This window comes from Manacus vitellinus, unplaced genomic scaffold (assembly GCF_001715985.3).
Source record: "Manacus vitellinus isolate BGI_N305 unplaced genomic scaffold, ASM171598v3 scaffold_84_pilon, whole genome shotgun sequence".
NCBI lineage: Eukaryota > Metazoa > Chordata > Aves > Passeriformes > Pipridae > Manacus > Manacus vitellinus.
In genome coordinates, this window is record NW_021940840.1 from 1,742,376 (window position 1) to 1,813,324 (window position 70,949).

Below are 70,949 nucleotides of genomic sequence, written 5' to 3' on the forward strand. Positions count from 1 at the left end.
CTCTGAGCTTGAGGACTTGCAGCAGATCTTTCCAATAGCTGTTTAATGCTTCCATGTCTGATGGCAAGGTTCACAGCATGTGTATGAATCACTTCAGTTGCCTTTTTTTTTTTTAAATAGAAGCACCATTGTGGTTTTCCAGGTGCTTTATTTGGTGAATAGGTGAATGGGGACAGACTTTTTAGAAGGTCCTGTAGCAACAGGACAGAGGGTAGCAGTTTTAAACTAGAAGAGTGTAGATTTAGACTAGATATAAGAAAGAAGTTCTTCCCTGTGATGATGGTGAGGCCCTGGCACGGATTGGCCAGAGAAGCTGTGGCTACCCCATCCCTGGAAGTGTCCAAGGCCAGGTTTGATGGGGCTTGGAGCAACCTGGTGTACTGAAAGGTGTCTCTGCTTATGGCAGGGATGTTGGACTGGATGACCTTTAAAGGTCTTTTCCAACCCTTATGATTCTGCGTGAAAGTCTTTTTGGATCCTAGAAAGAAAACTACTGTACATAAGCATGTGAAAATTACCCATGCATTGTATTTACGACTTCCCAGAGCCATCTGCTTGCCTTCACATTGGTTTTCCTTAAGAATTAAATGCTTTTACTTTAAGATCCGTCCAGAGTAATTCATTGAGATGATCCCAAAACCACACCTGAGCCCAAACAACTTATGTCTGTATATTTTGAATATTTGTTATAAACATTTGAAGGTGTTCGTTAAAAGTCAAACACCTGAAATTGTCTTCTAGCAGTAGGTAACCTTTAGCTTGTGATGGAACTTAGTGGTTTCCTGTAACTAGACTTGTCCCATTGAGTACAAATAGACAGACTTCAAGATGACTGAATGGTGGATTTGAAGAAAACTAGTAATAATAGACTACAAACATTTCCCCACCCTCCAAACTCTACTTCTTCTTGTGTTTGTTTTCCGTTCTGGCCTGAAAAGGAGTGCAGAGTACTAAGAGGATAGCTCTTTTTCCTAACACACATGCCAAAACCCCCCCACGTTTTCCCAGATGTGACCACCTTTAGAACAAAATTGAAGTCTTACATCTGTCATTAGTAATTAGATACTTGTCTGATTATGCAGGGTCCAGAGTCAAACTGGGTTCAAAAAGGGGTGATCCTGTAGGAACCGCTCACAAAACAAGCTTAGATTCCCTCGGCACGTTACTCCAAATGATTGTTTGTAGGGATATTCGAAGCTGGTCATGTTCTAGAACAGTCTGACTTGACCTTTTGTAACCTGTGTTTCAGTAAATCAGCAGCGTTGGACTGCCTGTTTGTTCCTTGTCAAGCCTGTGCTCCTGAGTGAAGCTGGCTCAAACAGAAGTTGTGGGAAAGTCCGAGCCAGTCTGTCTGCCAAAGATGAGCTGTTGCTGAGACTCTGGATTTTGATAACACTTCCCTCTCTTCCATGTGTTGTTTCATCTGTTGTATGACCAGTAATAGTTGTATTTCAAATGCTCTGATGCTGGTTGCTGTTGCCTCTGATGACGCCCGTCTACTTATGCTCAGATATTTCCGAGTTACTTGATAAGACTTCATTTTGCCAACAGCTTGCCTTGTGTTTTTTAAACTTGTGTCGCAAGCTAAGTAATCCCAAAGTTTTTCTGGGAGGTGGGAGAAATTATCATTAGTCGATCATGCTGGGTATGATGTATTTGAGGCACTCTTGACTATAAGACAAGACCATGGGGTTTGTCAAAGATTAGTTGATTGAACCAGGCCAAAGCACTTCATGTGACTTTAGTTAGATACTGACAAGTGTGTTGAGATTCACAAACTGAACAGAAGATTTTTATACTATATATTCATTTTTATTAGTGATAAATAGCTGGAGTGAATTTCACTTGCTTGTAGCATTGTTTCCCTTCGTCAGCAGGAGAGGTTGCAGTTTTGGAAGATTTTCAAGTTCAGTACGGTGTCAGGCTACATGGAGATGTTTTCTTACCTCTCTTACCACCTACAGCTGTGTTCCGCTGTTTTGTTCCAGCATCTTTCTTTGGAAATCCTTACTTGTATCTTATTTGCATCTGAGACTGGATGTGGCACTTAGTGCCATGGTCTAGTAACCACGGTGGTAGTGGACCAAGGGTTAGACTTGATGATCTCAGAAGTCCCTTCCAACCCAGCTGATTCTATGGTTCTATGATTTACTTACTTTGAAGTATCCTTTAAGTTGTGGACTAGAGGCTGCTAATGAAGCGTAGTTACTAATGCTAAAGCATCCACTTGCTTATGGGTTACTTCCTAAATAAACTTCTGGGATGTTGATTTGTGGAGCTGAATAGGTGCTTGTGAACTCGAGAGTGCTTGAAATCTGTGATTGTCCCACACACCTTTTCTTTCACCACCCCAGTGGAATGGGGAGGTGAATTAGAAAAAGGTTAAAACCCATGAGCTAACCTAAGAACAGTTCAAAAATTGAAGTAAAGTAAGATATGGTACTAATGAGAAAGAGGAATAAAGCTCAAGAAGGTCAAGTGATGCCCAATAGAATTGCTCAGCCTCCACTGACCTGTGCCCAGCCTATCTCCCAGCAGTGATTGGCCTCTCCTGGCCAACTTCCCCCGGTTTATACACTGAACAGGACATTCTGTGGTATGGAATATTCCTCTGTCTGGTTTGGGTCAGCTGTCCTGACTGTGGTCCCCCCAGGTTCTTACACAACTGACTAGCAGAGCTTGGGACACTGAAAAGTCTTTGACTTACGGTACTCATGGCTTGGCACCAGTCAAAACATCAGTATGTTATTCTCGCACTACATCCAAAACACAGCACTGTAACAGCTACTGAGAAGAAAATTAACTCTACCCTGCTGAAACCAGGACAGCAGGAAATCTTGCTCAAAGGAAAAAACAGCAGGATTGCATTTCTGTAGAAGCTTTCTGATTGGATAGATAGTCTTCTAAACACTATTCCCATCTGTCTTGTCTCTGCATGGGCAAGTGGGAGCTTGCAAAGATGGAAATCTCCATTCCCATGGTCCTAGTGGTAACTTTGAAGGCTGATATGTTTTACCTCTGACTGGAGCTTGAGTTGGTAGGTTTGGTGTCATGACACTGAAGATGGATACGAAAGCTTTTTTTGTGGTTATTAGCAGTGTGGACTGCTATATATTTTATATGTGGGAAGTACCTACATGTCTGTTCTTGGAAAGCTGAAAATAGGAATAAGTGTCTTCTGTTTAGTCACCTGTTGGCCTTTTTGGGTAGTGGTGAGAACAGGTTGTTTGTGAGGGTTTTGTGCAAACTGAAACACATTGATAAAACCAGTTTCTGAGGCCTTGATCTCTCCGTCAAACATCTTAGAGGAGCAACAAATCCCAGCAGCTGTTTTTCCAGTCTTACAGCTGCTGTTAATATTGTGGTCAATAAGGCTCATCTGCATTTGAAATAATGTTGGATTTTGAAGCCAAGTTGCCAGTTTGGGCATTAAGTGGAGATACAGCATTTATGTTGGCAGACAATATATTGTAATGATTTTTATTAGCTCCTTAACGTTTCTCACCATGTATCTTCCTTCAGTGTTGAGGCACATAACTAATGGCTTCCAAATAGGTGCTGCTTCTAAGAGATGGCAGTTAAGAGGCTGGAAACTAAACGTGGCTCTTGAGATTGTGCTGAAGTGGTAGCTGGGTTCATGATTTTAGCATGGAGTTGGGAAGGCATTGTGGTACAGTGGTGTTAGAAGACTCTTTGTCTGGATTAGCAGCAGTTGCAGCTATTGAAAGTCTCCCAGGATCCCGAAGCTTTTTCCTGTCAGAAATAACTTTTACGATGAGACTGTGTACATGGGGGAGACCAACCTTGTGCATAATGTCCATGTCTTGTTGTCCAGAGCAACTGTGGCTACCCCATACCTGAAAGTGTTCAAGGCAAGGCTGGATGGGGCTTGGAGCAATCTAATGTAATGAAAAGTGTGCATGCCCATGGCAGGCGGATTGGAATGAGATGAGCCTTCCGGTCCCTTCCAACCCAAACCATTCTGTGATTGTGTGATAACCCTCACTTGTCTGTGTTTACATATAGGCAGTGTTTAGTTGCTCTAAAGAGACCTGTCGATGTGAGTAAGGATTGCCATGAATTATTGTCAGTGTCATAGGCTGGTTCATTGGGTCCATCATTTTCTCTGCTGTGTCTGCGTACCTGCCGTATATTTTAGACCATATTGAGCTGCAGTTTGGGGCAGCCTGGCTTCTGCCTGGCTGCCTCTGGGAGGCACTAAATTGCTCATTCCTAACCTGCTGCCAGCCAGACCATAGTGTGGTAGACATTTGATTGGATTTGTTTGAAATGTGGTTGAGATTCTTGTTTATTTAAAGGTCTCTCTTTTTAAGTGTTGCTGTAACCCTGCTGATTTCTGTGTTTTGTTCCAGAACTACCCATGAGTTCTTGTTTGGTGCCCTTGCTGAACTTGTAGATAATGCCAGGTACGTACCTGAGACTATGTAATTCCCAAAGGTAACTTCGGTTGAGATTTAATTCACCTGTCTATTAGTTGATCTTGAGGAATTTTCACTTCTAATAGACTTTATAAAAAATACAAAATATGACTTCTGTTAAAAAGCCAGTGATACTCCCTGTCACCAGATCTGGTTGTGTGCCAGCAATGTCTTGTGCTGGAGTTTAAGTTCAAGTAGGCAAAAAGTAGGAAAATATGTCTTTTAATTTTCTATCAGTGCTGGCTGTGGGGCCTCTGCAGACTTTGATGTGTGCAGCCAGCTATTTTGGAAATGATTACATGTGCCTGGATTTTGGTTTAATTTCTCTTTGACGTTTGAATAACAGTTGTGTTTTTATTGCTTTGTAGAGATGCAGATGCCACGAGAATAGACATTTATACTGGTAAGTCACTCCTACTGCTTCCTTGCATGTCAGCAATTAAGTCAGTAGTTAACTTGGATTTAGGCTGCAAATGCGTGCTGTCCTTGATAGAATAAGAGTGAGGGTGTTTATGCCCCAATCCTGGGGTCAGTTTTGGGCCCCTCACGACAAGAAAGGCATTGAGGGGCTGAAGCATGTCCAGGGAGCATGACCCTGGGGAAGGGTCTGGAGCACAAGTCTGGTGAGGAGGAGCTGAGGGAGCTGGAGAAGCTCAACTGGGAGAAAAGGAGGTTCAGGGGGGACCTTCTGGCTGTCTACAACTCCCTGACAGGAGGGTGGAACTAGGTGGGTGTTGTGCTCTTTTTCTAGGTAACAAGTGATAGGAACAAGAGGAAATAGCCCCGAGTTGTGCCAGGGGATGTTTAGATTGGATACTAGGGAAAATTTCTTCACTGACGGGATGGTCAGACACTGGAACAGGCTGCCCAGGGTAGTGGTGGAGTCACCATCTGCCCATGTTGGTTGGACTTGATGATCTCCAGGATCTTTTCCAATGTAAATGATTCTAGTTTTCTACCATTTCTCCTGTGCCCCAGTGCCTGTTGTCTTTCAAAACAGAGTACTTTTACAAATACCTCAGGGAAGCACTTTAGGTCAGCCTTCACCTGAGGTCGGGTGAAGTGAGTTGCAGTTTTTACTGAGTGCTTAAGAAATCAGCTATCACAGTACGCTCTTGTAGCACACAGTTACATACAGTATAAAGTGCAGAGTTCTTAGTCATTCTGTAACAAAAATCTGGTGCTCTTTCTTACAGCTTAGCCATATTGGTGTTGTAAAAGTCCTATTTGTTGTGTTACTTTTGTTGTTAACACCAATCCCATTTTATGGAACTTTTGCTTGTGAGAGCAGTGAATGACCTTTCTCTTGCAGAGCAACGAGAGGACCTACGAGGTGGATTCATGCTGTGTTTTTTGGATGATGGAACAGGAATGGATTCAAGTAAGTGACAGGAAATTACACTTGAATTTGCAAGCTGAGGTTTCATGTTATGTCTTAGACTGAATTAACATCTTAGTTCTGTTGAAAAGAGCGTGTTTCATGCCTGTATGTGTGTTCCTGCCTCTGCACTGGTTCTTTTGTACCATGTTATATATAAAACTATTCACCTCTTCAGTTGCAGAAAACTAATCTGGTCAAAAGAAAATTGTTTTGCTGCATTATAGAGTTGGGTCAGCCTGGCCTGTAGTTTTCCAGCACACTGAAATTGGCCTTAGGGCTGAAGGGAGAATAGTGTAGCCAGATGGGGAACAAGCACAAACTTTGATGGGCATAAGCCTTTTCCCCATCCATGGCTGCCAGGTGGTCAGTGTATCTCAGCTCTAGTCAGGTGTGTCACGGCGGAAATTGAAGACTCAACTTTGAAAACACTTTGCTGTTGTTTCATCATTAGCATTGTGACGGAGATCAATACTGGACAATATAAAATCTTAAAATATGAGAAGAATATAATATGTACTTCTGTCTTGTTATAAGGATTTATATAAATCTGTATTATATCTAACAGGAGAAACCTAAAAGCTCTCCTGCTTTGCTTCAGCATCAATAAGCTTACTGTCAACCCACACCACCTTCTTTCAGTCTTGGGGACTGGTAAATCGTCCTGTGAGGAGTTCTCCACGGGACAGAAAAGTTGGGTGAAATTGGGAGGTTTTGAAGAAGGCAAGGGAGGTGGGTGAATAAGCAGCAACTAACATTTTTGTTCCGATCCCTCAGTACTTTAAGTTCCTCTTGTGATATTGTTATAGTTTAACCACAACTGGCAACTCAGCCCCAAACAGCTCACTCCTCCTCCTGTGGGGTGATGGAGAGAGTCAGAAAAAAGCTGTGCACACAAGCAAAGCAAACCAAGAAATTAATTCCCCACTTCCCATGGGCAGACAGGTGTTTGCCATCCCCAGGAGAGCAGGGCTCCATCGTGCGCAACGGTGCCTTGGGAAGGAGAGTGCCATAACACCAAACATGCTCCCTTCCTCTTCCCCAGCTTTATCTGCTGAGCATTACACCCTGTTTCATGAGACCTGGAGCAACCTGGTCTAGTGGAAGGTGTCCCTGCCTATGACAGGGTGGTTGAAACGAGATGGTCTTTAAAGGTCACTTCTAATCCAAACCATTCTAGGATTCTGTGATATGGTCTGGAATATCCCTTGGGTCAGGTGGGGTCAGCTATCCCTGCTTTGTCCCCCTCCCAACAACTTGTGCACCCCAGCCTACTTGCTCGTGGGGCGGTGTGAGGAACAGGAGAGGCTTTGATGTTGTGTAAGCTCTGCTCAGCACTAATGAAAACATTGCTGTATTAGCAACACTCTTTTAAACGCAAATCCAAAACCATAGCCCCATGCAGGCTAGTATGGAGAGACTGAACTCTTCTCTCAGCACAGATACAAGACGTTTCATTCCATTTGTTAGTGCACACAAGATGCGTACACATTTGTTGGTGCATACACAGATTTGTGACCTCCATGAAAGAATTTGTTTGAACTCTAGGTACCTTCTGTATATTCTTAGAAATACAATTAGGAATGCTAGACAGGTCTTCTGAGAGTACTTTTCCACCACCCGTGGAACTGAAGGAAGCAATAAAGCCCCATCTATAAAAAAGACTCCGAGACTGAACTATGACCTTCTTGCAAGCCCTTGTATCAGGGAGAGGAAATACAACCTTTTCTGCCTGTCTTGAAAACTACCTGTTTGTCTCTGGAAGGTGGCAGATGTCTGTTCTAGTGCCACCAAGTTTCATGACAGCTTTTACGCTGTTGTTGCTTTCGTATTGCTGGTTTTGTGACAAAGTGGGATTTAAGTAATGGTTATATTGCTTCTTTTGACTGATCTTTCAGCTAAATGTTGAAGGATTTTATCCTGACTGTTAATCTGAGATACTCAGTAAAGGAGATTGGCAGCTACTATGGATTGTAGTGGTATTTCATAGCACTATGCATCAGATACAGCAAATACCATGTAATTCATGTCCTTTGACTGTCTTGATGCTTGCATCAAATTTGGGTTATTCTGTGTCTGAAAAAAAAATACTATATTTGGTTTTTTTAGATACTTTTTTTTTTAATTTTACCTAGGCTGTAAAGTTACCTTTACCCCTTTCCAGGACATCACTTTTCAGAATGTAAAATCAGTATGCAGTGTCATTTAGAGCTTTCAAGAAAGCCTTTCTTAATTTTCTGTAGTCTCAGATATATTGTTTGATGCACAGTCTAACTCTGATCACATCTTCACGGCTTCAGCACTGGGCATTCACCTTAAGGCTTGATGAGCATTTGAAAGTCACTGGACTAAGGGCAGCTGGGTGGAAGCTCCATGTGCTGCACAGACAGCATGGACAGCCTGTCAGAATGAACAGAAGCAGCTGAGGAGAGTCTTTAATCCAAGCTCCCTTCATGGGATTCTCTTTGGTTCCATCCCTGGCTGTAGGGATCTGAACTTTAGTTTCTCATAATGCAGACCTGCCAGTTTTAATGGCATCCTGAAGATCTCCTTGATCCATCTCAGATGACTTTAGGAGATGTCAGCAGAAGACCTTTTATTGGGCTTTTCTCCTTTCATACAGACCCTTGCTTCAACAGAAATCATAGAGCTTGGGAGTGTTTTATTTTTGTGCATGATGCCTTTAATTAAGAATTAATTTTATCCTAGATAAAGCTGACATGCTAAAAAGAATAACTCTGTGACTTGCCATTGTGTGTTGGAACCCATGGGATCTTCCCAAGTACGCTGAAAGGACAACTTGGAAGGCTTGATGAGGCACCATCTGGGGAGGATGAGTGCCTCTGGGCACTTCTACACAGAGGGAAAAGCTGAAGGCTCTGAACATTCCATTAACACGTTCTCTGTATTACTCTATTGCTGTTCTCATTGGTCTTGTTCTGTGTTGGACATTTCTAGATTTCTTTGGCAAGCTCTGAAAACAGAGCGAGGCAGTTGGCCAGATTTGAGTGCTCTGTCTGATGCCTCCTGATTAGCAAGCCAAATGACAGCTTCTCATTTCTAAAAACGAGGAGTGTTTGTCAAGTGATTCAAGTTGCATTGAGTACTTGCTGCATTGGCTCTCTTAATGATCACTCTGGGTTGTGTGGTCTGAAGATCAAGATACATTTGTACTCAAGCGGCAGACATCTCATACTGTAGAGTCATGAGTTATCAAAAGGTCTGAAGATTCAGCGATACCACAGGACAGCTCTTTTCAAAAGAACTGTCATGTCCCAAAGGGAGATATCAGAATTATAGAATATCCCAGGTTGGAAGGAACCCACAGGAATCATCAAGGCCAGCTCCTGGCCCTGCACAGGACAACCCCAAAATCCCACCATGTGTCTGGGAGTGTTATCCAAATGCTCTTTGAGCGCTCTTAGGCTTGGTGCTGTGACCACTGCCCTGGGAAGCCTGTTCATTGCCCAGTCACCATCTAGGGGAATAACTTTTTCCTAATATCCAGTGTAAAAGCCCCCCGCCCCTGACAGAGAGGGTAATAGTACTAGCCCTAAAGTTTGGCTTTTTCATAAGGGACTAGATAGGAGTCCATTAGAAATCTGAACAACAGTTCTCATGCAGCCCGTCTGAGGTCAGCATTTCCCAGATTTTCAGTGGAATCACTACTGAGGATACTTGGGCTTGAGAATTTTACCTGCTGCCTGGCTCTGAAGGTGCTTCATGAATTCAGTGAATCAAAATACAGGTTGAATGATTCAGTGAGTCAACTTGTAGGTTGAAAAAGTGTAACAACTGATTTAGGAAGTGATCTGTAATGTTCTTAAGCGATTGAAGAAAAAGAAGTCTATAACTTGCATTTTAGAATCATGGAACAGCTCAGGTTGAAAAGGACCTCAAAGATCATCTGCTCCCTTTCATGGGAAAGGGAGGAGATGATTTAGCACCCTGTCCCTCCAGTGAAGGAGATTTCACCACATCACTGGGGAGTTGTTCCAGGGGTTGATTGATTGATGTCTAAAAAATTCCTTACTTACATAAAGAAGAAACCTCTCGCAGTGCAACTTGTACTGTTGCCCTTTGTTTTTTCCATGTGGCTCCTAGGGAAGAGAGAACCTCCATCCTCTTTGTAGATACCCTTCAAGTACTGGAATACTATGATGAGATTCCCCCTGGGCCCTCTCTTCTCCAGGAAGGAGATCTAGCTTTCCTCGTAAGGCAGGCTCTCCAGCCCTCTGATCACCTTCTCCTTCACACTTTGTCCAGTCTATCTGCATCCTTCCTGAACTAAGGAGACAGAACTGGACAGAGTACTGCCAGAGGGGCCTGACAAGCAAGGAGTTGAGTGGGATGATCACATCTCCATCTTTGTGGCAGTGTCCCTGTGGATACTGTCCCTGTTTGCCTGTTTTGCTGTCATGGGACACTGGTCAATCATGCTCAGCTTGTTGTCCAGCAGGACCTCTTAGTCTCTTCCAGCATGGCAGCTCCCCACACCCTGCAGATCCCAGTCTGTGCTGGGCTCTTGGGTTATTTCATCTCAGGTGCAGGACCTTACGCTTCCCTTGAACTTCAGACAAGTCTTGCTTGCCCGCTATTCCAGCCTATCTAGGTCTCTAAGAAAGCTTTCCCTATGTGCCCAGTTCACCCTCATCAGCAAAGCTGATATGGGTGCCTTTGATCCCATCATCCAAATCCTGTATGGAGATGTTGAGCAGCATGGACCACAGCTTCAATCCCCAGGGGTCTCCACTTGTGACAGGCTGCCAGCCAGAATGAAAACCACTGATGATCACCTCTGAGCACAATCTGTGAGCGAGTTCCCTTCTTGTCTTGCATATGACCTGTCTGGTCTAGTCTCCCCAGTTTGTCCAGGAGTAGGCTGTGGAAATCTGTGTTGACCATTTGGCTGAAGTCCAGCCAAACAATACACACTGCTCTCCACATAAACAGAAAGGGCTGCCTTGCAGAAGGCAACCAGATCAGTCACCATCAGTGACTTGCCTGGGTAAATCTTTGCAGACTTATCCCAGTCACCTGTCTCAGCTGGCTTGTAATACTTTTTTAAGAGGACCCGTTCCATTGTTTTTTGAGAGATATATCACTTCTTGCTCTTTTAAACTGTATTTTTGAAGTTTGGAAGCTCAGAACAGTTTTTGTTTTCCTGGAAGCAGTTAAATAAGTACTAGTGTCTTGGTTACTTTACTAGATCTTTATTTTAAAAATACTATTTATCCAAGGCTCACAATGGTGAGGAACACTGTTTAAATGTAAATGGGATTTCAGCACTTATTTTAGAGTGTGTACACACTTGTGTGTGTGGGCAGAGACTCTTGGAGACCATTTTCAGGGGAGCGGTCTACACATTTCTCAGGGGAAAATGTCTGTTTAACCTTGTTTAAGGTTAAACCGTAATCTTTAACACTGACATTTCCTCTCAAGTTAACAGATTTTTGAAATAAATTGCAGAAACATGTATCAAAGTGATTTGTTAATCACTGGTGGTTTCCAGCCATCACCCAATGGGGCTGGTGTCTTGTGGTTACAGAGAACCTTGGAGCTTCTCCCTTTTTTCCCCTGTTCCAAGGAAAGCTCAACTTTGCTTTAGGCTGATTTCCCCTACGTCGTGCATTAGATTCTTTGGCTCTGAGATATCTTTTGAGGATGCTGTTGAGTCCTCTGCAAGTACTCTACCTAATATGAATATAGCAGATGAATTTGTGGAGAAGGTAGGAAGGATAATTTTCTCTGCTCAGATCAGGACCTTCTTTGGTATATTCTCAGCTGGAGAACTTTGAGATATGAGAGGACTTTCCTCAAAGGGTGAACCAGGTCTGACTTCAGGAATACTCCAGAACTAGACAACTCCATCTACCGATTTCTTCATCTCTGAGGTCTGATGTTCCTTATTAAGAATCGTTTTATATGTGCTGTCATGGTTTGAGAGCTCCAAAATCTAATTCCCTAGTCCAAGCCCCTCTCCCACATCTCAACCCAGTGTGAGATGGGTTTTCCAGACACCACACGAGACTCAAAATGGGGGGAAAGGGTTATATATTACAATGACTGTACAAAATCAATACTACAATACATTATATACAATCTTAACTATCTCTACCATGACATAACAGTATTTACAATGGATCAAATCTCTTCTCCCTTCCAAATAAAAGTCCAGGAGGGAAGAAGGAAAAGATCCTTTCCACTCTCAGAGCAGCATTCTCTTCAGAGTAGCAGTCTGTCTCTCTCTCTTCCATGCAGCAGCTTTAGCTGGATCTCTGCCAGTACACACGAGGGGGGTATCCAAGCCCTCTCGGCCACTCATCTTCAAGCGAGGGTCTTCTCATCCGTGGGCTGCGTTCACCTGGACAACGGTCGCCTCACCACGGTCATATCAACGAAGCTCAGGGGTCTTTGTGACGGTCCGTATTTTCAGGGGATTCAAGCCCCCTTTGCAGAGCTCTGTGCTCTGTCTCAAGCAGCGGGGGGGCCAAGGTCACCCCCTCCACATTCCTTCTCTGAGCTTTTCAGCTCCTTCCTGCAGTGCTGTAGCACTCCGAGACTAAAAGTTCATCCTCCTCTCTCTAGGAGGTCTCAGAGGGGTTTGGGGTCTTTTGGTTCAGTTCTTATCCCAAAACTCTGTCTGTAGAGCTTAGTTCTGCTCTCTCTGCTGCTGGCTCTCTTTCTCTTCAGACAACTCTGTGTCTCTCATCCTTGGCTGCAATGCCTGTTTGCTGCTCGTTCTTATCTCTTCTGGCTCTCTGCCACTTTCTCCATCTGCTGCTGTCTCTGCTGCTGCTCCGTCTGCCCACTCACGGTGGAGGAAACTTCTTTAGCTTTCTAGCTACAGGTACTTAGCCCAGCCTTAGGCTGTTCCAAGTCCCTGTAGCCCCCCCCCCACCCTGGGGGCTCCTGCCCTTTCTCCTTGTGGCTTTACAACATGGCCACTTCAACAACAACAACTACAACAACAACAACATCACCTTCTCTTCCGGTCTGCTTGTGATATGTTTATATTTTGCAGAAGCGCTCATTGGCTCAAACCCCAAGGGTCTCCACCCCCTGGGGGTTTACCATTTTAGAACTTCAGTTCTAAAACAGTTTTCCCCCAGCACGACTCTACTTCCACCCCCTGCTTCTGGGAAAAATCATATATCACAACAATTCCAATACTCTACAACTAACATATAACCTAAAATGAAATACAACTCCTTCTACTATACATTAGCACAACATTACTATGAACTTAACTCCATATCAAGCACTTACATTCTAACTAAAGCTCTACCTTATCAGCCCTGGTACAGTTTGTTATGTCTGAAAACTTCTCTTTGTTATGTCAACAAGTCTCATGTTTTCTACCCACAGCCAATCAGATTATCCGAGTCACGGCACCAAAAATTGTGGCAGTTTGAGCCACATTAGAAATCCCAAATCCAATTTTCCAGGCTCCCCCCACCCCTTCCCAACAATTTATCCTAACACCGGAGAGAAACTTTCAGGCTAGAGGCTTCTGTAGGGGAAGGGGGAAGTATATACATTTATTTACACAAATAAATACTATACAAACTAAAGGCAACTATATATATATTACATTTCTATCAGTCAGTCCTTTCAAGCCCCTTCTTTAACTTTAGTCCAGGAGCAGCTTTTCAAGGCTGTGGGAGTGTTCTGGGCTCCTGAACGCTCCCCCTCCCCAAGTTCCAGTTGTTTGTTGCAGTCTCTCCTCCTCATGAAGTCCAAGAAGATAGCTTTGAGTCCTTGCTCTTCTGCTGCTGTGTGATTTCTCTCTCTCATACCTCGGTTCGTAGGCTGCTGCAGTGTAGTTTAACTTATCAAGCGTCCACGTCCTGGAATGTTGATTTCTCCTCGGGTTTTCGGCTGTCCTGCGTTTTAGATCATGACAGAGACATCCTCCGGGCCCCCTGGAGAGCTCTCTGGGGGTCCGTCTCCAATTCTTGCCTGGGATTTTCTCCCTAGCAATCGAGCCTCCTCAGGCCTGTCCACTTGGCTCTGCTCCAATGCTGAGCCTCGCATCCACTCTCACTAAACAGCGAGAGGGAGAAAACATCCCTCCTCTGCAACTTGGCTGCAAAGGTGGGGGGGAAAGAAGAAGAGGGCCTGGCTGCAGGGCCTACCTCTCTCTCTCCCACTTACCAGTTGTTTGTGAGTCGCATCCCTCACAAACATGCACTCATTCCAGTGCTGTCTCTAATTCTGGCCTAGGCAGAGTTAGGAGGGCCACAGGGCTCCCCTCTTCCCCCGGAGGGGGAGAGAGAGGGAGCCCAGCCACCCCCTGGCCTTCTCCACCTACCCGCAGCAGACACCACTAGCAAAACAACCAAGATAGAACTGCCAACAGCTTCCGGTGCTGTGATATATGATTTTGAGCAGAAGCGAACAACATGGACAGTGATTGGCTCTCCAGGGAACACTGTCCTGGCACCCAATCACCTCTGAGCCCCCCCCAACCTCTCAGAGGGGCCAGTTTCAACCTCTGACAATGTGCCCTTGATTTTTTGGGCTCTGAAGATCTACTCTGCCATATTGAGTGAATTTCTTCAACTTGTTTTTCTCTCGTCTGTTTAGCATAGATTTCCCCCCCTCCTCCTTTTTCTTGCCAGGAAGTTTGCCTTTTTTTAATCTAGTAGCTCTGAAACACAACAGAACAGAACCACTGTGACTAAAATAGCCTTAAGTGAAACTCCCTCCAGAGCCTTAACTCAAAAGAGCTGGAAAAAAATTCATTTGTATCTTGATTCTTTAGAGGATGTAAAGATTAAATCTCTCCCAGAGACAGTCAGTCTGGAGCAGAGAGGTGCTCCCTCACAGTCCCCTCTGCTCAGCACTGCCTTCGTCTCTCTGCCCTGAAAGAAGAGTCATTATAGAGTGGTTTCAGACACCCAGCATTGAGTGATGAACCATATGGTCACCCTTTCTAAAAGAGGAAATGCTTTGGATAATTACTCTTTAACTTTTTTAGCTTCCTGAAGGTTTCTTAAAAATAGTTATTGAAAAATGTTTATACAACAAAAAGGTTCCAGTAGTCCTTCTCTTCTTAGAATATTCCCTATCCCCTTTCCTGACCAGGCTTTAAAAATAACACAGTCATAGTAGTTAGAGTAATAATAGTAATAATAATAATAATAATAATAAAAATAATGTCATCATGGACATCTTTACCCAGATCTCACATACAAGATATTCCAATGTTTTCTTTGGCTAGAAAATACTACAGTAGGCTGAAGAGAAGGCAGAGGTACCCTCATCGAGTCCAAAGTTGGTTTTGGAATAGCTGTGGAGCTCCACTATGAACACCCACAGTTGAGACAGTGAGGGGTTAGCACAGTTGCTCTCCTGTATTTGTGGCTTTAAATCTGAATATGATTTCAACTGAAAATGGCATTCTGACACCAGCTCAGTGATGCCATGTCTGACCAATGCTGTTAATACTGAATATCTTACTGTAAAACTGGCTGTCATGGCTGGTGAGCCTGAGTGTGTCTCCTGGGTGCTGAAATCTAGCCAGTCCATGGGCTCAGCCTCCCTCAGCGTAGTGGGGTGAGTGATGTCCCGTGCTCCCTCACAGCTTGTGTATGCATTTGAGAGCTGTGATTGTTGTTAGCCTTCCTGTTAAGGCACTTTGTGTTCCTTGTCTCTGGAATTGCACTTCATTTCTCCCAGTAAACCCTCTGGTGGAATGATTACTGTCTCTTGGGGGAAGGGAAAGGAATCATTCTGTCCTAGGGATGATGTTAAAATTTTGGCTTTATCCCTTGAAAGTAGAAAGGCTGGAACTAAAAATGACAAACCCTCTCAGCTGTAAAGCCATCATGTCCTTTCATTTTGTCCTGTGCTAATGAAATACTCCACTAATTGCTGTGGGACCTGCTCATGCTGCCTTTCCTCCCAGCTGTCCTGCTGCCATGGGTCCAGCAATCTGCTTCCAAAGTTAGCTTGTGTCTTACTAGTGCTTTAATTAACCAAAGTGTTCAATTCAGCACTGTGAAGAAATAGTAGTGTTTATTCTGGATCCTGACCTTTTTTATAGTCCTGACTTATGCTCTAGTACCAGTGCTCTCAAGTGTGTGGTGTCAGTGGGACATGGGATGCAGCAGAGCTGCCACTTCCCAAGGTTTTGGTTTATGAGTATTGGTAACTGTGGTGGACATAAACAGACCATTTTTATGGATTTTTTTTTTTTTTTACAAAAAGAAATGTCTTCATGTAGTTCAGATGGGACACTGGACTAGGCTGAAACTTAAAAACTCTTTTTGTCAGCATCATGCCACCTGTAGAAAGTTTCTGATAATGTCAGTGCCCTCGAGCAGCACACACCTCACAGGGCTCTGTGGTTCAGCTTCAGGATGGAACTTCAACTTGGGCTTTTGTCCTCTTTCATGTCTTTCTGTGCTGTTTCCAGTTGGTGAAGTAGTTATCTTCCTTCTTTATCTAAAAGATGTGTGTGTGTGTGTGTCTGTACATTAAAATAAGCTCTTTTTGTTCCCTGTCTTTTGTTGCAGATGAAGCTGCCAGTGTTATCCAGTTTGGTAAATCAGCCAAGCGATCACCTGAGTCCACTCAAATTGGGCAGTATGGGAACGGCTTGAAATCGTAGGTATAACAAAAGCCAGCCTTCTGAGGTTGGGGAGGTCAGAAGCCAGGTGGTTGGTTAATGTATTTTTTGCTTGAAGGTGTATATCTTTTTTTCCAGAAAAATAAAGCAGATGAACTCTAGATAAGATGCCCTGGTTTGGTAAGGCAGGAGCTCTGTCAACATCTGCTGTGGTTCTCCCGTGGCCAAGAAGGCTGTCCACAGCTGATGACAGTATTTTGGCACTATGTTTGCGTGAGACAGAAGGTGCAGGTCAGAGCCAGGGAAAAATAATGAAAGAGCTGGAAACCAAACCGTAATTTGAAAAACCTGCCTGCAACAGCCAAGTAATACAATTAGAACAAAATAGTGTTGCAGCCTCTCAGTAGGAAAGTTGTCTGGTGCAAGGCAGATGGACTTTAACTGTTTCTTTTTGTTCTTAAACCAAACAAAAGCAGAAAAAGGGGGAATGATGGAAGGAATGAGAGGAGGAATGGGATTAAGTGCAGAGGAACAGAGGTGGGGAGGAAATCTTGCTGGAGGGGATTCGCTAGGAAAGAGGAAGATGCTTGCTGTGTCTTTGGAAAAGTTAGAGAGCTTTATGGCTTACTCTGTTCTGCTTTGTCCTGGCATGTGTGGCTTGATTATATGCATTTTACTGGGAAATTGGCGTGACTCTATAATCTGGGGGGAAAAAAACCAGGATTTAGGGGATCTTGAGGTAGTATTGATTCAGCTGCAGCATAGGACACATCCCGTATTCTGACCTGTGCACTTCCAGGACAGATCTGTGTCCCTTCTTAACCTTGAATAAGAGTTGTACTGTATTACAGCTGAGAAATGCTGCCTGAAGCCCCAGCATGTGAAGGGTGAGCTGCGGTATCGCTGTGGTATGGCCTTAAGCCAGTCTCAAGACAAATGCACTGATGTAAGACTGATACCTCTTTCAATGCAATGTTAATTGTTATCTGTTAAGGTTTTTTGGATGAGTTTGGTAACAGGGTAACAGAGAAGATGCAAAGACACTATTTTGGATAGGAGAGTGAGGAGGAAGATGGGACTGTCCCTTTTTGTGACAATGAACTGCTAAGCTGCCTTGGCTGAAGTGTCAGTGAGGCTTTAGTTAGATATTAGGAAATTAATTTTCTGTCTCCAGACTGCTGCTATTCATTCCAGATACAGAGAAATGAGAGGTGTGCTTGTTTTGTCACTGATATTTCTGCTCAGAGGTTTGAAGGTTACTGTCACATCTCCCCCTAGTTCTCTTTTTAAATTTTTTTTCCTTTTATTTAAACTGTCTACATAGTAGGAGTCTGGAACGCTGTGCTGTACTTCTGCATGTTTTAACTGTGACTGGTGTTAAATGTTCTGAAACACTGTGAAAATGTCTAGATTGAGATGTCTTCTGAAAGGAATGAGATATTTAGAGAGAAATGGTAGTTGCTGTTTCTGCCCTTCTGCCTAACCTGGTTTTGGCATCTTATAATTGAACATAATGGGAAGAAAGCTCAGTAAAGTGGTCTGTGTTTTGAACAGTGTGGTACATCAGGTGTAACATGCAGCCCGATCTCTGTCTACAGGGGTTCTATGCGGATTGGGAAGGATTTTATCCTCTTCACAAAGAAAGACAACACCATGACTTGTCTCCTCTTGTCACGGACATTCCATGAGGAAGAAGGCATCGATGAGGTTTGCATGTGCTTGTTGCAATGAAGTAATTTAGTGAATGCTGCCTTGTCTGAACTTGCCCAGCTCTCACAGGAGAATGGTCTGTGTCAGGGCTGGTTGCCACTCTTGTAGGATCAAGCATATGGTTTTCTTTTAGTGATATGCTTGTAGGGCTTCTGCAAAGTCAACAAAGATTTCTTCCTTTTGGTTTTAATTCTCTTTGAGAAGTCCCTCTACAGCAAGTTTGAAGGGCTTGTTTCAGTCACTTAAAGGTGCTTTTGCTGAGTTCAGAAAATGCTCAGACTTCTTGCATTTTCCTTTTCCCACAAAATTTGAGTTTGAGATGTATTTAAATTTATTGCTCTAACTTGATTTTCTGTAGAGAATAAAAGGTGTTGTTGAAGTTGCTACCCACGGGTCATAAACTCCAGGCATGTCTCTTCTTTCAGATATTCTTCTTTTTAATAAAAAGTCAGTGTGGTTCAACCTGTGAAAAAAAAAAACTTGTATATCTTAATAGATAACTCGGGCAATGTTGCTCCAGGCAAGGCCGATAATGAAAAGTTTTAAATTTGCATTGAGATGGCATCTCAGGAAACATCTTCTGTCCTGAGGGAGGGAGTGAGTGTAGGGAACTGTGCAGAGAAGCTGGGGAGGGGCAGTGCATGCTGGCTGCCAGCCCATGACTGAAGTCCTTTGTGCAGCTGCAGTTTATAATTCTATCTGTGTTTTTGCTCTAAATAATAGAAACCACCAGTAACCTTGCTAGAACCCCATAAAAGTAATAAAGAGTGAGATCAGGTTAAATGAGTGAAGGATATTTGAGTTCATGAGAGAAATTAAGCCAGAGGATTACATTTTAAAAAAAGGCAAGTTTGAGTGTTTTTTTAGTGTTATGAAAGTTGCTACAAGGGGAGGGGAAAAAAGCTATTGAGTGTGTGAGTAGCTGGTACCATATGGGTGACTCAGAGGTGGTTCAGTCTGAGACTGGTGTTGTAGGAAAGCAACTCAGAGGCTGGCAAAGAGGGTCTTCAAGCATTTGACAGATGTGCAAACCACTGAAAAGCTGGAAAGGACTCATGGTGAATTAGGGGGCTGTCAGGAGGGGTAAATCACTGGGCTGTGACCCACAGGAGGGGCTGACTGGAGTGGGAGAGCTGGAGTCACTCTCAGTACAATGGGATTTGCAGGTCATTGTTCCCCTGCCCACCTGGAATGCACGGAGCCATGAACCTTTGACGGACAACATGGAGAAGTTTGCTATTGAGACGGAGCTCATTTACAAGTATTCCCCTTTCAAATCAGAACGAGAAGTGATGGAGCAGTTCAGTAAGATACGTGGTGAGAAAGGTACATGTGGATGGTGCAGGTCATGGGTGAGGTATTTGGGGTTTGGCCGGGATTTGCCTGATCGTCTTGTTACTTGCTCAGGCACCCTGGTGATCATCTTTAACCTCAAACTAATGGATAATGGAGAGCCAGAACTGGATGTGACTTCTGACCCACAAGACATTCAGATGGCAGAAACACCCCCTGAGGGAACGTAAGTGTGACCAGTATTGCAGGCCCTGATCAAACTGGGTGCGGGGTTTGGCTACATAGTGTGTGCATGGGGTTTTCTAAAGCATCTCTTTCTGTACTGAACTGGAGAATGTAGAAGATCTGTAGTTTATTCTGTAGTAGTTTGGGATTCATGTGTGTGTTAGCCCACGGGTGTTGTGGCTGTGTTTTGGGTGAACACCTGTGCTAGCTGGTCTCAGCTTAGCCAAAGCAGCAGACTCAATGCCCTTTAGACACCTTAGAACAAGGAGCCCTAAGCTATAGGTTTAATTTTCTACACTCATCAAAGATGTTTTCATCATCAGTCTGTGCTGCTTCTAAACTTCTGTTCAATTTTGTGATTAAATGGTAAAAGATGAGGCGCTGTTCAGGTCAGCCTCCATGGGTGGATGGTGCAGGGGGGGCAGGTGGGGTGTATAATCACATCTGTCTGGGAGCAGGGGCCATTCCTGGACTTTTCTGCATAGGAAGAAGAAGGATATACTCTGAGGGCAGCTGGAGAAGCAGAGGGCCCTGTTCAGAGAGAGCTGAGTGTTTGCTGGGTTGATTATGTGTAGCCTGAAAAGGAAAGACTGAGCTGAAATGAGCCAAATGTTTGATCCCAGAGCTCTGTGGGGACACTTAGCAAGCTTTACCTTTCTAATGAGATTACATGCTTCTTCCCTGAAGTGCTTGAATTTTCCATGGGAAGTTTCAGACCCTGTAAAGCAGCTCTGTCTCTATGTATTAAGAGTGACGTTATTGAGTGCACAGTGCAGCAAACTCCTTTGATCCCTCCAGGGATCTCATGTGCTTCTCAGCCTCTTTAATGTGAGCTCTCAAGGCATCACTGCTTCTTCCTCCTAATGTTGTGGTACCATGTCTGTGTGTGAGCAGTGCAGGTTCTGTGGCAGCACACTGTTGCTTCACCAAAGGGTAAGAAATCTCTGGCAGATGGGCACAGAGTGTTAAATGGTCCCTTTTATAGCTTTGACGTTTATTATGCAGATGTATTCAAACTCCCTCTTGAAACTGCAGTAGTGTATTATCAGTATTTGGTAGAAGTAGTTACAATGTACAGTTCAATAGAGAGTCTCTGGAGAAGACACAGATAGAAAAAAACTTTAAAGAAAAGCCTCACTTAATGTAGCTACCTGGTAGTTAAAATAGAAAAGCCTTTTCTTTCACCTGGCTGTCTTGCTGAGGGCACTGTTCTGAAGTAAATGGCTCTCTTGCAGCAAGCCGGAGCGCCGTTCCTTCCGTGCTTATGCTGCTGTGCTATACATCGATCCCAGGATGAGGATCTTCATCAACGGACACAAAGTGCAAACCAAACGACTCTCGTGCTGCCTCTACAAGCCAAGGTAAGTGTTGGACCCAAAATCTGCAGATGCGTGGGACCTTTTGGCATTAGGGAAAAGGTTTAACATTTTGCTCTCCAGCAAACATTCTGCATAATTCCGTGTTAAAGCCACAGAAACAGACCATAAGAAAATGGCATGTGGTGCTGATGTCATGGAAAAAGAGGTACATTTTGGAAAATCTAATGTTTTTAAAAATTGCATGAGTCAATGGTGCAATTTGGCTCCCTTTTAGAACAAACTAAGAAATGAAGATCCTTGTTCAAAATACTATATTCACACAAAACTGTTGGGTAACTGTGTTGTTTTTTTGAGCAGGACAAGGAAATACATATAGTCGGCGTTGGGATTATTACTGAAACGAAACTAGACTGAGCAGTTTGAAACAGTTGCTTTTATACGTAGCTAATCTAGGTTTGAATAGAGATTGAGAAATAGCTTTCTCTCTATTCTTTTACATTCCCTTAAACAAAAAATGTGACAGTGAGCTGAGGTGTGCTTCCAGTTGGCTGAACAGAGACTGGAAAAGTTTACCAGCGTGGGAGGGTAAAGGGAAACATGTATTTAAGTCTGCTTGAGGCAGTAGTGTTCTTCTGTCCCTGGGAGCACACAGTCTGCATTCTAGATACTTTAGCATGATTTGGTTTAATAAAATCGTAGTAATTTTGCAGAGTATTAGCTGATTGTTTTAGTATAGCATTTTGGCTTGCAGTGGTATTTCAGTAGTATAGGCCCACACTCAGCCCACTAAGGCGCTCTTACCTACCCCAGGCCAGTGTCATGTGCCCAGTGGTGCCTGAAGAGTCTGGCTGGTTTCTAACTCAGGGCATGGTCTGTCTGTCAAACTCATACTTCCTCAGCTCCTTATGTGAGAATGTGTGAGATGTTATTAGAAACCTGAGCAAAGTCAAGGAATGTTACACCCACTACTCCCTGTGCTGGCCAGGTCAGTTGTTTCCCTGCAGATGGCAGGAAACTTGCTACTGTAAATCCTGATTTGCCGGGTAAAGAATTTCTGGATTTCTGACTCTGTTTTACCTACATGGGCTCCTTTGGGGTCAGCTGATGCAGCATCAGTGCTCAGCTCTTTAGCATGGCTGTGTTTCTAGCCCAGTAGCCTGGACCAGGTAAGTGTTGTACTTTCCTGGTCCAGCAAAGGGATGGAACAGGCAGCAGAGGTGCTGCTGCGTTACACTCTGCGTAGCTGGTGTGGGACATCCTGAGGGGCTCTTTCCCTTAAGTGGGGGCTCCCTCCTGCAGTAGGACTGTCAGTCAGATTGCCTTCATCTCTGAAGGAAAAGCCTGTAGAGTGGCTTGTCTGCAGGTTCCAGTGTTGGTGTTAGAGAACAAAGAATGGAAATCCACCGTGGATTTAGGGTATGTAAATGAATGTCACGAGGCTGGTGATGGCTCACGGTGCCATCATCTGGGACACCCTACAGTTGCTCACAGTGCTCCCTGCTGTCCCTATAGTCCCCTCAGGAGCTGCACTGCCTCTGAGCTGGGCATGGGGGGATAATTCAGCTTCACCTTGCTTTTCTCTTTTTTTTTTTTTCCTCAGAAAAATCGGTTGGATATGGATGAGGTAATATGGTTATACCAGCATGTTGAGAGCAGCCTGGCTTTCATTGTGCTCTCTCTCTTGCCCCCAGGTAGCTTTCATCAATCTTACATAAGTTAGAGATGATACTGCCAAAATCCTGTCTCTACAACTCCTGTCACAGTGACTTCACCCAACTGGGTGATTTCTGGAAGCATTAGCACCTGTCTGCTTTTTTGTCACTGAGGAAATCCTTATGAATAGCAGAAAATGAGTTTAGCAAAATGTATTTCAGGGAACTGTGCTTGTGGTGTGAATTTTCTAGATTTGGGAGCAAGGGATTCCTGTTGGGGAGACTATTTCTGACCTCAGTACCAACATCCGTATGTGCTCACCCACAGAAACAAACCTAAACAAAACTTTTCATCTGTACATGAGTGTGGTTTCTCATGAGTCCTGACAGTTTATCTGCCATTTGGAGGTAATCTTGTCTCTCATTGGGATCTAAATGTGATTCCAATAAATTGGTCAGTCAAGCCTTATGTCCCTATGTAAAAAGCATTTCTAGTGGCTTTTGCTTTGGCTAAATGCTGGAAAGGTTTATTTTCCATAGAGAGTTATTTGGAGTAGGATTTTCCTCTTGATACATCTAAAACCTTGTGTCTTAAGATGATCTGAGTTCCTGCAGGCTTTGCTTGTCCTTGGTGTCGTCTTCCCTAATTACGTGCCTCTGCTCAGAGGCACTCGTAAGCTTTGGCCTCACACACACCCGTCTCTCACTCTGCAGCAGTCTGTGGATTGGGATCTGCATTGGGCATTTAAAGATATAGGAAAGGTGAAACAAGCCACTGCAGCTCCAGCACAATTTACAGGGTTGTAAGTCAGATGTGGAGCACACAGAAATGTCCTGAAACTTACAGCTGTGATCAGATTGTTTTTCTGCTTTGAGCTAGAAAAGCTGCGTGAGATGGACCTGTCAGATGGCACCCGTGGACAGCTGTTTGCAGGAAAAAGGAAAGATTATTTAGCTGTAGTGGGAGGATTTTGAGAAGCTTTCCATATATATTCATTCTTCCTTTCCACTTCTGAAGAAGAAATTGTTTCTCTAAGTCTTGCGATTTCCTCAGAGTATGGGTATATTTTGCCCCCACTGGCTAGTGCAGAAAAAGACAGGGTATTGTGGTTGCAACTTCTACTAAAACATCTCTGACTTAAAGAGATTTTTGCCTAGGTTCAACCAAAATGTCCAGTTCCTGATATGTAAACCTCTTCCATTTATTGAGTCTGTTGGGAGGAGTATACAGTAGCTACTTGTAGGGACTTTTTTCTCTCATGCAGTGATGAAATCTTGGTTTGACCTTACTGCTGAGTTTGCTGATTAATAAATTTTGATCATCACAGGATGTACAAATATACTTCAAACCGTTTCAAGACCCGTGCAGAGCAAGAGGTGAAGAAAGCAGAGCACATGGCAAGGATAGGTGAGTCCTCAGGGTATGCATATGCCCTCATTCAGCTGTTGCGAAGGGAAGGTCTGAACACCTGCTGGATATGACTTGGATTGCTTGCCTCTGGGATCATTGGAATTGCTCAGGAACTGAGTTATTACAGTGACTGCAGACGACCCAGACTTGCTTCCATGCAGTGGAAGGAATGTACATTGTTCTCTGAGATCATTTCATCTGGGTAACAGCTGTACAGGATACCCCTTGGAGCCCCAGCTGTCTGCCCTCACTCCAGCCAAAGCCTGGTTGAACCCTGTCACCCCACAGTTCTGCTCTCACCTTTAGCATATCATGAGCTCTTGGTTTTGAGAGTCTCACAGCTGCAGTTTGTCTCTGTGTGAGGAGAGCATGGAGGGAGATGGCTTTTGGGTGTGCTGTAACTGTGCTGCTGTCCCCCTGTTGCGAGGGCGTGGGCCTTCTGCTCACCTTGGTGTGAGCCACACCGTCCCTCAGCGTGCACCCATTGTATTTCCAAATCACAGAATCACAGAATGGTTTGGATCGGAAGGGACCTTAAAGCTCTTCTCATTCCATGCCCTTCCACTAGGCAGGGCAACTTGCACTAGACCTGGATGCTCCAAGCCCTGTCAAACCTGGCCTTGAACACTTCCAGAGATGGGGCAGCCACAGTTTATTTGGGCAACCTGTGCCAGTGCCTCACCACCTTCACATGGAAGAATTTCTTCCCAACAGTCCCTCTAGCCCTATTCTCTGTCAGTCAGAAACCATTCTCCCTTGTCCTGTCATTCCAGGCCCTTGTCCAAAGTCCCTCTTCAGCTCTCTTGGAGCACCTTTAGGCATTGGAAGGCGCTCTAAGGTCTCCCTGGAGCCTTCTCTTCTCCAGGCTGAACACTCCGAGTTCTCCCAGCCTGTCTCCAGAGCAGAGCTGCTCCAGCTCTTGGAGCATCTCTGTGGCCTCCTCTGGACTTGCTCCAGCAGCTCCATATCCTTCTGATGTTGAGGCCCCAGAGCTGGAGGCAGCTCAGCAGGTGGGAAGCGTCTCAACGGAGCAAAGCAAAGGGGCAGATTTCTCCCCTCCCCTGCTGCCCATGCTGTGGGATGAGCCCAGCACATGGGGGGTTTCAGGGTGCCAGTGCACACAGGTGGGGTATGTCCAGCCTCTCACCCACCAGCACTCCCCCAAGTCCTTTTCAGGGCTGCTCTCAATCCATTCTCCTTGCTGATAATGAGGTTTATTGAATGAATCTTAAGCGATATAAGGGTTGTGTGCACCTATCGCCAGCATTCCTCTTGCTCTAGGAGAGAAGTGAAAAGGGGAGTATTTTTTATGTATTAAGTTTCTTGCATGCAAGGCTCAGGTACAGGGTAGGTTTTCAGAATGCTGGGCCCTATTTCGTGGATAGCACAGATTTCTCTTTTTCCAGGCAAAATTTAGCTGTTAGCAGAGACAAAAGCATTTCTGAGAGTAGTCTTTTCCCTTCATCTCTGCAAGAAAATGATCTCTTTGGAATTCCTTTTCGAACCTCTTTTTGTGAGAATCTTTCTGTGAATCATTGCCAGGCAGATCGGGCAGGGCCACTAGTATCCTTATGCTTTCCAGTTCTTTGTTGACTTCCTCTAGGATCCTTCCTTTAAACATGCTTTTGCAGAGTTTATCCCTGCAATTGTGACAGTGTTGACTGTGACCTCTGAGCATGTTTAAGATGCTGTGTTGGTGGGGCCCTCTCATGTAAGGTTTGATTTTTGTACCTTTTTGTATTTCTTTGTACCGTTGTAACACATCTGTGCAGCAAAGGCTCTCTGGAATCGCTCTCCTGTACTGACTGGCTGACATCATCCTTGTCCCTGTGTGTTTCAGCAGAGGAGAAGGCTCGTGAGGCAGAGAGCAAAGCTCGTGTCCTTGAGCAGCGCCTTGGAGGGGATCTCACGCGGGAGTCCAGGGTGAGCCTTGTGCTTTAGCAGCGTGGTTTGTTTGGGGCACTGAGGGACAGTTCAGAGCACTGGCAGCGGAGCAGTGCTGGCTGAGCAGCACCTGTGGCAGCCCCCCCATGACAGCATCCTGTGTGCTGGTTAAGCAGGTGGTGACTCCAGTTGATGGTGAGCTGCCAGCAGCGTTCAGGCAGCTCCATAATCTCCTTACCACTGTATGTGCTTCACGTTCTGCACTTGATGTCCAGCCCAAGTGGGACACACGCTGGCATTCCCTTGCCCATGCCCCCCATATATTCTGGGTGGGAAGGCGACCTCCAAGCCCCAGATGCTGTTTGCTGTCAGACTCTGTGGAAGAGGCCTGGGGAACAGGAGGTGTTGGAACAGGAGTAGAACTGGGGACTTTTTGGCTGTTCCCCCCTACCTGTGCAGCTGTCTCTAAGGCATTTGGGCAGGGGCTTTTGGAGAGGGGCTCTTTGCTTTCTCCCAGTGGGACTGTGGCTTTGAGAGGGGCAAGGCTGACCCCAGTGCTGCAGGGGGGGAGGAGGGCTCGCAGGGATACCGGGAAGGTCAGCAAGTGTCACCAGCTTAAAATCAATGGGCTTCCTATTGGCATCAGATGGAAACAACAGTATCCAAGTGCCCTGGCTGTTTCCCTGTGCTCAGTTGCCTCTAGTTTCAGTTTCCTGGGACCTTTAATTACATTTAGACATTTTTTTCCAAGCAACTGTGTAGCTGCTTAAACTACAGAGGGTAAGTGCTGCCCTACATGTGGAGTCATGCTGGTTGTCACCCGTCATGAATTCTTTTACATTTAGAACGATTTCTCAGATTTTTTTTGAAAGGGGAAAAAAATCATAATTTGAGTGAATTTTATGAATTTCCCAGCAGCAGCTTTACTGTGCAATGCCTTTTTGCAGGCGAGGCTGCGTCAGGTCCAGAACTCAGCCATCACCATGCGGCGGGAGGCTGATGTCAAGAAAAGGATTAAGGATGCAAAGCAGCGGTGAGTGCAGGGGCTTCCAGGCTCTAGAGTTCCCAGTGGTTAGTGCAGGGGCTTCCAAATTCTGGAGTTCCGTGGCTGTTTGCTCCCAGGTGCTCAGATGTCTCTTGTGCTTTGTGCGTGTGGTGGAGGAGGAGGAATTCAGCTCAAAGCTTAAATATCCATGGGCATCCAGTATGCCCAGGCTATTAAACCAAGCAGCTAGGTCACTATTCTGGTTACCTCTGCTGCTCCCCCCTTTATCTGCTGAAAGACATGTGGGTGCGTGGGTTAAGTTGTTTGCTGTAGATGTTTACTTGGTTTTCACATCAGCTGTTTTCACTCTTTTACTTTTCCACCTGCAGGTAAGATTCAGGCTGGTGAACCAATGTTCACAAGTTACAATGAAAACAGCTTTAGGAATTGTAGGGATGTTTTCTGAAAACATGCTGAATTTTGTTGTAGTCGGTGCTGTGAAATTTGAAGATATGCTTCTAGTTTAGGTCTGATTGCAATTAACTTTGGCTTTTGATGTACTCACAGGAATATTTCACTCTTTATATACATTTTTTTGCATTTCTCAAATTAAGTGGTAACCAGAAACAAATGCTCTTAAAACAAATGCTGAGTCTGAGGAAGTTGGGGATTTGCGTACAGCATGTCTCTCTTCCCACCTGGTTGTTTGCATGCTAGTTTACATGGCTGCCTAGGTCAGAACTATCCCAGACTTGTTGCCAGAGATAGATCTAATGCATCTTAAAATGCTAAAAGGAAAGAAATAAATACAGCTTTAATTTAAAAGTGCTAGGGCTGAGATCTGAAGGATGTAGAAACTCATGGGAGAAACTATTTTGTTCAGCTTCCACGTACTTTTCCATGTAACAGTTTGTCCTTTAATTCTTGAGTTTGGTGACGTTAGTGTGCAAAGGAAAATTTTGTGAATGGTCTCCTGCCCCTTGTGCCCATGGGCAAAATACTTTTTCCTATTAATAAACTGACCCTCAAAAAAAGCTCTGGGCAGGCACATGGTTTTCCCTGTGTCCCTGCATTCATCACGGGTGATCGGAGACAGTTCAGAAGGTCAGGCTTTTCCACAACCTTTTACTTCATCCAGAAAACAGAAGAAATTCCTGAAAAATGTGTATAATAGGAAACCTTCTGTATGAACCTTTTGGAAAACTCCTGAGTTACAGAGGATGTCCTAGGACAGTTTTCTGCTGTTTCTCTGGTGCTGAGTGCATCAATGAAAGAAGTGCTTTCTGTTTTCCAAAGCCTGCATAAGATCAAGTTATAAGTCCAAATGATAGGACAGGTACTAAATTCTTAGTAATGAAATCCCTGGCTTTTGAACCACCACTTAATTTTCCATGGTTTGGATAATAATTTGACTTCCCGTCCTCTCTGATAAAAATGAGGAGATGCCCTTCCTATTTTGTGGGGGAGTGCATGGTATTACTTGAAATGTAAGGCTCTGCATCCTTTTCCAGAAGTTATAAAAAGAAAATGAATCCCTGAGATGGGTGTTTTGCCACACCTCCTCCTGCTCTTGAATCACGGTTGTCCACCTTGATGAGCTGGGACCAAAGGGTCACATTCCAGCCCAGCAGCTGGCAGTGTTGAAAACCCCTACTGGCAAAAGATTAGATTTAAAAGTACTGAAAATTGCTATTACAGATGTTTTCCTAGAAAAGTATTATAGTCACCTGTTTTAGAGGAAGGTGTAACACAGGGTGCTGTTACATCTGTGTGGGGGAGGATGGCCTTAAACAAAAAATGAATATGAATTCAGTCTATTTTGGGGATTTGTTCTGAGATGTTTCACCATTAAGACAGACTACATCTCATATATGCACGTGATCACAGTGCAGGGCTCGAGCATGCACAGCTCAGGTCCTCCTAATATCTGATATTAGTAGACAGCAGAACATTTTAAAGAATTCCGCTATCTTCAACTAACCACTGAAGCAGAAGTCAAATTTCTAAGTGGGATAAAGCACATAAGTGCTAAGGACTTTATGAGGGTGGAAGGGGGGATATAAGTGAGGTCAAAATTGAGAGAGGTGGGCAGGACTGTGGTATAGGCTCTGCCTTGTAGTAATTACAGGTTTGGACCTTGCATTGGAGGATACCTTCAGCCTGAAGCTGAGGATCCTCCTTATGAAAAATCCTCAGCGTGGATTTCAGGGAAACTGTGGAACCCGATTAATTTAATCTGGTAAAGAGCAGTAGTTCTGTTTGATTTATAGCACAAAGAGATCAATCTCAAGGCTTTCTGCCTCACTGGAGACAGAACTTCCGGTAACCAAAGTTCAGATTCGGAAATCCCTATGAGCTCACAAACATATTTGAGGCCAACTTTTGTTGGAGTCATCCGCTGCGTAGATAAAGGAGAAATCATGCAAATTGATATCCTGGCATGAAAGAAAAAAAAGGTCTGTTTGGGCTGTGCGTTGTATCCTCCAGCTTTCCAGCTTAAGGAACAGCCTTTCAAAACTTGAAATTAGGCGAACTTTCCAGAATTTGAAAATCAAGACTACAGTTTTGTATCAAAATCTGAATTTTCATGGTTTATCTAGACAGGGATCTGCATCTGGAAAATACAAACCAAAATAGCATTGGTAAGGACCAGTCTGTACCAAACAACACTCTCATGAAACTAGTTCACTGTCGTTTTTTGAACAAGTACATCTGAAGTAAAATCCAGAATCTGTTGTGAAGGAGAAAACACAAGCAAATGGATAATTATCTGTCCATCCTAAAATAGTGTCTGTATTGCAAAGTTTTTGTATTTTGTTCATGTTCAGTTGTAATGCCCATTCAACAACTGCTTTGTATTTTTCAGAAATAGGAGATTACAGGATTAATTTAATGCTCAAGGATGCCAGATTTCCATACCCTCTCTCTAACACCAGTATATAATATGCTTTATTTTCAGCATCTCTGAGGCTCTGTTTCGTTCCCTTCCAGGGCACTGAAGGAACCCAAAGAGCTGAATTTTATCTTTGGAGTGAACATCGAGCAGCGTGAGCTGGACGGCATGTTCGTTTATAACTGTAGTCGGCTGATCAAGATGTATGAGAAGGTGGGCCCGCAGCTGGAGGGCGGCATGTGAGTCTTGCAGATTTTTCTGCAGTCTTTTTACTTAAGCCTGGCACATTTCTACATCTAACTTAGGTTGTGCAATAACCTAAGTTATGCGTTAATCATTCTTCACAAGCATGAGGCCTGCTCATTTTGTCAGCCTTCAGTTTGCATTCTGACAAATAAATTATGTTTAATACTGCTTAATATTAATTTCCCCGGTTTCTTGGTATTGAGTTCTCTACATGGATTTTGGTCATCCCTGCAGCAGTATGGGGTGCTTGGGCTCAATGCTGGCGTGTGGCACTGATGAGTGCTGATACCAACAGTGCCTCATTCTAGGGACAGGGAAAATAGGTCTTGACAGCAAATACAAATATTTGAGCCCACCTTACTTTTTGTATGATGGCTCAGGTTGCAAACCTGGCAGTTTAATGTTTGTGACTGTGTGTTCCTCTTCTAGGGCATGTGGAGGAGTGGTAGGTGTGGTCGATGTGCCCTATTTGGTTCTGGAGCCAACCCATAATAAACAAGATTTCGCTGATGCCAAAGAGTATCGACACTTGCTGAAGGCCATGGGAGAGCATTTGGCTCAGTATTGGAAGGATGTTGCTATAGGTAATGAAGCTTCATGATTACCAGGGGGTGGAAGGAGAAACTTGGGTGTCTGGAGGGCAGCCCAGAGTGCAGGTGGTGATTTTGTGATAATGGCTCCGTACTGAGCAGGATGTGTTTTGTTTTCCAGCCCAGAGAGGTATCATCAAGTTCTGGGATGAGTTTGGTTATTTATCAGCAAACTGGAACCAGCCTCCATCTAGTGAACTACGCTACAAGCGCCGGAGAGCCATGGAGATCCCCACCACGATTCAGTGCGGTGCGTCTGATCTGGCTGCTCCTCCCTGGGGAAGGAGGGGCACTCCTGGCTGCAGCTGGGGAGCAGCTAAATGCGTAGGACATTTGAGATGGGCTTCATTATCGTTATCCCCTCTTAGGGCTTGTCTTCTCTATGAGTTGCCTCTGTCTGCACACGATGGTGCACTGGAACATCATGGCATAAGGCTCCTTTCCTGCACAGTTCACTAACTGTGATGTTCTTCAGATCCCCTGACAGAGCGGGGCAGGTGTGGCCAGTAGCAGTGTTGAGAGTGGGCTCAGAAATCTCGTATGAACTGGAACTGACCAAAGCCACCCATCCCAGCAGCAGAGTAAAATCTGAAACTTCCCCACAGGCAATGGGAAATGGCCGAGTAATTTGCACCCTAATGCACTAACCTGCTGATCAGTACTGGGTGTGAACACAAAGGGAACATTTTACAGTTTCCTTGGAATTTAATGCAAGTTCTCTTCTTTGCACCTCTAAACAGCTCTGGGTAAGCCCTTGCCAGGGTTAGGGAGAGCTCAACACTATCACTTTGTCTCCTGGTAGAGGGACACCAAACTCCCTTATTTTCTTCCTAGGACTTGGGGATGAGGATGTAAGAAAAGAATGGGAGGCCATTCTTGTGGAATTATTTTGTCAGGTTCTTCTACTTCGATGGTTTTCTCAGGCCTTTCAAAGTTCCTACCAAAGAGGAGGGGCTTTACTCTCATTCTTCTTGTCCTCCCGTGTTGACATCCTTGCAGAGCCTGATTTAAGGACATTTGGATTTTCCTGGCAAAACTTGATTTTGTGAAGCTGTTGTTTTCCCGATAGGCCAGCAATACTCTCAAAGTGTTCCTGGTTCATCAAAACTTTAATAATTATTATAATTTTTTTTTTCTTTTAGTGGATAAGTCTCTGACTTTTGTTGTGTTGGTATCGGTAGGAGACAACCTGATTGCTGGGCTGAGCCATGATGTCAGGATTGGCTGTTCTGACTGATTTGTACATGCCATTGTTGCAGCAGGAGCGTGAGGTCCTCTGGTATCAGTTGATGCCAGGCTTCATTGCATTCTTGTTAGGGATGTCTTTGAGGGTTTCATCCAAGCATTTTGTGAGCATGAAGCAAGAATTGACTCTGTATCCTGCGACTGTCTCACTTTTTTTGGCCACTAATCTTATTGTTGCATACACTTCGGTGTGGTACTTGGGCTTTGAATGGGCTGGGGGAAAAAATGAGGTTGTGTGTCAGACTGTGTATTTCTAATTTGCAAAGTGTCTGTGTGACAGATGTATGTCTGAAGTGGCGGACTCTCCCGTTCCAGCTAAGCTCTGTGGAGAAGAACTACCCTGATAGCTGGGTGTGCTCCATGAACCCTGATCCTGAACAAGACAGGTAAGGATCAGTTAATATTAAGACTTTTCTTCAGTGTGTCTTGCCTGTACATTTGGAGCTTTTTTCTGGTCATCTGGTCTTTGACAGTAGTTGGAGGGATTGGCAGTAATTCGGTACCTTTAAACTGTGCTCACAGTGAGCAGTGATGAAAAGGCAGTGATGACGTGTAGAGCTGAATGTTGGTGGGCGTTTGTGTGATGTGCAAATTGCAGAGGGCACCCTCGGCAAGTGACAGATGACATCAAACTGGGAGGAGCAGCTCACAAACCAGGAGGTCATGAAATCATCCAGAGGGACCTGCACAGGCTGGAGAAATGGGCCAACAGGAACCTCCTGAGGTTCAACTGGGAGAATGCAAAGTCCTGTCCCTGCGGAGGAACAACCCCGGCAGCAGTGTGCACTGTCCATCCTGGAGCCGAGCAGGCTCAGGGAGCTCTCATCAATGTATACCAACACCTGAAGGCAGGCTGCAAAGAGGACAGAGCCTGGCTCTTCCACTAGTGCCCAGTGGCAGGACCAGTGGCCATGGGCACAAAACGGAACACAGGAGACTCCCTCTGCATGTCAGAAACACTTTTTTCCCCTGTGAGGGTGACCAAGCCCTGGCCCAGGTTGCCCAGGAAAGGTGTGCGCTCTCCATCCTTGGAGATATTCTGGGACATGGTCCTGGGCCCCTGGCTCTGGGTGGCCCTGCCTGAGCAGGGAGTGGGATCAGAGGGACCCCAGAGCTGCCTCCAGCCTCAGCCAGTGATTTGGTGAAATTTGGATCCTTTGTGGCTTTTCTGCACTGGCATGGAAATACTACTGTAGCCTTAGATCATGTTAATTTTGCCATAGGCAGCATAGATGGCAGTTGGAGAATTGTCATGGTGAAGGCGGGGAGTGACACATCTTCAGGAGGGCTTTGCAGTTGTCTTTATTGCTCCTACAGCTCTCACCCATCAGACACCAAACTGCAGCAACTGCACTGGGTTGAGGTGAGCCCAGGGGGGACATTTTGCATGCTTGAGGGAGCAGCACTTCCCAGCGCTGAGTTTTACAGTTATAAAACGTAGATAGAATCTCGTAATTTGAGTGAGGAAAATGATTGCTCCAGGCTGCTTCTCTGTGGAGAGCAACGCTGCTGGAAGCCCATTCTTGTCTGTGTTAAGGAGGGAAGCTGCTCTTCTGAAATTCAGATGCCTTGGCTCAGGGCTTAATGACAAAGGGGATGAATCCAGGTGGTAGCTTTTAATTGGAATAAAAATTTTAACATCTGTGGCTGAAAAGGCTACAGAGTATTGATGTTTCTATTTAACAGTACTGATTTTCTGGCTTCTTCCTTTTGGCGCCTGCCATTGGAAGAATACATATTCTGACTTCCCTGTTGCTCCATGTGTGTGTGTCCTGCTGTGGAGCTCTGAGGAGTGTGGCTGTGCCAAGGTTGTTTCTGGCCAAACTGCTGGGGCAGGGCTGAGCCTGGAGCCTGAGGAGGGGCTGCCACATATCCAGCCTTTCAGGTGGAAGCAGTAGCAAAGCTGGGAAGGTGTTGCTGGTACACACACATGCAAACATAGACAGACCATGTATGTACACAGACATGTACATCCAGCCCCGCAGATCAGCACAGGTGGGCACTCTCAGCACTCACACAGACTGCACCAGCAGCCTCATCCTTTTCCCTCTTGGTTGGTCAGGATGAAGGACCACTAGTGGAAATACTCATGTCCATATCTGGCCTCTGTCTCTCTGATAATTTGCACTGGCATAGATGGGCCCTGCAGCCTGCAGTCCCAGGGAGCGAGGGGTACAGACCTCCTGTGGTTACACGTAACATACACACTACAAACCTCCCAGTGTCTCACCTTGAGCATCCTTCCATCAGGTGATCAGATGGAGATCCTTGCTCTTCCCACATGCTTCTTGCCTAGAGACACCCACAGCTCTGCCTACGGCCCCATACCCATCTCTATCAGGCAGGACTCCCTGGTCCCTCCGGTAGTCGGCTCCTGCAGGGCCTCCTCCCCCTGCTCCCAGGTCACCTCCTGGCTGGCTCCTCTGGCCCAGCGTTTGCTGTGACTCATGTTCGTGCACATGCCAGTAGTCACTGCAGCTGGTGGCACTCGCACCACTCTACACAGGTGCATACGTGGAATGGAGCCCCTCACCCAGGAAAAGAGGAGACATAAGGTTACAGAGGCGTCCTGACCAGCTGATGGTTTATTTACAACTGGTCGGTTTTAGTCTATTATTTCTTTGTTTTCCCGTGTTTGTTCTTCCCCAAATCATCTCAGTCCCTTTCTTTCCCTGCTTATGGTTCCTCCCATTGGTCCAGAAGATGTTTCAGAGGACTGCTCCCACTGATTGGACACTGGGGCTGAGGCTGCCCTGGGACAGCCCGGGCAGTAGCCCAAATGGAGTATCTGTTCTGCTGAACAGATTTGCATTCCCCAGTTCCCAGAAAACCCAATTTGCATCCCCTAGACTGCCTTGGGCCTCTGGGCTTGTGGAAATGGACCCTAGATGGGCTGGTGGCTCCTGGGATGGCCTGGGAATAACCATGGGAGGGTGTTATTCAGATCCCCCCACCTGCCTTTGTGCTCTTCCATCTGTGTGCAGACAGGGTTTTTATCTTGTCACCTACCAGGAACTTGATTTACTCATGAAAGAATTTAAATTTTGTGTTTACAATACCATGAAAATTCAGTAGGTGGGGGGTTTGGCTGCATTTCATGTGAGATGGATGTTGGGATGTTTTTTGGAGTGAGCCTGAGTGTCTGCAGTGCATGTTGTACCATCCCATATCCTCCATGCAGGGAGCTGGGAAAGGGCAGATGAGGCACTTGACACAGGTGATCCAAACTTCTGGTCATTTCAGCTTCAGAAGGGATCTCAGGAGTCTTCCTCTTGGAGAATAAATAACTCCAGAACATTTTTGGATTGAGTAGGCTCTCGTGTACTTTCCAGCAACAAGTGCAGTTGTGTCCTTTACACGAGGCAGAAGATTTTCAGCAGAAGTTGCTCCAGCACTCATCTGGCTTTTAGCTGGGACCAGTTCCAAGTGCTGCGCTGCCTGATTTTTCCTGCCATGTCCTTTTGCAGAGAGTTTGAACACCTTCACCTCTACGTCCTGACTATTTCTGATATTTGTAGTGTCTGAAGGATAACAGGATTTGAGAAGCACAGCCACCATGGGTGGGGTCCTCAAGCTTGTGTGCCATGAGGGTCTGTGCAGAGTGTCATTCAGCCAAATCAGAAATGAAGCAGTGTCAGAGCTGGTGTTGAGACTCTCCTGGCATCAGAGACCACATGGTGGTTTTTGCTGCCTTGGCACAGTGGCTGCTGTTGGCACTGAGCTGTTCCCCAGCCTTTTGATTTGTCCACCTACACCTCAGTGGCTGCTGGTGGTATGTTATCCCAGATCATGGGGGCTGAATGCCCTTCCTCTGTCTCTGTCATGTGAAGCAATCACCCCTGCCAGTGCCACAGTCTGTGTTGGAGTCAGCACTAGGTGCCACCATTGTTCACTTTGTCACAGGAAAGGCAGCGTGCCTGTTCACACTGCAGTGCCAGGCTTGCTTGCCTCTCTTCTCCTACCTGACATCCACTTGGGTCCTAAATGGTATTTTGAACTGGTGGCCAAAGCACCAGCTGAAGATGACTCATTGTCTCAAAGCTCCTTGAGCACCACCAGAGTCTGGGTCCTGAGTTCCTGGCCATTCTGACTACCAAGATAATTCCTTTGTTCTGACTTGCTGCCTCCAGTGATATAATCTGTGGGTTTGAATGCTGTGAGTTGTCTGAATTTTTCCTGTCCAAGAACTAATGGTGCTTTCATTCTTTTGTGTGCTGTAAGAAACAACTTGGCAATGCTTCCGGCCTCAGGCAATGCCACAGGCTGGGAGATGCATTTCTCCACTGGGAAACCTGTGTACGGTGCCACTTGTTCAGCTTTATCTTTGGAAACTGCAGCTCTGGTGTCAGACAGTCATTTTTCAGTGATGACACATGAAACTACTCCATGGAAAATGCCCCAGCAGTGCTTCAGAGGCTGATGGAGAAACTGCTGCTTGTGTTCCAAAGCTGATCCCAGTGTGTATCTGGCAGATTGGGAGATATCGCGTCAGTTGGCAGGTTCAGGATCAGAGATCTTGATGAAATCATCTCTCCTCAGCATCTTGGAGCTCTGAGTGATCTACAGTGAGAGCACTGTCCTCCTTTTACCTGTAAGGTTCACACCTGCAGGTTGGCAGCTTGGCCCAGACTCAGTGTGGGATCTGCTGGATCTCTTGTGTTGTACAGGGGCCGTCTCGGTGCTGCTGCTTTCCTGGCTCGCACGATCCCTGCGTGACCTTGCCCCACCCGGGCTGATCCTGGTGTGTCTGTCCATGACTCCATTTGATGACAGGAGATGACCTGGGCACTGCTCAGTCCCCTCCTTCTCCTCTGGCAGTGCTCCTGAGGGACAGCTGCTCAGCCAGCACTTTAAAGGTGATGCCAGTCCACTTGAGAGAGTATTTCCTACCTGTGTTTTCCTCCTCTCGCAAGGACTCTTCCAGGATTCTGCACCTGAGAGGACCTGGGGGAGTAGGATACTCACCGCTGTTTTGTAGGCCATGGGCTGAACAGGATGGGAAAAGCAAATAGCTACAGGATATTGCAAAGGAAACGGTGTGGCCTAGGGTGGCAAGCCAGAGGGCATCTGCTGCTGGAAGACTTGTGGGAATGATGTCTTAGTCATGGGTTACTAGTACTGTGCTTTCCTTTCTGAAGGGAAAGGAAGTCTGTAAAAAGAGGAACTGATATGAATACATAAGAAGCTGATAGGAAGGAAAATTGCTGAAAAAGTCTGGAGTACAGATGCAGTACAGAAACCAGTCACAGCTGTTCCTGGGCTCTGAATTGGTGATTCCCAACATAAATGCATTTTATTAACAACTATGCCTTCGCTCCTTAAATCATATCTGTTTCCCAAGAAGAAAACCACTGCTTTTGCGATTGTGGCTATTGCAGAAAGGAAAGTGGTTTTCCTGCTGCATTTGGGATGGGATGTTGGGGCAATCCTGTGTGAGAATGGCACAGGTTCTGCTGTCCTTGCTGATCTCATCTGGCCTTCCCTCCATGCTAGATGTGAGGCTGCAGAGCAGAAACAGAAGGTACCACTGGGAACTCTGAAAAAAGACTCAAAATCACATGAGGAAAAGCAGAAACAACTGACAGAGAAAATCCGCCAGCAGCAGGAAAAACTGGAAGCTCTGCAGGTGAGTCTGGAGGTCTCCAGCTAAGCAGAGCAGGTTTGAGGGACCTCCTAGTGCAAAGAGATGCTCCTGAGTCTGATGCCATCTGTGTTCCTTCATGGGGCAGGGTTTGTTTTAATAACAGAAAACGAGCATCTAAACTTGCATTTCATTTTCTGATGGGAAAACGGGAGTGACATCTGTCTCTTGAAGGACACAGAACACACTTTCTTATAATCATTGGTTTTAACCTGGAAGACTGTTGGGCTGGGTTCAGGCACTGCCTGGCAGCTTGTAAAGATGACCTTTCTGATTTATTTTTTTAAAATAGAAAACCACTCCAATTCGATCTCAAGCTGACTTGAAGAAACTGCCTCTGGAAGTGACAGCACGACCTTCAGGAGAGGTAAATGGCATACTGCTTTTACTCTTTCGTGCTTCCTTAGCTGCTCTGAACAGCAGTTCCTCACTCTGCCACCCTTCCTCTCTCTGTACCCACATTTATTCCAGCACACCCGACCTCAGCGCCCACGATCTCCTCCTTTGCCTGATGTAATCAAGAACGCTCCCAGCAGACCACCAGGATCTTCACCTCCTCCCAAGTCCAGCAGTCAGCTGAAAAAGAGCTCTTCAGATTGTCCAAATACCAGCTCTTCCAAGCTGGCCAGCACACTCTTCACAGAGGAGGCCAGCACTTCCAGGACACACCAGAACACTGTGATATCTGGGAAGTCTAACAGCACTTCAAAAACTCTTGCCAAACCAGGTACAGCCACGAAGTCCCTCTCTGCTGGCCTGCAGAGCCCTAAAAGCCCACGTGAGACACCCAGTCCAAAAGCTGCCAAGGTGCCAGCAGTAAAGAAATCTGCCTCTGGCAAATGCTCACAGGTGAGAATCAACCCCTCAGTTCCTCACCCACTGTCCTGCTCAGCCTGTCTGCTCTCTCCCATGAGATGTGCACTGTGGGCCCTGCGCAAGACAAGATAACTTTTACTTTACTCTGGGGTTAGGGTGCCATTTACACCCCTCGAGAAGACTTGTTTCATCTCTCTCCTGTTAGGCCAGATTGTTTCTTTAGGAAAAAAAGAATGTGAAGTGGTGGGGTGAGCATTTGCACGATCACGTAGCACCTCTAAAACCTTTCAGAAAAGCTGATCAACTTCCAAATTAAATACTGGATGTTGGGCGTTTTTTCTTTTTTTTTTTAACTTGGCTGAAAGAAGGTTTTTGGTTAATAGCAGGGTGGAATTAACAGCTGGAGCTTGTTTGCTTCCTAAAGGCCTCCAGCACTCGAAAGAGGACCTCGAACATCCCAGAGGATGGGTCTGAGGAGGAGGGGGAGCACAAAAAGGAGAGGACAAAACGAGGAAAATTTGTGGCAGTGAAAGAAGAGAAGGATTCCAATGAGGTGGTAGTGGAGGTGAGAGTGTGCTGCTTTCCCCAGTAAAAGGTATTTGTCAGGTGTTTATAATCTTGGTGGGAGGCAGCTAATGTGAGCTCTCTCTCTGCTCCCAGCTCACAGACAGTGCTGGAGAGGAAGAGCTGGTGGAACTGAAGAAAGCTCAGAAAGGTGAGAAATGAGCCATTGGGCTGCTGCTGGTATCTGACATAGAAAAGAACTTGCAGAACTAGACTCGTCAGTTAAACGTGTGATTTCAGTAATGAGCTTTTTGAATAAGAAATAGTGTAAATTTGAATCCCAGACCCTGAGGTGACTCTAACTTGCATGAAACATTTTGGCTGGGAGCCCTTTGATTAGACTAGAGGCAATTGTGGCATGGGAGGCTCTGTGGTCAAGGGCTGCATCATACTGACAAGTGTGGGACTGGGCTGTGGGGTATAACTGATGACATGTTCACCCTTCCTGAGTGGATCATGGAGCCGTACCAGCTGGCAAGTGCTCAGGACTGTATCCAGACCTGCTGCGCTGCTGTGAGAGAAGAGGGGCTGGGACAACCCAAAAAAGGTGATAGCCAGTGTGGTACTGCACCTTCTGCCAGAGAAGGGCATCTCTTCAGCGTGCTTCCAAGGAGCTGTCTGGAAACTAGGGACATGGGGCAAATTGTCCTAGAGGCCTTCACGAGCCTGGAAAGCCCATGTCAAACAACCTGGAGTACAGGAGAAACCTTCTGTCTGGAAAGCCAGGTCATTTTCATGCATCTTAATGTTTCTCAGCAAGAGCTGAGCTATGTGCCTTTTATGTTTTGATGGTGTCTGTACTATTTGAGGGCATTGTCATAGGTTCAGGTGTGCTCCCCGCTGAGGTGCCTGAATCTCAAGAGCTCCTACAGAATGTGCTTTCCAGCAGCCGAAGGTTTGCGAACACCTTTGCTTCCTCCTCACAGATAAGGGGCTGCATGTGGAGGTGCGTGTGAACAAGGAGTGGTTCACAGGCCGTGTCACAGCTGTGGAAAGGGGCAGACATGCGATCCGGTGGAAGGTGAAGTTCGATTATGTCCCTACAGACACCACACCACGGGATCGCTGGTAACTATCTCGAGCTACTGGATTTTGGAGGCTTGTTTTGCTTTTGGGAAGAAGGGCCTGCTTTACTGCCGTAGATGCTGAAGACAAATATGTTGCTGTCATGTCAGGGAGCATGTGAACTCAGGACAGTGCAGTGGCTTCATAACGAATGGGCGTGACAGACTCCATCAGTTATACCATGGAGGCAGCTGCTGTTTGTCTAGAGGTCTGAGTGACACTTGGGTACAGGTTCTGATTAGGCTATTAATGGTGTTTCAGATGTGTCCAATGTAGAAGATTCCTGATATTCCCTTAATACTTTTCTCAGGGTAGAGAAAGGCAGTGAGGATGTGAGGCTGATGAAGCCTCCCTCTCCTGAGTACCAGGCTCCAGACACACAGCAGGAAGAGGAGGTGGTTGTGGCTGAACCTTCTACCTCAGACTGCATCAGAATCGAGCCCGACACCACTGGTCCCAGCAGCAGCCAAGAAACAGTTGACCTTCTAGTCCAGATCCTTCGGTGGGTTCACTGCAGACCCTTGGGAGCTCTGCAGTCTGATTGCTTCAGCCTGGTTAACTCCCAATTCTGGCTTTGATTTTCTTTCCTGCACAGGAATTGTTTGCGGTACTTCTTGCCTCCAAATTTTCCAGTCTCCAAGAATGAGCTGAGTTCCATGAGCTCGGAAGGGTTGTTGTCATTTCCCTTGGTAAGTCCACTACTTCTAGGAACATAAGTTTGGGGGTTTCCCATACGTATTCCATTCTTATGGCAAGTGTGCATACTGTTGATGCAAGAGCACACTTGAAAAGGTGACTTGGATCCTCGGCAAACTGACATAGCTGAGGAAAAGAATGAGAGCTCTGACAGATGCCCTGAGTCTTGTGACAGTTGTCTGAGGATATTTCTAGTTACCGTACATCTATGTGGGAATGCTGTTGGCTACTACTATCCTGAATTCTTATCTATCACTGTTAAACTTTTAAAAAAAGAGAGGCCAGGTTAGAGGTTTGTAGAAGCAGGATGCAGACATATCTGTAGTTTTTGCTCCCAGCCTTATAACTTAGGGGGAGGCAATCTTAAAAATGGAAGAGAACATGGCCTCCATTTATCTGGGTACAGAACAGGTGGGGCTGAGCTTCCACCAGTGTCTGTGAGCTGGTACTGGGAGATCCAGTGCTGGCTGGAATGCAGAGCAAGGGAACTGGCCTCTCTGACTTCTCCCTGCTCTGACATAGCAGCAAGGGAGACCTTTCCAAGAGGCACCTGTACATGACAAAAACCACCTGCAGATGACCAAAGCCAGTTCTGTTTGGTACTCCCATGCTCGCAGTGTGTGTATTGGCAGTTTGTCTCGTCTCCTCCTCTTCTCTCTGTTAACTCAGGCATCTGCTGGAGTTACCACTCCCACTGCTTCCACAGTATACCTAGGTCATGTCTGGGGTATTTGGCGAGTGCAGGTGTTCCTACCTCACAGTGACAGGCTGTGTTGTCTGGGTGATCTGTACCAAGGACACTCAGAGTATACAGGGGCTGTCAAGTCTTGCTGCAGCATACCTGTGAGTTCAGGCTTTTTAAAAGACGTTGCACCCTTAATCTAAATTCAGGCAGCTTTGGGGGCAGTCCTGATACTGGAAGAATGTGAAAACCCCTTAGAGTTTCATGCTGGCTGCAGTAGGCAAATCAGATACAAATGTGGGCGTGGGCAGGGCGTGCAGAGACATGCTGTGGGGAAGATTTGGTCACAGGGGCCGGGAGTTTGGTTCTTCTACAAGCCTGTGAGTGCTGCTGGTTTTGCGATGCTCGGTGCTTTCTCCTGGTGTGTCATCTGTTGTGTTTTGTCTGCTGCAGAAAGAATATTTCAAGCAATATGAGGCAGGTCTGCAGAACCTGTGCAATTCATATCAGACACGCGCTGATGCCCGGGCCAAAGCCTGTGAGGAAAACCTCCGGAACTCGGAGAGGAAGCTGAGGGAAACAGAGGAGAAACTACAGAAACTGAGGACTAACATCATGGCCCTTCTGCAGAAAGTGCAGGAGGTGGGTGAGGAAGAGAGGCAAACCCTGAGCTGCCCCAGAGTAGCCACCTGACCCAACCCCTTCTGGGCATTCCACGTGTTTCAATCCAGCATCTTACTGGGCTCCAGCTCTTCCTCAGCTGGGAGCAACGTGGACTCAACCCATCAATAGCAGACAAGTGCACAGCTGCTGTCCCTGCCCACTCTTGGGATCCAGGCCCTTGGGGTCCCATTGAGTATTAATTCTCACAGGATGATTTGTCATGGCATGTACATACTGCACAAGTTCTGTTTGTTCTCTGCATTCTGCTGCAGAATTTCCCCAGGCACAGGCAGTGCTCGGCAGGGAATTTTTTCCCCATTCTTGTGCAGATCCTGAACCCCTTACAGAAATGCAAACTTTTAAGCAAATAATACAAAAAATCTTATGGTGAAACCGATTTATTAATTATACTATTAAATATTTAATTAAAATAGCAAAAATATATTTAAGTAAAACCCTTAAATAATTAAACTTTAAGTTAAAAAACTACTTAAATAAAATTAGGATCAACCAATGGAGAAGCTACTGAAAACAGCTGGAAGCAGTTGTTCCCTGTTAGGAAAATGTGTTAAAGCTAAAAAATCCCAACCAAACCTAACTTGACCCACATCTGCACAGTAAATCCATCACTTGAGTGCATTGTTTGAGCCTCAGGTGCTGATGGGTTTCCAGATGTTGTCTGTCAGGTGCTGACAGGGAAAGCTGGGGGTGCTCTCACCACAGCTGTCAGCAGCTGATGGGTGCTGGACGTTGCAGCATAGAGGCTGAGCAGACCACATGTTGAAGAGGATGCTGAGCTGCTCTGGGTGAAGATTCTTGCACTCTTCTTCAAGATTCACTTCTCACTGATATTTCTTGTTTCAGGACATTGATATTAATACAGATGATGAACTGGATGCATATATCGAGGACTTGATCATGAAAGGAGACTGAGCAGCCCTAGTACGAGTCCTGGAGAAGTGCAGAGGAGCTGGCTGCTGCAGTGGGAGATGTGGCTTCCTGCAGGGTTGGCCTGGGGCAGCTGATGACAGAAGAGGGTTTTTAAACAGTACTCCTGTTGGTGTGCAACTTGTTCCTGTGACTGTACATGAAAAGCATTTGTGCTGTTGACAGGAAAATTTTCAACATTGTAGTTCTCTGAATCTCTTTCTTTTGTTTATAAATATTTATTTTTAAAAGAAATAGGAACTGTGCCTGATACCATGGGTGGGTTGCTGCGGTTTTTTAGTGATGTAAAAGTGTGAGTACCCTTCTTGCATTTAAACCTGGGAGCCCAGAGCATCCTGCCTAACAGGTTGTCTGCAGTAAGAACCTGACAGCAAACTAAAAAATAAACCTTGAGTTCTGGCAGAGAAGGTCAGGACTGAGACGTGGAAGATACTCAACTTGGGCTACAGAAAGCCAAGCCATGAATTTGAGCTGTTGAAAGGAAATGTCCCTGGTATGAGCATGAGTGGAGGGGATGGAACCTCAGTAGATCGGGGGGGGAGTGACGCTGGCACATTCCTGAACAGGAGGTCACCATAAGCAAGTGGAACTGCCACCATGCTGACAGCCAAGAGGCTGAGGATCCTGGGCCTCCTGGGCCATCATGGTGGGCTGTGAGCATCAAAGGGAGAACACTGGAGTTCAGGTTCTCTGCTTGCAGTCACCTATTTCTTGAGGCATAATTGCAACATCACATCAGAAGAACTCGACCACCTGACAATAAAGTGACCCCTGTTCAGTTGTCACCTCCTCAGGTGTGTGTTGCTTTGATCAACTTACACTTCTGGGTAATTATTAGTGCTGGAATTTGGAGCCTTCAGAGCCCTACACCATTGAATGGCATCTGGCCCAGTGCCAGCAGCAAGGAAAACACCTGTCCTTTGCCCTCTGGCTGCAGCCAGCTCCTAACAGGCCACTTATGGCCAAGGGGACTTGGTCTGAGTTTGCCAGCTGGTCAACAGCTTCTCAGGCCTGCTAGGACAAGGTGGCTATGGACTCTCACTCAGAAACGAGTCCCCCTGCCAGCCAGGTGGTTGGAGGTACATGGCGTGAGCAAGAGCTGCCCACCATCAGGGGGGTCAGGTGGAATGGACCTTTGGGGTTCACTTGGCATCTGGATGTATAACAGATGTTTTGCAAAAAACTCTTTCAAATTAAATGTCTGTTGCACAGAAAATCATTAGCACTAATTGTTTTTAGTCCTGAAGATGTCCCAAGTTCTACACACCACAGGAGAGAGGGAAGGCTTTTGCGCATTATCTGAATTCCAGGTGCTTGTCACAGCACAGTGAAACTGACTGCTTCCATCTGGAATCTGGGCCCAACATCCTACAGTATATGAAGGTAAGGAGCATCCCCCTGTCCCTGTACACCTTTCATCACAGAGAGGCAGTGTTCCTTAGCCGGAGAAGCAGGCTCTGCTGGTCTCCATTTCCTCATGCATACTGGAGGTTTGTTAGTTGTAGTGGCAGACTGGTGCTTCTGATGAAAATAATCTCTCTGGAGAAGCTGCATTTTTATTAAGGTGAAAGAAGAAATCTTTGTCCTTCCCAGGAACCAGCAGACATTATAGAGAAACAAGTTTTGTTAAATTGCAGTTCAGAGCTGCTGCTTATATGCAGGCTTTAATCTCTGACACCCAGGGGGCACTAATATGGGACTAACAGCTCTTACACAGTTCTTGAGCTTCCGGCACAGTTTGATTCCCTACTTCTACTCCTGGTAGGAAAGTGCTACTCTGGGTTTTTCCCTCTGTTCTGTATAACTTCTCATTTCCAGCGTTAACTCTTGTTTTTTATTGCATTTCATTTATTTTGGACCTTGTTCCAAGGTTTTTGCTAGGAAAAGCAAGCCAAGAATTTTTAAGTGCCAATAAAAAAGGTTTTTCATTCTCAAACTCTTCCTGGCAATCCTTCTCCACAATCCTCCTCCTCCTCTTTATCGCAGTTTTGTTTTTGTAACCTTGTGTGTAACATCAGTTCTTAGTAACACCTTTAAAACCCATAGGATCAGAATGCCTTCAGCAGGGAATCAAACTGCCATCTCCAAGCTGGATGCATTCCAAAGCTGTTACCAGGTTGTTCAGGGCCTTTTCTTGTAGAGCTCTTAGGAGTGGAGGTTGTCCCACAACTCTGCATCACACACTTCTGCAGGTGTTCTTCCATGGCATAACACAGGGGTGTCCCTGTCACATTTCAGAGGCTGTTCCAGCTGCCATTGAGAACCTATCACCTCTCTGCCACCCTGCCATGACACTTCTGTGCTGTGGTCAAGCCTGTCAATACCTCAGCTCTTCTTTCAGTCTTCCTCTTCACTTTCAGCTGTTTCTTACAGCAGAAATACTAGGGGGGACATTGTTATAGTTAATAAAGAGACCTTTTTTTGACATGAACTTGAGGGACTTGTGACTATTTTTTCAAGCCAACTTTGCCTCAGTGTCTTGCCTGCTGTAGCATACAACCCTGGGGGGCTCCTGACAGCAGAACCATAGTTGTCCATGCTGCTTCCCTTGCTGAAGTGCCACCCTGGAATTCAAGGGCTCTATCAGCGATCTTCCACCTGACATGGATTCACCCAGTTTCTCTTGCAGAATGACACATGGACCCTGAGTTCATGGCAGTTGATCCCTCTCCCAGTGTGTGGGATGTGGTCCTGCCTGCACATCTTTATAGGACTGTGTACTGCCGCTGTTCCTTAAGTGGAGGCTTGAAATTCCATGTCACCAGTATCAGATCTGGGATTTGATTTTATGGCAATGGGATCAACTTTTTTTTTTTTTTTGCAAGTAATTCCTGCAGTCCATAGCAGAGACCAGCTGGGCTTTGGGTGCTGCTACCTTTCAGCCATCTAACAGGGTTGTGGGGAACACTCAAGCCTCCTCTCCTGCCACTGCCTTGCCCAAAAGGCGTAGCAGCCTTCCCTACCAGAAAGTCTTTCTGGTCTTCAAGACCCAGGGAGTCTTGATCTACTTGTACCTTCAAATCCTGAAATCCCTCTTAGCAGCATCTGCATGTGTTCATGATCTCAGAGTTCTGGACATTCATGACATAAAATGACTGTGCCCCCTGTGTGGGGTGGTGTTGGATCTTTATATAATAAAGAAATGGAGCCTGCTCCCAGCTGAGGTAGTGGCCAACGAGAAATTTATTCAAACCTGGGACTCTTTTTATCCCTTAAAACCATGTGACCTTATAACCAATGAGAATATAGATTCTGGCGCATGTCCCCTGAGCTCCCTCGCCCCGGGTGCTTCCCCCGCACCCCTGGACACGCCTCCTACATCTCCCCCTTCTCAATTATTTAAGATAGTGTCGAAAACAGTGCAAAAAACAACAGTGCAAACAACAGAACAACACATTATAAACTACCATAGCTTCTCAATGACCCAGCACATTGCTCGCTTTGGCTTCTTAACAACTTATACATCTATTGTAAATCTTCTAAAACCTTCTTATATTTCTAAGGAATAGTGCAACTTGGAAAAATAACTTTATTAACCTGGGGGCCTTAGCCCAACCATGTGTTACCTATAGATTTATAACCTTTATTAATCTGAGGGTTTAAATAACTGGGAAATTCAACTTTATTTCAAAAACAGGGTAAACACGGCAATCTAAATTCTCTTAAAGTGACCATGTGGCTGAGGTAGTGTTATTCTTGTGAGGTGTTTGGTGTTTAAGGTGCTCGTTCAGTCAAACAGCTCTTTTATTCATTCACACACGCATTCACTGACGGCCGTCATTCCATTCATCATACACACACTCATGGGTTTTGTATAAGCTCTTCGTCCGTATTCACTTTTGGCCCTTGGACTGCAGAATGCCGCGCGGCGTGGCTCTCTTCCACGCAAACGACTACCCTTCCAGACAGGAATGAAAGGCCTGACCCTCCGCCTCTCCCCTGCTGTTGGTGCAGCACTTTTGGCACTACGTGCACAACAAGACCTTTCTGGGAGGGCACCTTTGATCTGGGAGGAGTCTTTGTCCGTATTGAATTTTGGCACTCACATGGCCGATATAGGAACAGGGCTCCTTCCCATCAACGGCTTCCCTTCCAGCCAGGAAATAAAGCCCTGAACCTCTGCCTCTCACCTGCTGTTGGTGCACCAGTTCCGGCATTATGTGCACAGCAAGAGCTTTCTAGACGGGCACCTTTCGTCTGGGAGGAATCTTTGTATTCAGTTTTGGCCCTCAGACTGCCGATTTAGGAACGGGGCTCCTGCCCACGAACGACTGCCCTTCCAGCCAGGAAAAAGACCTGACCCTCTGTCTCTCCCTTGTCATTGGTGCAGCACTTACGACACTATGTGAAGAGCAAGAGCTTTTTGGGTGGGCACCTTTGTTCTGGGAGGAATGTTCATCTGTATTCAGTTTTGGCCCTCGCACGGCCGAGTGCGGCGCAGCTCTCCTCCCCGCCACTGACTGCCCTTCCAGCCAGGAAAGAAAGCCCTGACCCTCCGTCTCTCCCCTGCCGTTCGTGCAGCACTCTCGGCACTGCAGGCATAGCAAGAGCTTACTGGGCAGGCACCTTTGGTCTGGGAGGAATCTTCGTCCGTATTCACTTTTGGCCCTCAGACAACCCGTTTAGGAACCGGGCTTCTACCCGCCAATGACTGCCCTTCTAGCCATGAATAAAAGCCCTGACTCTCTGTCTCTCACCTGCCATTGTTGCAACACTCTTGGCACTACGTGCACAGCAAGAGCTTTCTGGGCGGGCACCTTTGGTCTGGGAGGAATCTTTGTCCATATTGAATTTTGGCACTCACATGGCCGATATAGGAACGGCGCTCCTGCCCATGAACCGCTGCCTTTCCAGCCAGGAAAAAAAGCCCTGACCCTCCATCTCTCACCTGTCGTTCGTGCAGCACTGTAACAGTTCCTTTGGATACATGTCTGGAATAAAAACAAGTGCCGGAAACATTCAAACACACAATATATCTTTAATTACTGTGAGAATAATAATGATAATAAACTTTGCAAAAGAATTAAAAACTAAAAAATGATGCAAAATAACTACCTTATCGGATGGTATTAAAACAAATACTGCAAATAGCATTTAATACATTATTAACTAGTGAAAAGGGGGTTAAAGGGATACCAAAAAAGGGATGTTAATATTATGGATAACTATTAACACGATATTGGTTAGTAAAAAGGGAAATTAAAGGGAACAACTTATTTATGTAACAATATTCAACAATAAAAGGGGAATAAAAGGAACACTAAAAGGATATTAAAAAGTTTGCTTTCTCGGTTGCTTCCTATCAATAAACTCTGCTTACCCACACAAACAGGCCAGGGCTGCCAGGATCTGCAGCAGCTGGTCGGTACCCATGCTTAGCGGGCGTCCCCGCGGAGCAACACAACCTCGGTGGTAGGATGAGTATCACTCAACTCAGCAGCTCTGACACCCCATTTTTATCAGTTCCACATTACACCACATAGGGCCAGTATGTAGTATAAGGTGATGCCTGAATGGCAGCCAAACCCCGCCTGTTCATCACCTAATGGTAACAGTCTGCGCATGCCCTACTTGTAGGGCAAGGGGCGAGCGACCCCTGCCTGCATAATCTTCCTCCCATCATCATCTTTCTCACTCCTATGTATGACCTCTACCATTGTGTTTCAAGGGTAGATGTATCTATCTTGCAATGCATAGCAAAACCAAGGAAGAACTCAGCTCTGATAATAGGAGATATCAAGCTGACTTGCTAAAAAGCACAATGGACCTTACAATTAGCTTGTGCCATGAAGTTACATTGTACCATACTCTAGCTGGTTTCACATCCTAATATGATCTCTTTTTCACGCCTCTATGCTCCATTGATCATCTAATTCAAAAGTACCCCCCTTGCAACTAATTTCTCTTAAAGTGACCATGTGGCTGAGGTAGTGTTATTCTTGTGAGGTGTTTGGTGTTTAAGGTGCTTTGTCCAGTCATACAACTCTTTTATTCATTCACACACACATTCACTGATGACTGTCCATTCCATTCATCATACACACATTCATGGGCTTTGTATAAGCTCTGCATTTGCCACATTGGTCATCCTCAAATGTAAACCTGAAATGTAAACATTATTGCTGAAACATAACTGTTTTTATAACTTCTGTGTTACTCTGGTTCTTGCTGCTGTGGTTGTGTACCTAGGTAGGGTCTAACACACCTGGAAGGAATCCATTTCAGCTCCTTTCCTGTAGCCGCACATGCGTAGTCTCGCCCCCAAGTCACAAGATCCACCGGTCCTGTCCACTGCCCTGAAATCAGATCCCTTATCATGGCTGGTGGTTTGGGGAAGGTGAAAGCTTGAGGTCTGTGCTGCTTTTCGTGCCTGCTTTTTTCAGCACTATCACAATTTAAAAAATGTATGACATATGTGACTTTCCACAGACGCTCTTGCAGACTACAGACGGTTCCCCTCCTTTTCTGTTTTGTTAACATATCTTTTAGGGTGCGATGTGCCCTTTCCACAATTGCTTGTCCAGTGGGTGAGTGTGGAATACCTGTGGTGTGAGACATTATCCAATTTGACAGGAAGTTTCTTAGCTTTTCTGAAATGAAAGCTGGTCCATTGTCAGTCTTTTTCTGTTTTGGGACACCAAGGGTTGCAAAACAACTGAGCCAGTGTCTTATTACATCCTTAGCCTTTTCCCCAGTGTGTGCAGTGGCAGTTACGTATTGTGAGTGGCTGTCAACTGTGACGTGTACGTATTTTAATGTACCAAATTCAGCTATCTGTGTGATGTCTGTCTGCCATATCTCATTTGCCGTTAACCCTCTGGGGTTAACACCTTCCTGAGGTGGCATGGGTGTTATTTGCTGACAACCTGGGCATGACATGATTGTTTCTCGAGCCTGATTGAGTGTTATTTGAAATTGTCTCTTCAGTGAACGTGCATTCCAGTGGAAAAATGAATGAGACAATTTCACTTGCTCTAAGACTCTAGGTATGGTGTTAAACGTACCCGCCTTGTCAGCCTCCCGGTTCCCTTCAGCTATTGGTCCTGGCATTTCTGTGTGTGATCTTGTGTGCATGATGTAAAAATCAAACTTTCTGTGATTGACAAGAAACCATACAGAACGCATTTCAAACAACAGGTGAGGGTTAGCAACATCTTGAAGAAATGAACGTTCGAGACGGGATACTAACCCTGCAGCATAATGGGAATCTGTAACAATATTAACAGGTTGTTCTGAAAACTTTCCCAGGGCAATACGTATGGCCGCCAGTTCCAGAACCTTTACGGAACCCTGGTTCATGGTCTGTACCTCTCATTCCCATTGTCCTGTATCAGGGTTTACTCATGTCACTGCAGCTTTTCGGGTCCGCCCAGATGCATCTGTAAAGACCGTGAAGCCTCTCACTGGTTCATGTTTGCATCTGGTTGTGGCTTTTAGGGGTAAATTACCGATTTCTGCCCACAGTCTGTGTTTGGGAAAATGAATGGAAATGTCACCGTCAAAGCTTGCCAAGGCAGCCTGGAATCCTGCATCCTCGGCTAGCATCCAGTCAAGGTTGTCCTTCGTAGCCGGGATGTAGATGGTTGCAGGATCTCTCCCATCCAGCTCCTGTAGCCATCCTCTGCCTTTAATGACAAGCTTGGCAAACATTTCATGAGTAGTCCACACAGTTTTAGGGGGTGTGTGGGGCAGAAACAGCCACTCTAGGATTTTCAGTGGATCTTTTTCAGTCTGATCCCACTGAAACAAAACTGTGAATGGCTGGTACCTACTGGGTACGAGGGCAAGGCAGATTTGCAGTTCAGGATTTCTCCTGCCTTGCCTGGCTTCTATTGCCTTGGCACAGGTGTCTAACGCCTGCTTTGCCTCTGCAATCAGAGACCTGCTAGACATTAGGTCTGAGTGCCCCTTAAGCAGCTCAAATAGAAGGTGTAGCTCCTCTGTGGTTATGCCCAAAATAGGCCTTAGCCAATTGATGGCTCCCAGAAGTTTTTGCAGCTTGTGTAAAGTTAAATTGTCTTTTACCTCGAGCTGCAGTGGCTGTGGAGAAATTTCCTACTGCGTGATTTTCCATCCAAGGTAAGTCCAGGATTGCGATCGCTGGATTTTCTCTGGAGCAACCTGTAACCCTACATCTTGGGCAGCATTGGTTAGAGCAGTAACAACAATTTGCAGTTCATTTTCTGTGGCTGTGGTAATTAATATGTCATCCATAAAGTTGTATATGATGGCTGAGGGAAAATGCCTTCTGATGGGATGAATAGCGTTTGCCACTGCTGTTTGACATATTGTCGGGCTATTTTTCATCCCTTGAGGAAGGGCAACCCAGTGATACCTCTGCATGGACTGTGCATCGTTCAAGGCCAGGATGGAAAAGGTAAACCTTGGTGCATCCTCAGGGTGTAGGAAAATGGTAAAAAAGCATTCTTTTAAGTCAATTACCGTTAGCGGCCACCCCACTGGAAGCATAGCAGGTGAGGGAAGTCCAGGCTGCAATGCTCCCATAGGCTCTATGACTGCGTTAACTGCTCGTAAGTCCTGCAGCATTCTCCACCGGTCACTTTTCTTGGGGATGCAAAACACAGGAGTATTCCAGGGACTAGTTGTTGGCACAATATGACCTGCTTCAAGCTGCTCCCTTGCAAGCTCTCTTGCATACAAGCCGTTCCTTTTTCATGGACCACTGATCTACCCAAACTGGCTGTTCGCTTTTCCAGACCAGTTTAAATGGTCCTTGGGACAGCTGGTCAATGGCCCCTATTGGAGAACCTGGCAGCTTGCAGGAACAATTTGCATTACTGTGCTGAACTGTCCGAGAACATCCCGTCCCCACAATGTACACGCAATGGGAGCAACAAAGGGAACTATTTTGGCTATTTGACCTTCTGGCCTCAAGACCGTGCGTATTTGAGCACTCTGTCTGGGCCTCTGTGTGCCTCCCACCCCTTGAATGGTTGCAACTGGGCAAACAGTGGACCAGTTAAGTGGCCATTCGGAGTCCTTTATGATGGTAACATCGACTCCTGTGTCCACGTAGCCTGTAATTCAGTGCCCATCAACCTGGCACATCATGCATGGCTGTGTGGCTGTGATGGCTGTTGCCCAGTAAATCTGTGGCTGACCTGTGCTCCCAAAGGCCCCTGAACCCCGCTCCCCCTCCTCCGGAGGTGACATGCTGTAGAAGGGGATTAGTTGGGCAATTTTTTGTCCCTTAGGGATGAAACAAGGGGGTGAAGGGGTCCAGGCCATTATTTGAATTTCATTACGAGAGTCAGAGTCTATTACTCCAGGTAGCACAAATAAACCCATTCTACTGGTTGAAGATCTCCCAATTAGTAGTGCATGTACCCCTGGGCTAAAGGAACCCCAAAGCCCCATAGGGATTAGTACTACATCTGTGGAAGTTATGATGACTGACTCTCGGTTGGATAAATCCAACCCGGCGCTGGCTGAGGTGGAGGGGCACAAATCATAAGCCTGTTCTTGTGAGTCGCATTTATTTGCTCTACTGGGGTGCACGACAATGCCCCTCACTCCCAGTTTCCCCGCTGCGAGGAGGTTTTTGGCCCCCTCCTCCCATTTGAGTACTTGTGGGATGCTGCTGCAGAGGGTCTCCTTGGGCAATCTTTTTGAAAGTGGTCGGGGCACCACACCTAAAGCAACCGCTTTTGGGTCTGGCTCCTTCCTGTACTCTTAGCTGGGCGCTTAGGGCTGTAGCTAAGGAGGCAGACGTGTTCCATGGAGTCAACCCCTTGGCAGGCTTGAACCAACTCAGCAATGATACAGCTCTCCCTTTTAGGAAAGGCCTGCAAAGCTCTTTTACAGTCGGGGGTCGCATTCTCAAAAGCCAGTTACCTATAAAGCATCTCTCTGGCTTCATCATGCTCAACCTGCCTGTTTAAAGCAGATTGCAGCCGAATCTAGGAATTGTGAGTATGGTTCAGTAGAAACTTGTAATACCTTCGTGAATGACAGGTTGCTATCCTGGTCTGTAGTGGATAATTTCCTCATGGCTCTCAGGGCTTGTTTGGCTATTACTTCATATATTTCTCTGGGATAACTGGACTGGGAATCTACTGTGCTGTAATTCCCCTCCCCTGTTAGTTGGTGTGTTGTTATGCCTGCTTGCGGGTTGTAAGCGTACACAGTGATATTCTCCCAATAATCTGTTTACCAGATGCTGTACTGAATGTCAGTAAGAACTACTTTCAGTAAGGTCTTCCAATCATGAGGTGTAAAAACATAGGTGGAACTCAGCGTCTTCAAATACGCAGAAGTATTGTTTGAGGACACACCAGTTTCCCTTACCAATTGCCTCAATTCCTTTGTCACCTCATATGGCAGAGGCTGGGATTGAGGGGGCTGACATTGGCAAAAAACAACTGGGCATGCATGTATAACCTGCAAGTCTCCCACCCGAGACGCCTCCTCCCAACACTGTTCCCACCTGTCAACCGATTTTCCCCCACTTGCACGCTCGCTCCCTCCTGGTAGAAGCATCCCTGGTCCCTCCTCCTCATCCTCCCATGCCTCCCCGCCGTGGCCCCAGTAAACCCGGTTCCCTGTGGGGGTTGGTGGTGGATGATGGACGTGACGTGGGGGAGAGGCCCTCCCCTCCCCCCCCATGCCTACGGCTGGAGTGGGGCAGGGCTGCTTGCCCGCGGGAGAGGAGGAGGAGTTTTTTGAGACACCACCGCCTGAGACTGCAGTGAGTCCTCGCCACTTGAGACAGCAGTGAGTTCCCGTGGGAGTGTGCTGCCTGCCTTCCTTTTCGTCCCCACGGAGGCGAGGACCCTCCATCTCCTCGGCTTCCCCACGCGGTCCGGGACCGCTCTCTCCGGTCCCCTCTTCCCGTGGGTGACTGACGGAGCCCACAGCGCCCCCTGCCGACCACGGCCGGGTACTGCAGGTCCTGCAGCTCCAGCGGCTCAACAGAGCCCCCTGCCGACCGCAATTAGGACTGTGCTAAAGGACAGAGGAGTATTCTTTTAGACTTGTTGTGGTTGTTGTTGCTGGTGTTGTTTTGTTTTGTGTTACTGTTTTTTTTTCTTTTTTTTTGCCAACATTCATATATTTCTTAATAAAGGGTTGTTATTTCTTCTGTTTTTTCCACATTTTCCTCGAGTAAAGCCCCTTAATTTGACATTACAATTGCAGAGAGAGAGGAGTTGGGTCTACCTCACAACTCATCCTCTTTAGCAAACAGTCTAGTCTCTTCAGACTGAGACATTTTATCGCCCAACGTGGGGCCTGGAAAGAGGAAAGGTGGAAAAAGAATAACTACCCTTTGTGTGAGTTACACGCATTTTGAAACCCTTGTGTGATTGACACACGTTTTGAACTTGTAGGCACCATGATGTTAGGGGTTGCTGCTTTCCTCTGGCATATAACCATGCCAAGATACCTGTCCCACCTGTCAACGTGTTTCAGTTCGGATACTAGTACTCTCATTGCGATAAGTACCTTTGAGTTTGTGCATTGGGTATATGACACGGCAAACTCAGCACCTGTGGTTTTCATCCGGAATATGTCCCCAAGGATGCACTACTGCTCTAGCCTAAGCTGCTTCCTCTGGGGTTTTAAGGATAATAGTACCCATTCTTACGGGGACACACAGGGGAATGCATGCGCCCAACCCTTTATTCAGTTCCCTTTTGGATACAATACAATGGCCTCTGGGAAGTTTAAATCCTTTTTAGATGTCAGAGACATTTCAATTGTTAGGCTTTTCATCCTAAATTGTGCCACTATAGTATACCTGATATACCAAGCCAAGGCCAAGAATTACCGAGAAGACGTTCAGGAGCCTGGCCCAGGGGTGGAAAACCTCGAGTGACGTGGGTTATGGGAGGACATGGGTAAATTCCTAGAAAGTTGCTCAGCTCCCATGACATGGAAGCTTACCCTTGAACAACTCCTGAACCCTATAAAAATAATGAAAGCTGTGAGGGAGAAGGGTCATGATGGATCCATGGAGCAGCAGTTGGTAACTGCATGCGGGGCCTTGGCCATTGCCTACAGGAAGTTGATTGGTATGGTGCAGCATCTCCAGGGGAAAGGAAAAGATGAGAACAAGATGCCTGATACCAAGGTGACTCAAGATAAGGCCAAAACTAAGGGGGAGACTAAGCCAACGGAGGTTGCCCCTATCCAAAGGAAGAAATATAAAGCCAAATCAGCTCGCCCAGTTGATGATGATGGAGGGGCAGGGTCCTCACAAGCGGCTGCTCCAGAGCCAGAAATCATCACTGAGTCTTTATCGTATAATAACCTCCGGAATTTACGGACAGATGTTACTCGTCGTCCGAGTGAGCCCGTTCTGGCTTGGATGATCCGAGTTTGGGACTCTACAGGTGATGCAGTAAATCTTGATGGCGGTGAGGCGAGGTTCCTGAGATCTATTGCCCAAGATGCGGGTATTGAGGAGGTGTTTGTGAGGGAATCGAAGCCCCTGTCTCTCTGGGCATGGCTTTTAGACAGTGTGAGGGAGAGGTTCATTTACAGAGATTCCTTGCAGGCAGATCATTACACCAAGAGCTGGAAGACCATGGAAGAAGGAATCCTACGGCTGAGAGAAATGGCACTGCTGGAAGTATTGTTTGGAGGGAATGGGCAACCTACCAACGATCCTGACAAGGTTAAGTGTACACCACAGATGTGGTGGAGCTTCACACGTATGGGGCCGTCTGCACACAAAGGTTACCTGACATCATTGCAGGCTGGAGAGAAGCGGGAGCCAGTGATGTCTGTAATAAATAAACTTCGGTTGTACAACAGTATGATCGAAGGACCGATACAGGCCTGCATCTCCTCTGTAGAGACAATGATTAATGAGCTCAAGGAATTAACTACAGGGTTGAAAGAGTGTATTGAGGGAAACAACTTCCATATGGCCCCAGTGAGAACCAGGCGTCCCCCAGCTAGAGAGAACGGACAGACCTCACGAACTGAATTGTGGTACTTCTTAACTGACCATGGAGAAGACATGAGACAGTGGGACAGGAAACCTACCCAGGCCCTAGCAGCCCGAGTACAGGAGTTGAAAGAGAAAGGAAAAGGGAAGTCTGCAAAAGTGAGTGCCGTACCAGTATCCTGCGGGCAAGGATCTGACTCGCTAGAGAGCACCTCCCGTCGACATTCACAAGAGGAAAACGATGACTGGCAGGATGAAGACGAGTGTTAGAGGGGCCCTGCCTCTAACCAGGTAGAGGCACGGGACAACTGTGTCTATTGGACTGTGTGGATCAGATGGCCTGGCACATCAGACCCACAGAAATATCGGGCTTTGGTTGATACTGGCACTCAGTGTACGTTAATGCCCTCAGGACATGTGGGACCAGAGACTATTACCATTTCTGGGGCGACTGGAGGATCTCAAGAGTTGACCATGGTGGAAGCTGAGATGAGCTTGACCGGGAAAGACTGGCAGAAACACCCCATTGCGACTGGTCCAGATGCCCCATGTATCCTGGGCATTGACTATCTCAAGAACAGGTACTTCAAGGACCCCAAGGGACATAGATGGGCTTTTGGAATAGCTGCTGTGGAGACAGAGGCGGCTAAACAGTTGAACTTGTTGCCCGGCCTCTCGGAGAGCCCTTCAGTCGTAGGGTTGCTGAAAGTAGAGGAACAGCAAGTGCCAATCGCCACCACAATAGTGCATCGCCGGCAGTACCGGACGAACCAAGACTCTGTGATCCCCATCCACAAGATGATCTGTGAGCTGGAGAGCCAAGGGGTGATCAGCAAGACCCATTCACCTTTCAACAGTCCCATCTGGCCTGTGCGTAAGTCTAACGGAGAATGGAGACTGACTGTGGACTATCGGGGACTGAATGAAGTCACCCCACCGCTGAGCGCTGCTGTTCCAGACATGTTGGAGCTCCAGTATGAGCTGGAGTCCAAGACAGCGAAGTGGTATGCCACTATTGACATCACAAACGCATTCTTCTCCATTCCCTTAGCAGCAGAGTGTAGGCCACAGTTCGCTTTCACCTGGAGGGGTGTGCAGTACACTTGGAACCGACTGCCCCAGGGGTGGAAACATAGCCCCACCATCTGCCATGGACTGATCCAAGCCACATTAGAGAAGGGTGAGGCTCCAGAACACCTGCAATACATTGATGACATCATCATATGGGGGGACACGGCAGAGGAGGTTTCCAAGAAAGGAAAGGAAATCATTCAGATCCTCCTGGGAGACGATTTCGCCATAAAGAAGAGTAAAGTTAAGGGACCTGCCCAAGAAATCCAGTTCCTGGGGGTGAAATGGCAAGATGGGCGTCGTCAGATCCCGACAGAAGTCATCGATAAGATCACAACCATGGCCCCACCAACCATCAAGAAGGAAACGCGAGCTTTTCTGGGTGCCATAGGTTTTTGGAGGATGCATATCCCGGAGTACAGTCAAATCGTAAGCCCTTTCTATCTGGTTACCCGAAAAAAGAATGATTTCCAGTGGGGCCCTGAACAGCATCAGGCATTTGAACAGATTAAATGAGAGATTGCACATGCTGTAGCCCTCGGGCCAGTCAGGATGGGGACAAATGTGAAAAATGTACTCTATTCTGCAGCTGGGAATAAAGGTCTCTCCTGGAGCCTCTGGCAAAAGGTGCCTGGTGAGACTCGAGGCCGCCCACTTGGGTTCTGGAGCCGAAGCTACAGGGGATCTGAAACCAACTACACTCAACAGAGAAGGAGATCCTAGCAGCTTATGAAGGAGTACAAGCTGCCTCCGAGGTGATTGGCACAGAAGAACAGCTGCTCTTGGCACCTCGACTACCAGTGCTGAACTGGATGTTTAAGGGAAAGGTGCCCACTACACATCATACCACTGATGCTACATGGAGTAAGTGGATTGCTCTGCTCACACAGCGTGCCCGTATTGGAAATCTGAATCGCCCTGGGATCCTAGAAGTCATCACAAATTGGCCGGAAGGTGAGAGCTTTGGTCTAGCAGATGAGGAAGCAGAAGAGTAGGCGGTACGGGCTGAGGAAGCTCCAGAATTCGATAAACTACCGAAAGAAGAAGCACGTTATGCCCTCTTCACTGACGGTTCCTGTCACCTTGTAGGAATGAAGCGCAAATGGAAAACAGCTGTATGGAGCCCCGCCTGACAAGTTTCAGAAGCTACTGAAGGGGAAGGAGAATCAAGTCAATTCACAGAGCTCAAAGCTGTCCAGCTGGCATTGGACATTGCTGAACGGGAGAAGTGGCCAAAGCTTTATATCTACACTGACTCGTGGATGGTAGCCAATGCTCTGTGGGGATGGTTGGACAGATGGAAGAAGGCCAATTGGAAACGCTGGGGAAAACCCATCTGGGCTGCTGATACGTGGCAAGACATCGCTACCCGAACAGAGAAGCTCACTGTGAGGGTCCACCACGTAGACACCCATGTGCGCAAAGGCCGAACCAATGAGGAGCATCGCAACAATGAACAGGCAGACCGAGCTGCACGAGTCAAGGTGTCACAGGTGGACTTGGACTGGCAGCACAAAGGAGAGTTGTTCCTAGCACGGTGGGCCCATGATGCCTCAGACCATCAGGGCAGAGATGCCACCCATAGATGGGCACGAGACCGAGGGGTGGACTTAACCAAGGACATTATTTCCCAGGTTATCCATGACTGTGAGACCTGCGCTACCATTAAACAGGCTAAGAGACTCAAGCCCCTATGGTATGGTGGACGTTGGAGTAAGTACAGGTATGGGGAGGCCTGGCAAGTTGATTACATCACACTGTCACAAACCCGCCAAGGTAAGCGCTATGTGCTTACTATGGTGGAAGCCACCACTGGATGGCTGGAGACGTACCCGGTGCCTCACGCTACTGCCCGAAATACCATCCTGGGCCTTGAAAAGCAAGTCCTGTGGCGACATGGTACCCCAGAGCGTATTGAATCAGATAACGGAACTCACTTCAAAAACAGCTTAGTTGCCACCTGGGCAGAGGAGCATGGCATCAAGTCCACATCCCATACCACGCAGCAGCCGCAGGGAAAGTTGAACGACATAATGGACTGTTGAAAACCACCCTGAAGGCGTTGGGTGGAGGGACAGACAAGAACTGGGACTAGCATCTAGCAAAGGCTACATGGTTAGTTAACACCAGAGGTTCCATCAACCGAGCCGGCCCTGCCCAGTCAGAGTCCCTCCACACCGTGGATGGAGATAAGGTCCCCGTGATCCATGCGAGGGCTGTGTTAGGGAAAAAGGTTTGGGTTGACCCTACTCCGAGCAAAGACAAACCCATTCGTGGGATTGTTTTTGCCCAAGGGCCCGGCTGCACCTGGTGGGTGATGCAGGAAGATGGAGAAACCCGGTGCATACCTCAGGGAAACCTTACTCCGGGATGAACTGGCTGTAACTGTATACTTGTATCTGTATGTAACCCTGTACCTGTCTCTGTATTTGTATCTACCTATTAGTGGATGTGTACATAGTTGGAATACTGCATGTACGTATGAGGATCAAAGATTTAACCTGATAAAGTGTGGTAGCATGGGAAAGAAAAATTAGGGGTGGATAATGTTATAGATTAGGAAATCAGGGGAATTTTTCTTCCCCTACCCTCACTCCAAGGGAAAGAAACGGAGTGAGCAGGGGGAAGGGAGGTCATTAGCATTACAAAAGATGTAGCCAACCTAGGATAATGGACTATTTGGAGAAAGAGGAGAGGTAGGCGGGGGGCTGGGCGCTGGTGGGAAAGGTGAGAGGCAGAGTGCTGTGGCTGGCTCCCGGGGTGCAGACAGGCATTTTGTTGGGGAGGGGGACCGGAGGTCTAGCCTGGTTTTTTGGCTGTTAATCCTGGGAGTTCGACCTCTCGTCCTGCTGGCTTCGACCTGCCTGACTGTCCCGCCCGCCGGAGCTGCTGTGTTTCATCGGAGATTCATGTTTGCCGCGGGAGAGGAGGAGGATTTTTGAGAAACACACCACCTGCCTGAAACTGCAGTGAGTCCTCGCCACTTGAGAGCATGCAGTGAGTTCTGTGGGTAGTGTGCTGGCCTGCCTTCCTTTTCGTCCCCACGGAGGCGAGGGAACCCTCCATCTCCTCGGCTCCCGCCACCGCGGTCCCGGGCACCGCTCTCTTCCGGTCCCCTCTTTTCCCGCCGGTGACTGACGGGAGCGCGCCACAGCGCCCCCTGCCGACCGTGACCAGTATGCAAGGTCCTGCAGCTTAACGACCCAGCGCAACAGCGCCCCCTGCCACACGAGCCGCAATTAGGACTGTTGCTGAAAGGACAGAGGAGTATTCTTTAGACTTGTTGTTGTGGTTTGTTGTTGCTGGTGTTGTTTTTTTGTTTTACTGTTTTTTTTTCTTTTTTTTGCCAACATTCATATATTTCTTAATAAAGGGTTGTTATTTCTTCTGTTTTTTCCACATTTTCCTCGAGTAAAGCCCCTTAATTTGACATTACAATTGCAGAGAGAGAGGAGTTGGGTCTACCTCACAACTCATCCTCTTTAGCAAACAGTCTAGTCTCTTCAGACTGAGACACAAGGAAAGAGAGACACAGAGTTGTCTGAAGAGAAAGAGAGCCAGCAGCAGAGAGAGCAGAACTAAGCTCTACAGAGACAGAGTTTTGGGATAAGAACGGAATCAAAACCCCCCAAACTCCTTGGAGACCCCTCCTAAAGAGAGGAGGATGACGGAATTTTAGTCTTGGAGTGCTACAGCACTGCAGAAAGGAACTGAAAAGCTCAGAGAAGGAATGCGGAGGGGGTGACCTTGGCCTCCCCGCTGCTTGAGACAGAGCACAGAGTTCTGCAAAGGGGGTTTGAATCCCCTGACAATACGGACCGTCACGAAGACCCCTGAGCTTCGTTGATATGACTGTGGTGACGCGACTGTTGTCCAGGTGAACGCAGCCCACGGATGAGAAGGCCCTCGCTTGGAGATGAAGGGTTGAGAGGGGCTTGGATACTCCCCTCGTGTGTACTGGCAGAGATCCAGCTAAAGCTGCTGCATGAGAGAGAGTGAGAGAACCCGCTGCCCTAGAGACATTGTTGCTCTGAGAGTGGAAAGGATCTTTTCCTTCTTCCCTCCTGGACTCTTATTTGGAAGGGAGAAGAGATTTGATCCATTGTAAATACTGTTTTGTCATGGTAAAGATAGCTGAGATTGTGTGTGTAATGTATTGTAATATTTATTTGTACAGTCATTGTAATATATAATCCCTTCCCCCCATTCTGAGTCTCGTGTGGTGTCTGGAAAACTGATCTCACACTGGGTTGAGATGTGGGAGGGGGGTTGGGACTAGAGAATTGGATTTTGGGGTTCTCAAACCATGACAAGTGTGAAGGAACCTGAGAGGGGAACTTTGGTCAGAATGTTTCACTCAGTCAGTATGTGCCTTTGCCTTTGTGATTTTTTTTGCAGTGGCTGTCTGTATTCCCAGTGGAGCAGAGCCACAAAATGTCATAGTGCAGTCCAACCCCTGTACCACAGGCCCCTGTGTGATGTCGTGACCTATCCTCTCCATTCCAGAATGGCCCCAGGAAACCAAAGAACACATATAACACTCGCCCACATTGACGCCTTTCCTGTGTTCCTTGGACCCCTTTGTGATGTCACGGCCTATCTTCTCCATTCCGGAATAGCCCCTGGCAACCCAAGAACCAGCGCCCCACATTGTCAGAATGCAGCCTCGTCACGGCCTATCCAATTCCTAAAGGCCCCTGGAATATAAAGAACACACATCCCATTCCCCCACATTGCAACCTTACTTCTGTGCTATGGGTCCCTTTGTGATGTCACAACCTATCCTCTCCATTTCAGAACGGCCCCTAGAAAACTGAGAACCAATGCCCAACAATGTCACAGTGCAGCCCCACAGGTGTACCATTGGCCCCTTTGTGATGTCATAGTCCATTCCCTCCATTCCAGAATGGCCCCAAAAACCAAAGAACCAAGGCCCCACAGTGTCATAAAAAATCCTGAAAAATCAGGACTATGCCTCCAAAACATCATTAATCCTAAATCATGCTGGAATTCCTTTTTGCTTCCAGGAATTTTAACCTCTTCCAGGATAGCTCTTTGTCGGGGGAATGCATATAGCTCTTCCTCTCCACCATATACTGTCACCCTTGCAGTTCCTTGCCATGCCTGACCTTGTCTTGCCATGCTTGATCTTGCCTTGCCTTGCCTACCACTCCCTTGCCTTACCTTTCTTTGCCTACCTCTCTGTTGCCTTGAAGACTCACCCTTTGCCTTGGTCTGCCTACCCCTGGCTTGCCTTACATTGCATTATATACCCATCCTCCGCCTAGATTTGCCTACCCTTTTCTTGCCTGGCCTTCTCTGCCCCTGGCTTGCCTTACCTTGCCTTGCCTTGCATATGCCTGCCTTGCCTGGCCTTGCCTTGCCTGCCCATCTATTGGTTTCCTTGTGTTGCCTACGACAAACCTGCCTTCATAGGATGTTTTCTACAGATATCCAGCCCAAATTACACTTTTTCATTCCTCATCCTTCATGTCCTCAGCATTAGGGAAAGCACTCAGGCTCATTTTACTGTGGAAATAATTCACATCAGGTACAAGGCAGCAGCATCACAGACAAGGAAACAGTCACAGTGACATCCCTGTCCATCTTTCAGGTACTGTGTTGTTTTTCCCACTCTCACATTCCTCACTGTGTTCCTTCTCACACTTTCCAAGAAGTCCAGCCTACCCCATCTGGCTGAGATGAAGGTCTTCATTGCAGCCTGTTTGGTTCCATGGTTTGGATTTGTGACCAAACCAGTGTGGATAACTCACCCATGTTTTGGCTCTTGCTGAACAGTGCTGGCACAGGGTTGAGGGTTTTGCTGTTTTTTCCACTTTCCTGCCAGTGAGAAGGGTGGGGGTGGGCAAAAGGTTATGAGGAGACACAGCCAGGACAGTTGGCCCCAAGTCACCAAAGGGATAACCCGTAATATATCATAAAATCATGGAATGGTTTGGATTGTAAGGGACCTTAGAGATCATCTCATTCCAACCCCCTGCCACAGGCAGGGACACCTTAAGTGCTCAGAGTCCCATCCACCCTGGCCTTGAAACACCTGCAGGGGTGAGATGTCAACAACTCCTCTGGACAACCTGTGCCAGGGCCTCACCACATTCCCAGCAAGAATTTCTTCCTAACACCTCATCTAAATCTACCCCCCTATAGTTTAAGGTCATTCCCCCTTGTCCACACCCTTGTGAAAAGGGCCTCTCCAGCCTTCTTGTAAGTCTTCTTTAGGCACCAGAAGGCTTTTGTCTAGCATGATGCAACATCATGCTTAGCAATGAAAGCTGGGGGAAGAAGGGGGAAGACATTCAGAGGTATGGTGCCGACTCCTAAAAACTATCTGACACAGTTCTACACCTTTTAAAACTTCTCTGACTGTTAAATAAGACAATCTGACTGTATCACTAAAATAGAGGCTTTATTCTTCAGTCCTTGTCATCCTCGGGTAATGGCAGAAAGGCATGCGATGTTTACATTAAGACATTTTTATCACACTTAGCGCAATGATTTCTAGGCTACAGGAAAAGAGGCATGCAGGGATCTATTTTACACACCATTATATACATCTTTCAAATTTACACACCCTATTCAGACTTTTTAACAACATACAACTATTGCTAAATATACACCCGTATATATTTCATAAGTGGTGTTAACTTTAACAGTCTCTTCTTCCTTATTTTTAACTTTGGTTGCAGGTATTCATCACAGGTATCCTTCAGCTGGAGTTAGCAGCTTCTTTTCTCACTTTCACAGGCTGCCCAAGGTCGCTTGGTAGATTCCAGCATTATCTCTGAGGCCTATGGCTGAGTTGCTGCTTCAGGGCCTCTAGCCTGAACACTTGTTTGGTTTCCCACAGTATAGCGTTTTTCTTCCCAATTGACTGTTGCAATACCGCATGTGAATAAGCTGTCCCACTACATTTCATTTAATACAGAAGTGTCACAGATGTGGTACAAGCCATGTGGCTGCAGTTCCTTCTGCCTGTGATCCACCTCCTCCTGGCTGTGTACATTTGGGCTGCAGCAGCTCAACTGTGACTCCAGGTTTGGGTGCAGACAGTCACAGGGAAACCTGAGCACTGATCTGACTACAGGCTGTTCTACATGGAGCAGTGAGTGCTGGGCTGCAGGTACAGCCCAACCTTCACATCTGTGCTGTTCTACAGATCGACCTTCACCCCTGTGTTGTGCTGTTCTGCAGCTACAGCCTGACCTTCACACCTGTGCTGTGCTGCAGCTACAGCCTGACCTATCCGTTGTTGCAATGCTCTTCAATAGCCTAACTCTTGGGTACCTGTGCATCCATATGACGGACTTTTATAGCCAGCCCCCCCCCCCATCTGGTTTAACAACCCCCTCTGGAGTACGAATAACGGGCCGGCACCGTTATTATTATATAATGATATATAATAATATTATATATTATAGTATAAGACATATCACCGTTGTTTTGTTGTTGTCGTTGTCGTTCTTGTTGTTGTTGCTGTTTCAAAGGGAAAGGTTTGTATTTGAAAGGGAGTTTGAGGACAGGTTACCCTTTAAGTCATTTAGACATTTAGACTGGTCAGACACAGCAATACCTGTTAAAGAAAAAACTCTTATTTTGGGAAGAGGCGAGCATCTGGCTTCTGCGTTTTTGGCTTTGTTTTGATGCTTTTGAGTTGTTTTTTAACTTGGAATCCCGTGAGGGCACCCGGGGCGGCGGGGTTGGCGCGCATTGGCGAAGCGGGTAAAGGCCGGGGCGCACGGGGGCTGCTCGGGCGGGCGGCAGGTGAGGGCGGAGGGGTCTGTCCCATGTGGAGGGACTGGCACCAGGGGGTTGGGGGTCCCCGAGGTGTGGGGAGCGGGTTTGGTGGTCCCTGGGGCTCAGGGGAGTGGCCAGCGGCGCCTCTGCCCTGCCCCTGCCCGTGCAGGGCCGCCCGTGCCCGCCTGTTGCTTGGGTTCCGGAGGAGGGATTTGTCCCAGGAGGGCACAGATGGGGGTTGTTACCCCCGGGGGTTGTTACCCTGGAGTGTGGCACAAAGGGAGTTGTTGCCCCCGGGGGATGGACTGGGCAACAGGGCTTTATACCTTTCTCCTGCAGTCCCAAAACAGGAGCTTTAGGCATAATAAATCACAACTTTCAGGAATGGACTTCCTCAAACCATCCTCTCAGTCCTTGCAGTGAAATTCCAGGATCTGTCAGCAGAGCCCGTGAAATGTGCCCGAAGTTTGATTGCCTGAGGCATAAGGAACAAGAACTGAGGTGGTCTTTGCTCTGCTTTCTTCAGCAGACATCCGCTGTGAAACAGTGTGGCAGAATAAGGAGCCTGTTTACAGCTTAGCTTTCCAGCAGGGAACAGATGGAAGGATGAATGGCCTGGCCTTGACAGGGGTGGACACAGGCATGAAAGTGAGTTCCACCTTTTTTTGTGGGGTCTTGTAGCATGTGCAGAGCATGGGGTGGCTTGTTCTCCAAAGTATTGGGTTGCTGGCAGGTCCCCAGCACCGGTGGCAGATGGTTTAGGGAAAGAGGATTGAAATTGTACACCTGTCTACAGAATTATAGAGTGGTCTGGGTTGGAAGAGACTTGAAAGATCATCCAGTTCCTACCCGCCACCATAGGCAGAGACACCTTCCAATAGACCAAGTTGCTCCAAGCCCCATGCAGCCTGGCCTTGAACACCTCCAGGTATGGTGCATCCACAGCTTCTCTGGGCAACTTGTACCAGTGCACCACAACCCTCACAGAGAAGAATTTCTTCCCAATATCTAATGTAAGCCTTCTCTCCTTCAGCTTAAAACCATTGTCCCTTGTCCTGTGACTATCTGTCCCTGTAAAAAGTCCTTCTCCTACCTCTGGAGATTTTCAAGAGGGTCCTAAGCACCCTGATCTGAGTTAGCCCTGCTTTGAATGTTTGGCAGGGAGAGTGAAGAAGGAGTTGGATAATTTCCACAGACTCCTTTCAATCTTCAAGAAGAGATTTACCCACATGAGAAATTATCTGCCAGCACTGCATTTTTCCTTCTAGCACTTGACTTGTGGTTCCTAAAAGAATTAGCAAATCTATGCAGGACTTGGAAGTAACTTCCCCCACAAGTTGGTTTGGATCTGACAGCACTGTGAAAACTGGTTCCTGGAGATGAGGGTGCAAGGAAGGGTTCCAGAGAATTTTCCTTTGAAAGGAATTGGATCAGGAAGAGGACAAAGCAAGGACATCTAGGAAAGAAAGTGGAAAAAAAAAGGAGGCAAGGTACTTTCCTTGGACCATACCTCCTATTTCCTCTTTCTATTTTCAAACCTTTAGACAAACTCCTCTTTCTTGCCTTCTCTTCTTTTTCTCTTCTTCTACTCCCATAGGTGATGGTAGTTTGGGCTTCTAAATTCATGAAACCCCTGAGGCTTAATATTGGTTTGAGAAATCAGAAGGTAGTGTGGGAGAAAGGATTGTGCCAGTGCCTATTTGCTCATTGAAATAAAAGCACTCAGAAATATTTCTGATCTGCATTCAGTTTAGCACTTAGGATTGGTTTGAAACTAAGGGAATATTCACCTTCAAATTGAAAACTCAAGCTGCTCAGCTTTGAAAAACTGGTAGGTTTTGAAATAATCCTGATCCAGTTCTAACGGCATCAGTTTTTTGTTGGTTTATGGGAGTCACATCCAGAGCCTTTCCAGTCTGGAGTATCAGTCTGGCTTGGTCAGATGAAGAACTGTGTATTTGAACACAAAACTGTGTCTCCATCTAATCCTAAGGAATTACTTTTTGCCAGCCTGAAACTCTGCTCTCTTGGAGTGAACATTGGACAACTTCTGGCTGCAGTTGTGCCTGACCTGGACCTGCAGCAAGGAAATGATGATGTTGATGCCGTGGATGAAATGTTAGGGCAAGTTGCAAAGCAAATACTCAGTAGTACTTCCATGATCTGCCATTATAACCTTTCTGTAGGTTCCACATTGTATAGAGTGCTTCTCCACTTGATCTCTTTGACATAGTGTGATCTCTAAGTGTATATACTTGACAAGTTCCCACAGGTGCAGTGGGTGTTCCCTTCACTTCCTCTTAAAGGAAGGAACACTGTCCATATTGACCAACCCTGATGTACTTAGTTAAGGATTTTCCTTTTGAAATGTATTTGTAATTAAATTTGTAAGTGTTTTTACTATTAAGGATCTTAATACTTTTCTACAGAAGCTTTTTCGTTGACTTTGGATCCTCTATAAGCATTAATACTTGAGGTTATTTCCTCTGCTAAAGTGTCAGTAGTGGAATATTATCATAGAAATTCAAAAAACTTCCTTGATTTCCTTGCCTGGTCAAATCTCTGCAGAGCTCTTGTATCCTACAGTATTGTTTCACTGCTCCCAACAATGTTGTCTGTTGTATTAATGGGATAGAAATGTAAGTAGTAGGTGAAAATGTTGACCAGATGGGTAATATTTGTGTTTTGCTATTGGAAGAGGAACGATTCTGTAAGGGTTTTTTCCTGAAGGTGATGAACTAGTTGAATGGGACCCCTTGGAAAAGGAGGGATGTTTCCTTCCCTGTGATATTAACTACAGAGTGAGCTAGAGCTGAAAACATTCAAATTTAGCTATTTTAGACATCTTGAATTATGGGCAAGATAAGGGAGTCCCTCTTTGCCACATCGCCCCTTTTAGGGTTCTGTGCTCAAAATGTTCATGGGAAAACCTCCAGGAAGAAAGAGTTCCGAGAGAAATGGCTGTTCTAGCATTCCCAGCCACTGGCATGGTTTTCTTTCCAAGTCATCAGGAATGATCAACCAGGTGGCAAAGACAGCAAATCCACCTTTGATTCCGTGGTAGGATTTAGCACCCGAACAACCATCAAGAAAAGGGTTCTTGCTTTTAAAAACAACAACAAAAAAAAAAAATAAAAAGAAAAGAAAAAATCAAGTGTTCAAGACGTTCATTCCTAGGAAGTGTTTTTTTTAACAAAGTAAACATTTTTGGCTTTTGCACTGCTCCTGTCCTGAGTTCATTAGTTCATGTTCGTTGCAGGTGTAGTTCAGTTGGTTTCTTTCCATGGACAGTTTTAAGATCTTGAGATCATTGGCTTTACAAAGGATGTAGCCAGCTGAGCTACATTCCTTGCTAATGGTCCACCAGAGGCTGGGGCTGGCTGGCTCTGCTGAGAGAGGGGAGAGGTAGACTGCAGAGTGGGCACTCGGAGGGAGACGGGGGTCTGCGTGCAGGCATTTGGGGAGAGGGACTGGGGATCTGGTTTTTGGCTTCTCATCCTGGTCAGCTCGGACTGCTGGCTTCAACTTACCTGGCTGTCCCACTCCCCGGATCTGCTGTGTTTCATCGGAGAGTTGCGTGCCCGCAGGAGAGAAGGAAGGAGTTTTGAGATGCTGTCACCTGGGACAGCAGCGAGTCCCGTGGAAGTGGACTGCTTCCCTTCCCTTTTTCCTCCCGCTGAGGAAAGGGTCCCCCATTTCCTTCTCTGTTTCTCCCGCGGTCTGGGACCGCCCTCCCCGCCCCCCCGACCCCTCTCCCTACGTGGTGACTGCCAGAGCCCAACAGCACCCCCTGCTGACCACCACAGAGAACTGCAGGCTCTGCACCTTCGGCGATCCCACAGTGCCCCCTGCAGGCCACGATTAGGACTGCGCTAAAGGACAGAGAAGTATTCCTCCAGACCTTTTTTCTTATTTCTAGGACTACTGACTAGGGTTTTTTTGTGTTCTGTTACTGTTTTTGCTAACATACATATATCTTTTAAAAAAGGGTTGTTATTTCTTCTGTTTTTTTCCACACTACCTCGATTAAAGCCCCTTATTTTTGAATTTACAATTGCTGAGAGTGCTCCTTGCAGCTCAGGAGAATGGACTAAATACCAATCTAAGTCCTCCTGTCTTATCGGCACTTGTATGTCATGTGGCTCTGACCCGGTCGCTTGCACAATCCGGTTTCTGCCTTTTTTAATGAGCTCTGATAAAGTCCGAATCCTTTCCTGGACTGCCCTGCGTGGTTGCAAAGACGTTGTCAGCCATTCTAACACAATTTGTTGCCCTTTAGTTGATGTTGCAAGCCGCTTTTGATTGTTCCCCGTTTTTATTTTTTGCTGCGTGAGGGCTCCCATAAAATGCTTTTCTCCTGCCAAGATAGTAAGATTGACAGGTGCACCCTCTATCCGTCGGTGTGTGACATGATCAGCAATACTGGCCGTAATCCGATGTAAGAGGTTTTGCTGTTCCGGGGTGACAGTTACTGCTGTTGAAGGGTCTGTACCCTTTAATAGCGGTCTGAGGGGTTCTAGCCACTCATTAGGTATTCCCACTACTGGACGCAGCCACTGTAAGTCTCCTAAGAGTCTCTGAGCATCGTGCAAGGTGGCAATCTCTATATTGATAGACAATTTCTGAGGTCGAACGACAGAGTCTGTGATTTGCCAGCCTAAATAATGCCAGGGACTGGATTCTTGAATTTTCTCAGTGGCTATGACTAAGCCTTGCTGCTGCAACTGATTAACCAGCTGCTGTTTTTGATCTTTTGTAAACTTAGTTGGCTGGGCAAACAATAAATCGTCTACGTAGTGGTAAATGACTGCCGAGGGCCATGATTTTCTGATTGGCTGTAATGCAGCGTCCACGTAGAGCTGACAAAGAGTGGGAGAATTCTTCATTCCCTGAGGCAACACAGTCCACTCATAACGTTGCGCTGGTCCTTCCTTGTTTATAGCAGGAATAGTGAATGCAAAACGCTGACGATCCTGCTCATGTAATGCAATAGTGAAGAAGCAGTCCTTAAGATCGATTATTAACAGGAACCAGTTTTGTGGGATCATAGCTGGATTTGGCAGTCCTGGTTGTAATGCCCCCATCGTATGCATCTGGGCATTTACTGCACGTAAATCATGTAACAGCCTGTATTTCCCAGATTTCTTCCTGATCACAAAAATAGGAGTATTCCACGGGCTAGTTGACAAATGCAAATGCCCCTGTTGTAACTGCTCTGACACCAACGCATGTGCCTGTAAAAGACTTTCCCTTTTTAAGGGCCATTGCTCTACCCACACCGGCGTTTCTGTCTTCCATTGGAGCGGGATCGGGAAAGTCCAGGCAATGGCCGTCATGCTAAAGGGGATCTTGGTTCGTTGGTCAGAACCATTCCCATCTGAGCGAGAATGTCTCTCCCTATAAGTGCTTGTACTCCATCGGGTAGGGGGAGAACAGACACCGTACAGTTCACAGTCATTTCATCCAACGTGATAGTTATCGGAGGGGACCTTTTCGCCAGAGTCAGACCACCCACTCCTGCAACTGTTGCTCCTGAGTTTACCAAGGGCCACGATGCGGGCCACTTGCAAGCTGCAACAATGCTGACGTCAGCTCCCGTATCCAAAAGAGCAATTAAATGTGCAGCTTGTGAGTTCCATTGGAGCTGGATAGCTTTTCGTGGTCGTCTGGCCAAATCTATTGTTAGCAGAGCCGATGCACCAGTAGATCCGAAGCCCTGATCTCTTCGTTCGGGCTTATCCGATGGTCCAGGAGCAATCTGAGGGAGCGGTATCAGTTGTGCGATACGAGATCTGGCCGGTATATGCAAAGGTGGAAATAGTGTATTTACCATGATTGATATTTCTCCAGTGTAATCGGCATCAATCAGTCCCACTAAAACAGTTAATCCAGCCATTGTGGACGAGGACCGACCTATTAACAAAGCCCCCACTGGTTTGCCGTCGATTAACACCGGCCCGTGCACTCCTGTCGGTATTTTCTGAGGACGCTGGTCTATTAGGGTGCAGTCTATTGTGGTTGCCAGGTCCAGCCCGAGGCTCCCTCTGGTTGCGGGATGCAGTGTGAGGTCTGAGCTGGGAAGCTGTGAGTAGTTGGAGCCGTCACTAGTGTCTTGGCGCGGGACCCCTTCGCGCTGGCTTTCCCGTTTCCCGACCCACGCCAGCACATAGCAGGAACATGCGTGTTTTGCTGACAGCGAGAACACCACACCGGACCGGACTGGCACTCTCTTCGTACGTGTCCGTATGCTCCACACCGAAAACAGCGTCTTTGTGCTGGTCTGCTTCGT

The 70,949-nt window shown here is 46.5% G+C and overlaps 1 protein-coding gene across 4 annotated transcripts; it reads left to right on the forward strand.

The window, feature by feature from the left end:
• The first annotated feature begins 4,025 nt into the window (after positions 1–4,025).
• Positions 4,026–43,710, forward strand: MORC2 (MORC family CW-type zinc finger 2). Of its 4 annotated transcripts, none has more exons than XM_029964926.1 (25): positions 4,026–4,427; positions 4,808–4,842; positions 5,752–5,820; positions 16,341–16,431; positions 17,992–18,100; positions 19,270–19,429; positions 19,511–19,622; positions 20,857–20,982; positions 23,921–24,000; positions 25,844–25,926; positions 26,835–26,920; positions 29,864–30,004; positions 30,441–30,595; positions 30,723–30,851; positions 32,127–32,232; positions 37,340–37,472; positions 37,780–37,854; positions 37,959–38,336; positions 38,728–38,868; positions 38,964–39,018; positions 39,794–39,935; positions 40,243–40,434; positions 40,528–40,621; positions 41,764–41,952; positions 42,838–43,710. In XM_029964926.1, exons 3-25 carry the CDS (start codon positions 5,781–5,783, stop codon positions 42,904–42,906), a joined length of 2,886 nt encoding a protein of 961 aa, XP_029820786.1. In that variant the 5' UTR covers positions 4,026–4,427; positions 4,808–4,842; positions 5,752–5,780; the 3' UTR covers positions 42,907–43,710. The 4 variants fall into 4 exon arrangements, with proteins under 4 accessions (XP_029820786.1, XP_029820787.1, XP_029820788.1 ...); XM_029964927.1 differs by having other exon boundaries at positions 25,847–25,926; XM_029964928.1 differs by having other exon boundaries at positions 19,270–19,420.
• The last annotated feature ends 27,239 nt before the right edge of the window (positions 43,711–70,949 follow it).

Excerpts from the sequence above, each read along its gene's own strand:
- MORC2 (XM_029964926.1), top strand. The coding sequence starts at position 5,781 with ATGCTGTGTTTTTTGGATGATGGAACAGGAATGGATTCAA. Across the intron at positions 18,101-19,269 it reads AGGAAGAAGGCATCGATGAG|GTCATTGTTCCCCTGCCCAC; the intron begins GTTTGCATGTGC and ends TGGGATTTGCAG. Across the intron at positions 24,001-25,843 it reads AGAGCACATGGCAAGGATAG|CAGAGGAGAAGGCTCGTGAG; the intron begins GTGAGTCCTCAG and ends TGTGTGTTTCAG.